The sequence below is a fragment of the Triplophysa dalaica genome, chromosome 8 (assembly GCF_015846415.1).
Source record: "Triplophysa dalaica isolate WHDGS20190420 chromosome 8, ASM1584641v1, whole genome shotgun sequence".
Classification (NCBI taxonomy): domain Eukaryota; kingdom Metazoa; phylum Chordata; class Actinopteri; order Cypriniformes; family Nemacheilidae; genus Triplophysa; species Triplophysa dalaica.
This window is the reverse complement of record NC_079549.1, coordinates 22,657,956-22,720,386: the sequence shown is the minus strand read 5'-3', so window position 1 is coordinate 22,720,386 and position 62,431 is coordinate 22,657,956. Positions and strand designations below refer to the sequence as shown.

The 62,431-nt window shown below is 39.1% G+C and overlaps 2 protein-coding genes across 3 annotated transcripts; one reads left to right on the top strand and one right to left on the bottom strand.

The window, feature by feature from the left end:
* Nucleotides 1–3,818: 3,818 nt before the first annotated feature.
* Nucleotides 3,819–23,785, top strand: igfbp2b (insulin-like growth factor binding protein 2b). Its single transcript, XM_056754221.1, has 4 exons — nucleotides 3,819–4,164; nucleotides 15,509–15,666; nucleotides 18,805–18,945; nucleotides 20,268–23,785. Exons 1-4 carry the CDS (start codon nucleotides 3,819–3,821, stop codon nucleotides 20,424–20,426), a joined length of 804 nt encoding a protein of 267 aa, XP_056610199.1. The 3' UTR covers nucleotides 20,427–23,785.
* Nucleotides 23,786–27,471: 3,686 nt separating this feature from the next.
* Nucleotides 27,472–40,058, bottom strand: igfbp5b (insulin-like growth factor binding protein 5b). 2 transcript variants are annotated; one of them, XM_056754223.1, is made up of 4 exons: nucleotides 39,091–40,058; nucleotides 32,167–32,291; nucleotides 31,964–32,083; nucleotides 27,472–31,196 (listed from the first exon to the last, which is right to left on the bottom strand). In XM_056754223.1, exons 1-4 carry the CDS (start codon nucleotides 39,416–39,418, stop codon nucleotides 31,062–31,064), a joined length of 708 nt encoding a protein of 235 aa, XP_056610201.1. In that variant the 5' UTR covers nucleotides 39,419–40,058; the 3' UTR covers nucleotides 27,472–31,061. The 2 variants fall into 2 exon arrangements, with proteins under 2 accessions (XP_056610201.1, XP_056610200.1); XM_056754222.1 differs by having other exon boundaries at nucleotides 32,167–32,378; nucleotides 39,091–40,052.
* Nucleotides 40,059–62,431: the final 22,373 nt, after the last annotated feature.

The window sequence follows — 62,431 nt, the reverse complement described above, 5'->3', positions numbered from 1 at the left end:
CAAAACATACAAAACCAGCATATACTGGGTTAGGTGTGTTTTGATGCTGGTTTGACCACCTTAAACCAGCTATGGACTAGCACATGAGTAATAAGTGCACTGTAAGTCGCTTCTGCCAAATGACTAAATGTAATGTAAATGTAATGAGCCGCCTAAACCAGCACAAACCAGCATCAAAACTTACAAAACCAGCATATACTGGGTTAGGTATGTTTTGATGCTGGTTTGTCCACCCTAAACCAGCTATGGACCAGCACATGAGCAGCTTAAACCAGCACAAACCAGCATCAAATCATACAAAATCAGCATATACTGGGTTAGGTATGTTTTGATGCTGGTTTGTCCACCCTAAACCAGCTATGGACCAGCACATGAGCAGCTTAAACCAGCACAAACCAGCATCAAATCATTCAAAATCAGCATATACTGGGTTAGGTATGAGTTGATGCTGGTTTGACCAGCTTAAACCAGCTATGGACCAGCACATGAGCAGCTTAAACCAGCACAAACCAGCATCAAAACATACAAAACCAGCATATACAGGGTTAAGTATGTTTGATGCGAGTTTGACCAGTTTAAACCAGCTATGGACCAGCACATGACCAGCGTAAACCAGCACAAACCAGCATCAAAACATACAACACCAGGATATACTGTGTTAAGTATGTTTGATGCTGGTTAGACCAGCTTAAACCAGCTATGGACCAGCACATGAGCAGCTTAAACCAGCACAAACCAGCATCAAAACATAAAAAACCAGGATATACTGGGTTAAGTATGTTTGATGCTGGTTTGACCAGTTTAAACCAGCTATGAACCAGCTTAAACCAGAAAAAAACAGCATCAAAACATAAAACCAGCAAATGCTCTTTTTTACAACAGGGTATGGCAACGCTGAGAAGAACCTATTAAGCACATTATTTTTTACTAAATTTTTGTAAGCATGAACACTGTGTATCTTGTCATCGTGAAGCGTTCAACAAACAACAGTGTTGTGGGGGAAGTTAAATGAAACAAGGAAAATCCCTTATTTTACCTCGTCCTCAACTGCAGATGACACACGAAGTGTCAAATTAAATCTGTGAGTTAGTAGCCCCGACGCCCTGAAATAAGAAACAATGGGATACATTTTATGCTCTCACACGTTACAACGCACTGCAGCGTTCAATAATGATACAGTCAAACAGGCCATAACAGTGGTGAGAAAATCTGTAACGCCACGGCCCCTGAAAATACACTTCCTTGTGGAAAAGTCCCCGCCAGAAATCCCAATGCCAATGTGAGTGGATTCGGATGGAATTTCTGAAAGGAAGTTTAGAGATGGTGTTGAGGGAGCGACGTTTTAGACGTTACCTCACAGACCGATCCAAAGCGGCTCGAACTTCATCCATTGCTAAGCTGTACAACCTCCGTCTGGAAACCCCTGAATGTGCCCATGGGTCGAGTGCAGGAAGCTTGTTAACGGTGGAAAAGCGTAAAAGCATTTTCCCCTGAAGTTCTCCGCTCCCATACATGGGTAGAAGGCGGGTGTCCATCAGTTTGCTCAACTGTCTTCCTGAAGCTTTGATGTCCAGCCGAGGAAATTTCTAATTATGGAAAATCTTAGTTAAGATCGAACGGGGAATGTGTTTCCCACACACACACGTCTATTTTTAAATGCATATAATAAATCCCATATTTAGTGTGGTAGAAGAACATCAACTCTGAGGTTGTTGTTTATAAATGGATGGGTTTCATAAGCAGTGTGGTGGGGATTCTTCGATGTTCCGGTTGGTGACCTCGGAAAGACACATGAGTAATATGGCAGCCTCTCGGGTTCATTTATTTGACTTTCCAAAATAAAACGCATCATGTTTTCAATCTCTGTTTTTTTGCTCTTTCTGTTTCTATCTCCTTCGCTCCTCAAGGAATACTTCTTCCAAAAATGAAAACTCTCTCATCATTCACTCACGCTCGTGTCGATCCAAACCTGCCTGATGTTCCTTTTCCATGGCACGCATAGGAGAGTTTCTGAAAAAGAAAAGATTTAAAGAAACAACTCTGAAATTTCGATTCTCGGTATTGAAACCAGTGTCATGTGTTTACGTCAAGATCCGACAGCATTTGAGACACCGAACCTAGCACGATGTGTCAATCTGAAAATGATCTCCGACTTTTAAGAAGCATTAAGAAAAACAGAAACATAACATGGTCTGCTTTTAAGAAAATCATCTACAGTAGTCGAGACTTTTTCAAAAATATTTGGCCGCACAGGCACGAATAAATTCTAAAATTATAGACAATCCATTAAACAAACTGACAGCTTGTTACTAAACGCTAAAGTTACTCAGTCAGCGCCTGTTTCTGTGCTCATAAATCAACATTCAGTCAACCACACGCAACCCTGGATTTATACAGGGATTCATGATTTGACAAAACAAACAAACTAACTAAAAAGTAATGACCTCTCACTGTCAAGGACAACTTTTCTGCCAAGAAAAATAAAAGTACACAATCACGTGAAAAGTGCACACAAAGCAGAAAACACCTCAATATTATCCGATCCAAATTTAGAGTCACAACTTTTTGGTTAAGATTTATAAATGACAGAACTTTTCATATTTTGATGTAGGAGCCAACAATAAGTGTGGTCTACAAAGCTAGCCGTGTTTACAAGTACGAATAGAGTTGACACTAAAATAAACAACATAAGAAAGTTAAACAGTGGAAAATGAATCAAGTAAAACACAGTTAAATGCACACTAAACACATATTTTATGCATTTGATCACAAAATCTGTCCAAAACAAATGGGGCAATATTTCACAAGAAGGTGTCAAACAGTTACCTCAAAAAAACACCATAGTAGTTACTTCTATTAAAGTTTTACTGAGTCCTATTTAACCAGTATGTTTCAAGACTTTTAGTTTTGTGTGTTCTCAAGTATCAAGATGCCACAGTTTATTATTGAAACTAATAAGGGTATTTGCCTGGAACCATGCAATGCTCATTTTTTTACACGGAACAGCACACAGCACACAAAAAAGCTAATACCACACAAACATTTCAATTTGAGAACATCAAAAGGTGGGATTAAAACATACCACAGAAACACTGAGTCATTTTGTCCACCAAGTTGACAGTGCTAATGATGGTATTCATGCCAGAAATAAAACATTAACAACCCATGTGCTTACACAGACGAAGAGCTAATGCTGGTTGCACATTTCTCAATTGCAGAGGCACACGTGAAAACATCAAATATTTACAGTTACGCATTTGGCAGACACCTTTTCCAAAGGATCTCCAGTGCATTAGTTGTTTAAAATCTTATCAGTATGTGTGTTCCCATAATTCAATAATATTCAATAAAATTAAATAAATATCAATCTGCCATTTGAGCAACAGGAACAAGAACAGGTAGACTTAAAAATGTGAGTAATTTTCTTTCTCTTGAAATACCAAGTTACTACAGTTTTACTGTTACAACAATAAACGTAGCAGGCTAATGATGGTATTTTGGCCGGAACTATGGTTACTATGGCAATTTTAGTCAGGGGTAAGTCAACAGTGCAACCAAAACAAACACACGCGCATGCGCGTTCCTCTCCAAAACGCGCTTAATTCTCTAGAAACCCGTGGATGAAACAGCGAAAAGTCGACCTAAATCGATTCAACGACGTTCATTTGACATATGTGCGTTTTGGCCAGCTTTCGATGCGGAGTAACATGACAGCAAATAGGACCCTGAAGCGCTCTCCGGCGGACCTCACCTGTCTCCAAACGCGTTTTAACTTTTCCACCTGAAGTCGCCAGCAGATCATCCATCCCTCTGTAAAGATGATGATTTCTGCATTGCTCGCTTTGTTCCTCCTGGACGGTTCTCTCATGGAGATCGTGTTCCGCTGCCCGAGCTGCACCGCGGAGCGCCAAGCGGCGTGCCCAAAGCTCACCAGCTCTTGCGCAGAGATTGTACGGGAACCGGGTTGCGGCTGCTGCCCCGTTTGTGCCCGGCAGAAGGGCGAGCAGTGCGGGGTCTACACGCCCAGATGCGGGAGCGGGTTGAGGTGTTACCCGAGTGCGAATACGGATTTACAGCTGGATCAGCTGCTCCAGGGGCTCGGGAGATGCGACATCATAGTGGACCTGGAGACCACCATGACCACCCCGGAGCTGGTACATATTGGTGAGTTGTCATGACTTGTTTGCGTAAAATAAATGGATGCGCAACCGCATGCGTATCGGGAAAGATGATGTTGCGCTTTGATCGGATCTCTCCTCATGTCCCTGGTCTTGTGAAATCATCAAAATGCAAATAAAGTATCAGAGCTGGGGTCTTTGTTCTGGCACTGTTTTCCACCATCTTGTTGGATTGTTTACAGGCCTTTGTAGATGGTCAAACTTCTGTTTGGTCCGCGTTTTGAGAATCTTGGCACACATTCAACTCCTGGAAACATGTTGTGAAGTTTTGCCCATGGAATTAGGCAAATCTAAAAGTCATACAAATGTCTGACTTATTTTCATATTGGCTAGATTACAGTGCAAGCTTTATAAAGTCCTCTATGCAAATTATAGTAACAAGTTTTTTTTTTTTCTATTTCAAATTTACCAAGGTCTCACTAGAGTATTAATGACATTTGTTGATCATCTGTCGTAAAACATGGTAACTTTTACTACAATAAAACCTTGTTTAATTTTCTCAAGACAAGAGTCATGAAAATGTATTTGTCAAAACCAGATATGTTAAGTCGGAATAGACTCTTTATTCATTTTGTAATTTTGTTCTTTGGTCGTGCACTCAAACTAGATCAATAGCAGCCTGATGTCATCTGATGTTGTGTTTGATTAGATTAGGAAGCAATTGATGATCTTTAACACCGGGAGCAGAATTTTGAAATCAAGTCTTCAGTGTGCAATAGAACAGCTCGTGTGGAAACAGTTGACCGTGGGGTCATTGTTCTCCTCTGTAAGCAAACAAGCTTATCACCTGTTAAACTGTTGACACTGATGTTTTGTCATTGCTTTGTTTTCAATGCATCTCTTCTGTAAAGCATGGATGTAACACTACGGTAATGTATTGCAGCTTGAAAGTTAAACGACATTCGAAATAAACGTTTTCTGAAGTTTCACTTGATGCAAAGGTTTGACTAAGATGTTACAGAGTGTGCACTTTTTGCGTGTGGGGTTCATCGTGTGAGATAATGCTCAAGTAGCCGTGCCAATATTTAACTGGCTATCGAGTGAGGTGGACTGCTTATAATTTTTTCCACATTATTTCCGTAAGCACGCGAGCAGCATAGTGTGCTTTAGCTTTTTTTTGCCAGTGCATAGCAAGTCATTGTTTTTTATTTGCAACGTGACTTTGAGATGGTGTGTGAAGTTTTGAACGTACATATTTAAGTATATAAAGTAGGCTATATTAAATAGAAAACATCTAGAAAGCAAATGATGAAAGACCCATGACGTTCCATTTTTCTTTCTTTAAGTATTCCTTACAGAGAGTTCACCCAAGAATTAAAATTCTCTCATTTCTTTATTCTCATACCATTCTAAACCGCATCCGTGGTTCCCTTCTAAAACCTTGCATCTCCATTTTGTGTTATATTTTTGCCATAAATCATTATTATTAGTTAACCTTTATATGCGTCACTGGGTTTTGCAAATATCTAACAAATTAAAAATATTAAAATGTGCTTGTCAACCAAACAATATTTAATCATTTAAAAAGGACAGTGTTTTTTCAATTTCTTGAAATACGACGTACCTGGACGTTTGAGGTTTCAGAAGGACACGCATGAATATTTCTTCTGTGGATCACAATAGAAGATATTTTGGGAAATGCCTCAGTGATTTTGTGACAATGGAAGTCAATGTGGGCCAATGTTCATAGGTCACAGACGTTATTAAAAATATCTTCTTTTGTGTTCTGCAGAAGAAAGAAAGACGACAGGTTTGAAATGATCAGTTTGAGATATGCGCTAGTCAAGTAGTTATTTAGGTAAAAGTTTTATCGTTTCACTTTATAGTTTTATCATATTTAACTTGTAGCTATACTGTAGATTATTATGAGTTTATTTTTGTTTAAGTGTATAATAATAAACAGTTCTCCCCTGATGGTGCCCTCTAAATATTTAATTTGTCATGAGACCTCAAGCGGCCAGGATGACCACTGTCGGCCCTTGCTATACAAGTAAAGTATGTGACCTAGTTTCCTAATAAAATAAAGAATTTTCTAATTATTGATGATTAAAATGTGCCAAATGCCTTTGCTTTGAAACTGATTTGCTGCCATTATTCCACTGCGCTGTCAAATGTCCAAGAAATCAAGTTTGAAAGGCTAACATCTCTTGGCACAAACTGGACTTTTTCACAGAGGCCTGTCCAGACTCTCTTGTGTCTGAGCAGCATCTGAATGGTGTATTTCGGATACTAATAAACACTAAACAAGAGAACTGGCCAAACCCATTGGTATTTAATGTGCTCATTTCAAACCCTTTGATAGAGTTTGACACACAAGCGAAATTTAGAGACTCAACTATTTTTAAGGCTAAAGTGTCATTTTTTAGACACAGAGTGGGATTTCAATGAACAATGTTTTGAAATACATGACTATGTGCAATATTCAGATCAGCTTTTTCCTTCTTTATGAGCTTTTTCCTTTTTATTGCCCCACACTTGAATATTTGGTTACATCCATTCACATAAAGCATGTACAGCAGGTTGTGTAGTTTGTCTTCTAAGAATATTTAGTGAAAGCCATTTTATAAGGAAATATTGAAAAAAGGCAAGTGTCTGTGTTGTCCTGCCCACTGGAAAATCCATCACATGTTGCTCTTTTATAGCTCAGGAGATTTCTTGAGTTCTTAGTTATGTTTCATTTTTGTGTCAACAAAATCAAAGATGTTCTATAAAATCCTGTAGAAGACATATAAGTGGACACAAATGACACACAAATGACACAAACACCAAAAGGGAATCAGTGTGGATTGATGGAAAGAATTAAAGGATCAAATTGTCAAGATAAAAAAGATTGGACATATTTCTTGGCACAGATTAGGGTATTGTTGACATCTCTAAACTCCAAAAGAATACTCTAAAGAGAGCCAATCTTATTGCTGTTCAGGAGAAACAGACATTGAAGAGATCATCGCATTAGTGATTTTTTCTTTCCTGTGGGCGGCACTGCATGCCTGTTCTGCAGTCAGATCTGAACGCATGAATTAATGCGAGAGAGAGAGAGAACTTTAAAAAAATGTCATTTGTGTTATTAAAAAAACTCAGTACAAGATGACCTTTGAATTGTCTGTGTGCTCCTTGCATGTTTTTGCGTTAATGCTGCCTGTTGTGATTTGGCGATGTGATATTGCATCTCAGCAGTTATAGACGTGTTGCTTTAAAGCTGGTGATATAGATTGTAAATTCTCTAGCATCATCGTTTAATAGAAAGCGTGCTATAAACCGTGAATGAACTGAACCACCTTTAGTTTGCTTCATGTGTCAGTCTCTCGCCTTTGACATGATCCAACATGCACCTGATGAGACGATTTGGGTCCCAATGCACAGATTTTTGTGCACAGATGCCTGCTTGCATGCGAGAAGTCTAGAATACAAGTTTTTCTATATCTAGCGTTGCAAAAAAAAATGTAGAACGAAACCTGTGGCCTTAAGTGTTTTACATTTTTTGGCTTTCTTCACTTGACTGAAATGGTTCCTGTGATCTTGAAGAGTATGAATGTGCTCAAAAGTATGAAATTATGTTTGTAGTTAGAAATATTATTTTTAAAAAAATTTAAATTCTAGATTTTTCTTAAATGGATGACTGAATAATAAGACTGAAGAATAAATGAGTGAAGAATAGATTTCAACTCCTTAAATATTGTTTAAAAAGAATCTCAAGTTGAGACTTAAGAAGCTGCGTTTTTGCAAATTCTGGACTGTAAGATGATGAAATACAGTAGTATAATATATCATTTATACTTTGATTTATTATGAATTTTAGTCACAACATAAGTCTCCATGGTATTAATATAAATGTGCATTCTGTTTTCTAAAATGTGAAATAAAATATAACTACAAATGAGTTTTGAACTTTTGAACAATAGCGAAAATGTTTGACTATTCACACGTTTATATTTTCCAGCAACGCATATGATTACTCCCTCATATTTGTCCAAGTTAGCAGTTTATACCTGATGTTCTGCGTTTTTCTGTGTATAGCGTGATGGCCCTCAGGGTTGTGATGTGCTGGGACACGCTCTCATGCAGCGGGGATGCCTTGAGTGTCGGCTGCTTGTTGAGACCTGCGACCCCAGCGAGGCTCCATGTAGGCGCTGTGACTTTACTTCTGCTCGGGGGCATCTGGGGTGTCAGACATGTGATTTAGTTGACGAAAATTGTTCACCCTTTTTGCCCTAGGCCATCGTAGAAAACCCTCCACATATGGAGAAATATAAAAATATCCATGCAATCTGTCAGTATGTGCTATAATGCTGCAGACATGAATGTGCTAAGTAAATATAAAGTGGGAATTTTCTGCATGTGTGGCTAAAAAATATAAAGTGTGTGTCCCCTTAGTGAATCTTGGCCATTTGCACGGAAGATATCAGAAGAAAATAATACCAACAGAGCTTGAGTATAAAGGGAAATCGTGCTTTGCTGTCTTCAAGTATTTCCGGAGTGTTGTTATTTCTTTCTCTCTCTTATAAACTCATCATTGCTGTACTTAGCAGCCCATCTTCATAAGCCCACGCTTAGCACCGTGCCGAATGTGTTATGTTATCACAGAGTTTTATAAGTTGTCACGCACTAGAGCTCAGGCACTTCTTGACACGATGCAGTTGCTATGGTGCCAAATAGAGATCAGAGCTCTTCTCAAAATGAATCCAAGGCATTTCCTGAGGAAAACACTGACTTCAAGCTGTTTCCTCAAAGGCTGAAACATTAACTTTTAAAGTAGTCTGATTCCAATCTTGAGGATATTTATTTGAGGTGATTTCATTTATGGTTAATAAGGTTTGTTAATAAGTCAACCGCTCCGACTGTTGGTCTTAATGGCCTTTTCATCCTACTTCATGGTCATCATTACATCGCTGTGCATTTGTGTAAAGTTGAATTTTGTGAACTTTCTTGCACAGCCACCGGTGCGGCTCACAACCTGATACCATAATACATTTATTATATACAACCCTTTATTCTAATAATCTCTAAAATAGACAGAACGCATTGTAGCGCTGCGTGCTTGTGTTGACTTGAAAATATGAGCCGAAGCCACAATCTGTTGTCTGCATTGAACTTTTTAATTTTTTGTACATTGGCTGCTGGGTTCTGTCAGTATGCCTGTGATTTATGATGGTATAACAGTACCGTTTAGTCTTCGCATATGTAATTTCTGATAAGATGAGAGAGCAGAAGAGAGAGAGAGAAAGTTATATTTGCAACTGTTTCATAAGTTGCCCTGGGTGGTTTGTTTAGATTTTATGAAACCCGGACACGTATTGGATCTCTGCATCTGTTATTGGACGATTTATCATAATCTACTGTATATTCCACTTTCCTACCGTAAATATGTAAAAACTTTATTTTTGTGAGTGGATGCAGCAAAATCGCTAACTAGAATGGCCGGAAACAAACCTACAAACTTCACTTGCTGCAAGCCGATCTTTAAGAATCACCCACTCAAGTTTGGTATCTATGTAAAGCTTAAATGTTCAGCTTTCAGGTCCATCTACTCGCCACAACGTCATTACAGCGGTAAGCCAAATGAGAGAGTTAAAACAAACCTGTTTCTTAGCAGCGACCTGCTACAGCGCCTCTGATCAGCAATTTCAAAGATGATTCCAGGGTTTAAATAGTTGTATCTCGTCCAATATTGACATATGCAAAAAAAACATTTATCAATAGAAAGCTAATTTATTCAGCTTTCAGATGTAAAAATCTCCCTTTGGAAAAATTGACCCCTAAGACTTTGTTTTCCTGGATCACATTTGGGTTGGTCTTGAGATAAATTATACATGTCTAGGTGGGTCTGTCTCAGTGGAAGATTTGATTTGCAATGTCTTATGAGATAAATACAATCACTCTTTATACTGTAAAAAATGATGGGTGTTTTCAACCCAGCGTTGGGTCAAAAAGGGATGAACCCAACCACTGGTTATCAACTTATGCTGGGATGTTTCAACTGAAAGTGCGGGATTGCTTTAGGCCAATTTTGACCCAACGCTGGGTTGAAAAGAACTGGCATTTTTTAAAGTGTAGCATGACATTCCAAAAGACGTTGAGTTTTGTCATTGAAAAGTTAGTGTGCACAGCCTTGCCTTTATTTGCTTAGTAAATTTACCAAAACTACTATGATAAAATGTGTACAGACCAGTCTAATGTAGGTCTTTTCTTGCATGTGCATACATATACTTTCTATGGCAACCCCAACAGGCGGAACTTGAGTTATAGACCACGTTATATTTTGATTCAGTTTTAAAAGTTCTGTTGATTGTGTTCTGTTAAAACGATTGTGCAGTGTTAAAAAACTGAAACAGGAAGTTCTTCTGGACCAGCCTTGTTAACGTCTTCTGAAGTAGTGAATAGTATTAAATTGCAATTTGAATGTATTACAATTGTTGTTTTTACAGAACTCCCAAAGCTTACATTGCAGATATGTCTAAATTGGTCTCCTTGCTAGTGTACTATGACTTTAGTTCAAGCCTAGATTATCTCTAGATTATTTCTCTGGGAAGTAAGAAAACTAAGCCAACAGAGAAGAACCTTTTCCATGGTTGAATCGATTACCATAACACGCCGAAGTAACACGCTGAAGTACACTTTAAATCTGCACTGGCTATTTTGGAGACCAGCGTTAGCATATCTTTGCTTCCTTTTGGTTTCAGGTCTGTTGTAGCTCAGCGAGTGATCACAGCGTGTGCCAGGCCAAATGGAAGCCATATCAAATTGAAAACTCCAAACCTTTGCACATGCCCAAGGCGAGCCGTTCCGCATTCATGAAGACTAATAATTAGCATTCACAAACTCTCCCGCACCTGGTCCTGTTTTACCGGACACTGGCATAGTTTTCCTCTGACTTGTGTAGCTCCCCAAAGAGAAGAAATTAAATTACATTCAACACCATTTTATTGTGGTATGGTGGGTCCTTGAAGTTACGACCTTTCTAATAGCCCGTATGGTTATGTAACGCAGAAAGAGCGCCAGATAAAAGCCCTGCTGCGCGGGCATCGCGACTGCTTGTTTTTCTTGCCTTAGCTCTTAATACTGACACATCGTACGAGCCAGGAGCTCACTGCGGCCTGTTTGGAAAAACAACATCGCCGTTCAACTCCCTCTTCGTAGCTGCGTGGGTTGAAAGAGCATTTTCTGTAAATGTTTAACCAGAAGGGTAAACTGTGAACAGGTTTCAATCAATGCCAATTTCTTGGGTTTGTTTTCCCAGCATGCAGTGGGACGGAGGGGCGTCGTGATAGGGCCTTGGATTTAAGGAAGCCGGACGGAACCTAAAGGGGGCAGCAAAGTGAGCGAGGGCTTCATGTTGCGTGACAAGAGCTGTGCGTGTCATCCAATGTGTGTTTGTGTATGGCAGTAATCTGGAATTTGTATTTTAAGCCTACAATCACAGTGGAAAGTTATTTTAGTCTATTAGATAAGTATGTGTAGATTTACGTTTTCGAAGCCTTGTTATGGATGGTAGCAGATGAAACTAAACTAGAGCAGAAGTGCCTTTTTTGTCAGTGTTTTTTAATGAAAAGAGCTTTTTTATTTAAAGAACTATTTTTTTATTTAGAAAAAAAGACTATAAACGTATTGAGCTTGTTTATAAGACAAATTTAATATTTTTTGATTATGTCCCCCAGACATCCATTTTTCTTCTCTTGAAAAGAGTCTCACAAATGCCTCCATCCGAGTTTCTGAAGAGATCTCAGCAAAGTCTCAAACTGAGCTCCGATTTGTCTATCAACAGTCTAAAATAACATCTTTATACTACTGAAATATATCTGGCAACCCAAATTTAGAAAGGACAGCGCTTGTTGCAATGCACAATGAGTTTGCCTTCTCTGCAAAGGACACATGCAACGTCTTAGAATTTTGCCATAAACGTATGTGATGCTTAAAAATGCATGAATCGCTCTGTGTTGCGAAACCGAACCCGTACGAGACTTCACAAGTGGCACTTGACTTTTTAGCTGCGTGTCATGCTTCCCTGAAAGAAGCAATGAAGAAAAGACTTCCTCTCCATTCCCCAACCACACAGCCCACACACACAGCTTTCGGAAAGACACATGAAGTATGAGTGGGAGGTGTTGCTGGTGTGGGCCGAGGGATGAGAGTGTGGAACAGGGATGCTTTAGAGGATATGTAATGGCAGGTGTCTGCAGTAAAGGAAAGACGCCAATAAGTTCTTAAATGAGGCGAATTCATTCACAGACTATTTTTAGGTCTGTTCCTTACAATTGTGCTCAAGAGTATTCAGTGTCTGGCAAACCTCTGAGCTCCTTTAAACTGAACTGCTGTGGGCATCTGTCCTGAGCGTTTATCTGATCTTTAGTGCCGGTGGGGCAGACGCAGAACTGACAGTGAGATCATAGACCTGAATGCAGAAGAGGGTTTCAAAGGGACATCTAGAGTCCAAGTGACCCGCAGTGTGAACGTGACATAACCAAGAGAGGGGGGATACATCTGCTGGTACATACTGGGTTTGTAGAAGTTTGTTCTGTGGATTTGTTATTAGAAAAAACAGTGCTTTGATACCCCCCCTGATTTAAGGGGACCAACAGATTTTCCTTAAAGGAATAGTTCATCCTGAGATGAAAATGATTATTATTCACTTACCTTCATGTTCCAAACCCGTATGCTGTTATTTCCTGTGAAACACAAAAAAAGACATTTTGAACAAATCTTTTATTCTCTTATAACATTTTCCATCAACAATTGATTGTGTACATGGATGTTAAAGGTGTAGAATTTTTTTTAATCTATTCTTATTCACCCTCATGTTCTTTAAAACATTTAGATGACTCTTTTATCTGTGAAGCACAAAAGAAGATATTTTGAGAAATGTCTCAGTGTTTATGGGTACCGACGTTCTTCAAAATAACTTATTTTAAAAAAGGTTTGGAAAGACGTTGTTATGATCTGTTCTGTTACCCTGCTATGTTGGACTGTTAGGTCACTTCCTGTTTGCATTGCATGTTTGTAGTCTTTTGTAGTTTTTCGTGTTAATAACTTTCCCCAGGTGTTTCTTGTTTCCTTGTTAGCCCAGTGTATTTAAGCCCTAATGTTTCCTTTGTTTAGTTTCGGTCTTTGTTTTGACATTCCAGTTTTGCTTGAGGATCACCTTGGGTTACTTTGTCTCTGTTTATTTAATTAAATTCTAAACTGCATTTGGATCTACTCTCTGCTCGGTCACTCATTGTTACAGAAGTGAGCGTGAATAAATAATGAAAGAATTCTCATTTTAAACATTAGTGTACAACAGTATTTTATCATGTGGGTTTGCTGCAGCTTCAAGTTACTTGCCAAACTACAAGCAACACATAAATTAAAGTAGTTTAACAGTCAGTCTATTCTCTAAAAACTACTTTGAAGCTATTTAAAGGTATAATATGTAACATTTGTGCAGTAAAATATCCGAAAACCACTTGGCAAATGTACACAAATGCTTTATATTTTGTTTAGTTGACAACATTCCAAATGTTTCCAAAAGATTGTAAATCGTTAGAAAATCTGTGTTTCAACAAAGGACACGTACTGGACACGTGATCCATGTAGGCCGTTACGCTTTCTACTATTGTAATAACAGTACGAGCACGAGTAATAACAGTCTTGCATAACCCTCGGTTTCCGCTTTTACTGCCGTAGAAAACCATGACAACAGTCTCTGGGACAAATGCAAAAGTATTAGTTTGTAGCAACTATCTGTTTTGCGCAGTAATCATGGAACACACTTATTCTTTACTGTTTGAAGCTGGTTCTGTCAGCAAAAACAACTCCCGTGAACGTACGGGTCAACCAACTGACCCAAGAAGAGTTTGGGACAAGAAGATGTAAACAAGAGAGATAAAACTAGACTCAAAAATGGTGTGGCATTTCCTAAACGGAGAGAGACAAATTTCAACTAGGCAGATCTTGCATGTGTTTAACTAGACAAGTGAGCTACTGTTTAGATTCGTTTACTGACAGAAAACGTACGATTATTATTTCAATTATGTCTTGTTCTTAACTTAGCACGAGTGCCATGTAGGCTATATATTTATGAAACCAGTAGTAATCATTTTAAGAGCATCTGACTAAATAGTAATAGATGAATTACGTCTAACGAGATATAACTTTATTACTTTATCATCCATAAATTTGATTTCTCATTTACGTCTGATTGATTTCCATTAGCTTTGTAGTCAGGAAGCTACGGTGTTGTTGTTGTATTGAACGTATTTGTTTTAAATGTGAAATTTACATACTATACCTTTAAGCAATTCAACTTTTAATGTGGCATGTTAAGATGAAGATATAAATTATAGTTTCATCAGTGGAGTATTTTCTTGGCACAAAGATATAAAGCTTTTTTAAATGAATAAACAATTTGAATCAGAGCCACAGCATCATATTTGAACAGATACATTTATATTAATTGCAAAAAAATGTAATACACAGAATACCCTAGTATGCATAACAGCCTTGAAAGTAATAAACTGGCTATCCCAACAAAGGGTAATGACATCATTTTTATGGAACCCAGGACTGGGGGAGTCCGTCTCTGCCCATAAATGAACCCGTCTGGAGACCTGTCACATAAAGCTACAGGACCACAAGACCTCACCCTCTTCTCGGTGTCAACCTTGGCCTTTGGTCCAAGAATCAAAACGCTTACGTCCTTTAACTTAAAGGAATGGCATCTCCGCTGCTTTTGACATGAGCCGTAATGGATTTTGGCATTACTTTTTTAAAACTAAGAAGGTCAAAGACTTTTGTGTAGATCTACTTCATCTCAGCTGTGACTTTCCAGGCATGTTCTGACTTAAAAGTCGGCCGTCTCTTCGCAAGCGCCTGTGACTATCTGAATCAGCTCTGATCAATCTCTTTCTTTAAGTCTGCACTTTGATGTTCTGCCAGAACACTGATCCTGACCTGATCGTGCATGCAACGTATGGAGTATTTTCAGACACGTTAGTAAGAAAGTTTGAAAAGTAAATCAAAGTTTACTGTCTAATGTATGTGGGAAGCTGACAAATCAATCGCACATGTGTCCTACGGTGTGACAGCCAACATTGAAGAAAAAAAACTAACATTGAGGATAAATCTCTCTTATGCTATTTTATATTATAAATATTAATATTATAAAATAATATATTATCATCAGTCTGTTTTCTACATTTTTGTTGTCACACCGCAGGACGCATGTACAGTTTATTTGTCAACTACTCAAATGCTTCTCTTGAACGTGTTGTGGGACATGGCCAATATAATTCAAGTTCCAGCTCGATAAAATGAAAAACAACAATTATTACATAATCTTCATTTCTATCCATCAGGGGAGGTCAACGCCACACGGCCCCCTCCTCAGAAGAAACCCACCAAGGACAACAACTACCAGCACATCAAAGAAATAGCAGTGAAGCATCATTTAAACAGGCAGAAGACCAAGATGTTCAGCCCCCAGGATGATCTCAGAGTGCCTCACCCCAGACAGGTGAGTGTCTGACCGTCAGCATTTGTCAGGTCTGCTTGGCCCATCATGAAGTCACATGGTCGAACTTGCTAGTTAAAAGCAAGTAATATTAGAAAAAAAGGCATTTAGTTGGATTAAAGTTCAAAATTCTGGAAACTAAAATGCATTTGTTCATGTATAAAATGTAAAATCTGTTAAAAGTCAACTTTATTACACTGGTATATAATTGCATTCAAAACCAGTGGACGTGAAATACAAACCTCAAAACTTCCATTTTGAATCTTTAAACACATTTTAAGCTTTGTGCTTTTCAATAAGGCCTTAAATAACAAACTTATGCGCATGGATGGTTATTTACTATTTGGATTTACATTTATTCATTAAGCAAATGCTTTCCCGAGCGACAACTTTTATTTACTGTGGTTAATAAAGGCAGTGTGCAGGTTTACCCTTGACCGTCAAAATACTTGACCTGATGTAACTATCGGTTCACCCTATAGAGATCAATACAATGGGAAACATCGATGCCGGTCAAGGAAAATGCCCTGTCATTGATCTTTATACTATAGTGCCCCCTTCTGGCTGTCAGATTTACACACCGCATTCACACAAAAACAGTCTCGCACTTCTTATGTGCATTTATTTATTTATTTATTTTCTATGTACAAAGCTTTATGTTTTTTAATACTGTGGAGGCTGTTTGTCATTCTTTGTTTTGTTTTGTATACATATTATTATTAGGATTCAAACCTCTTGTTAGCTTACCTTATTTTCTTTTTAGCACTAAGACTGTTTCTGAAATTTCGAGGTTTTGACATTTGACAAATCTCCTATGTAAACCGATCATTTGAGGAGTGTAAATCATTGTCCAATGACAGCAGGCAGTCACAATTGGACTGCCAAAGCAGAACAGCTGCTGAAAGAAGGAATGAGGCCGCCCTTGTCGAATCTGGCCATCACACAAATCCTCAGCGTGGACTTAATTAACTTTTCTTGGACTCGGATCATGCTTTACCTGGACCTTCGAATGTTTAGCCAAGTGACCACCAGGAACAATGAACATTCTCTATCAGACATCTACAGCTCTGAGCCAACAGACAAATTGTCTTGCTAATTTACTGTAGTTGGCGAGACCTCTCTGGTTTTCACTGTGGCTCTCGTAGATTAGTTTTTTGCTGACAGGTGACAAGGAAATGTGGATTTCATCTGTCGTGAAAATAGTCCGGAAGAGTATTGATCTGCAAAAAAAGCTGATATCCGCTATTTTATCGTATAAACACAAAACCAATGCAAGTCAATGGATACCGCACACATTTGGTTTAAACTGGCCGATCTAAAATAGGCGAATTATTAATTTTGGGAATTGGAATCACCTGGTATAAATATAATAATTTCCATTCACGTCTTGAATCTTGATATTTTATTTATTTGTGTTGTCTTACATTCTTGCTATCTTTCATGTTCCTTCGAAGGTGTTTTGAAATGTTATTCTTAGCACGGTTTTGATCGGGTGCGTAACAGTACTTTGAAACATCAATATCTACCCTGACCTGATGGAAATTTCTATTTAATTTGTATTAATTCATACTAGAAAACAACAACTAACCGATCCCCTAAAGCTAGCTGTCAGTAGCGCCAAACTGATTTTTCCTACAAATTCGGTCAAATTTATTTTAATGTCCAATTCTCAATATTAATAAACCATTAACTGTGACTTTTGCCTCAGTAAACTACAAAATGTGTTGCATATTAATAGTTAGAAAGGTAGTTTTATTCCATATATAGTATTAGGTAGGATAAAGGAAGAAGAAAATGGTCATGTTGAATATGTGCTTTATTAATACTTATAATCAGCCAATATGCTAAAAATAGGCATCTAATAAGATGATAGTGAGAATTGGTCCCTAAACTAAAGTGTTCCCACAAATTCATATTTATGCCAATTGCCATAATGCTGTAAATTTCTGCTGATGTAGAAAATGTAAGAAGGCTACAGAAAGTAAAAATGACAAGGCAGTGATGTTCAAACCGAGGATATGGCATTTCGGGCGTGATAAGTAAGCAGCGTATTCATCAGGTGTCTCATGAAACTGAGAATGCGGAACGACGTCACTCGTGATGACAGCAGGGGGCCGTTCATTGCTTTGTGATGGAGCACTTTTCATCCACATGGATAAGATCCCTGGCAGGCTCTCCGCCCCCAGCCTCCTCTTATCCCGGGCCAAGCGTGGAGCAGCCATCATGAGAGATATAGGAGGAAAAAGAAAGTAAGGGAGTCTGGAATGGACTTTGATGCCAACGTCTGTCCTTGCGGAGAGGTGGGGAGAAAGAATCGAGCCAGAAAATTACCTCTAGTGTGAGATTAACATCAGCTGCGCAAACGTCTTTATGAGGTCGCGGGCCTGCTGTTTATCTCGCTTTTCTTTCATATGTGGAGTTTTCTTCAGCTACGAGCACTTTCATGTCCCAGGGGTTGATTTGTTTTATTAAGGTTCACAGAATGTAATCGTCTTCTTTTTCGTGAATATGAAGATTGTATTTCAGAGATGGGCCCAGAAACATTAAATCATACTTGAATCATATTTATCTACTTTTTTAAATACCATCATCATGTGCATATTTAATTTTTAACACAGGTCTAAAATTTACTAATGAAACTTTGGGAATTTAAAGTCCCAGTGAAATAAAAAATTGCAATTCTTATTTTTTCATGAAATATTGTAACGTTTATAGCAAAAAGCTTATCAATGTAGGTCATTTTCTATTTTTAAGGCCATGTACCCTCATAATCTTCAGTTAAAATGATCTTCCACCCTGAAATGATCCATCTCAAATGGTGTAAATTAGACGGCTTGGGCAGAGCATCCGTTAACTCCTCCCCTTTCAACTGTCAGTCTGCTGCTTATTTCATTTCAAAACGCAAGCCAGGACTATCTGTTTATCCAACCAATATAGTTGAAGGGATTGGTAAAACTTGTTTGGAAAAACTTAATTCTTGCAGTTATGTTTTGTGCCACTATTGGTAAGAAATGACACACTTTACGTTTAAACAAACAGTGATGTTTTTTCATCTATTTTCATGGCAATTGGAAGAAAACGTGTAGGAAATGAAAGTGATTACTTATATAGTGATGCAAACGTGTGTGTGTGATCTTCTAGAGTCAATGTCAGCAAGAACTGGACAGAGTATTGGAAGAGATCTCCAGGATGACCTTCCATGACAACAAAGGACCACTGGAGAATCTGTATGACCTGAATTTCCCAAACTGTGACATTACAGGACAGTACAACCTTAAACAGGTAAACCGGCCAATTCTTACATCAGCCTACAATATCAGGTCTTCAAAGAGTCTGGTGTTCTTCTAAACCCATATGAATGTCATTCTCCTGAAACACAATATGCCACTGAACGTTAGTGACTCACCGGTCAGTTTCATTGTATTTTCACAAACAATAGGCCTCAATATTATTCAATTTTGAATAAAAAATTGTCTGCTTGTGCTTCACTCAAGACTGTATTTCATACAGGTTTGGAACAACATGACATGAATATTTACATTTATGCATTTGGCAGACGATTTAATCCAAAGCGTCTTGCATTGCATTGTACTACACATTTGTTCCTAAATATGAGGGTAAGTAAATGATGATCTTCTGGTGAAAAACCTCATAGAAAATGTGTGTTTGTCTGCTTGAGAATTTCAGAAGAGATCTTAACAATGGCTCTGTAATGTTATTCTGGGATTGAAAAATCTGAGAAGTTTTTAATTTTATTGTGTGTTTTTGGCTCGAAAACTGTTAAAAAGTTATATTATATATGTTGATTTGATCTTTTAGTATTTCTCATCCAATTCTCCCGAGAAAAAATTGATTCAAGCTATTATTTTTGTTATAGTTCTGAATTCTTAATGTATGTCACCAATTGGCACTATTGTGTCTAGTAATGTTCTAGAAATGTGACCTTTGTGTGGTGTTTATATCTGCTGGACCCGTTTTCAAAAAAGAGTGTTTTTTTTATTTAATCTATTCAAGATAAACACGTTTTTTTTACCAAATCAATGCAAAGTGTGTTTGCTGTGGATCCAATAGACCCATTAGCTTAGTAACAAAAACATGAAAACTGCATAAGGATTAAGAAACATTTGAGAAAAGTTGAGACAAAACTGAGAACTCCATAAGCCATGTGAGAAAAATTGGCTGTATTTACAATAACGACATAAATTCTCTGCTCTGAGATGGAATGGGACAATGCATGCTGCAGATAAATCCAGGACAAACAGTCTCACAGTGGCAGTCGGGCTTGTTGTTTACCCAGAGCTCAGTGTACCTCGCCCCTAATAATCCCGTTCCTCGTGTACGTACTGTAACTGCCAGGTTTTCTTCTTTCTCATGGAGGACAAAATTGAAAATGTGTTGTTTTTATGCCTATTTTAGGTTTCAGCGTCAGCTACGTCCACTTCAATTACGACCTCGTTTTAGGAGCACTCAGTAGGGGTCATAGAGACATGCTGGGCCAAATGAGGCGATAGGGCGGTTTTGGTCGCCCTAGAGCTTCATTAAGCCCTCCTAACTGCTTCCCAACACCCCCGGTAACCCCACCCTCATTTTTTATCTCGTTCCAGTGTCACATGTCCACCCATGGACAGAGGGGCGAGTGTTGGTGTGTTAACCCTCACACTGGGATCCAGATTCCCTCGTCCCCCAAAGTGAGGGGAGACCCCAACTGCAGTCAGTATTTTGATGGTCCCGAGCTGGAGCCGCCCACCAACCTGCAGAAATAGACACAGCGTCTGTTCATGTTTGTAATTCTGTATATGTGTGTGTATGTATGTGTGTATACAGTATTTTCCAAATATGTAGGTCTATATTGTCAGTGAGGAGCTGGAATGAGTCGCATGCCGGCAAAGACAAGTCAAAGGCAACCTTCCCATCTCTCAAATCCGGATAACTGTACCCTAAATTTAACTTTGAATGATTGTTTTTCTTTCGGCCTATTTATAGGCGTGTTCTGTGCCATTAATCGTGTGACGGTATCTGCTTGTAGAGCTTTTTCAGGGAGTCTCATATACAGCATGTGCAGCTGTTCGCTAAAAAACACATGTCCTTTATTTGACTATCCGGCCTTTTGTTTTTAGAGAGCCAATGAAAATGGTGCTTGACTGTAGAGATAACACATCTCAAACACAGCATCTCGAATTCCTGAACGATTTTCTTTGGCATGTTAATGCACATGATATGACCAAGCAAATGACATGAAGAAGAATTGGTTCACCCCAAAATTCTGTAATAACCATCCCTCGTGTCTTTTTAAAGGCTCTTTTTCAAAATCAACGAGCACGATTTAAGTGAACATCAGATTGAATTCCAATCTTTTTGCAGATTAGGCTATCATATGGCTTCGGAAGATTTGGAATTTTATACGTCGCTTTTTGTGGAGCTTGGCAGCCATTTGGCAGCACTAATGTTCATCAAAACATCTTCTTTTGTGTTCCACAGAATAAGAAGCGTTTGATTCAGAATGACATGAGGATGAGTAAATGATGCCAGAATTGTTGAGTGAATTATCTGTTGAACAGTGATCAAGGTGTCTGATTGGAGGATTTTGTAGCATCTTGGCCAGAGCCATTGAGAGAGAGAGTTGCGTCAACTCCATTGACTCCAATGGAACAGTTTTTTCACACCAATGGCGGTTCATTGAGCCTCTCAATAGTTCCCGGAAGTTACTAGTAACGTATGGAGCAGCAGCAAAACAGACCGGTTGTGATGAACATTTAACCCTTTTAAAGACGTTAGTCATTTAATGAATATAAAAGGAAAGAAAGAAATCATTTAAAGAGAAAATTCTGAAAGGTCCACGGATCACGTGACACTCGAAAATTCTTCCCTCTCTTAACGGCTCTGAGGAGAGATGTGGTCATATGTGGTCATATAAAGGGATAGTTCACCCCAAACTAAAAAATCATATATTTTTTATTTGCCCTCAAGTCATTCAGACACTTTCTTCTGTAGAACTCGAAAGTAGATAATTAGAGAAATGTTTTGTGTCCTTAGTCATTGTTGTAAATCTTTTAAATCTTTTTTCTTCTGCAGGCGATAGAGAGTCAGGCAGGTTTGGAATGACATGAGGATGTGAAAATGACGGAAGAACGTGTGAACTATTCCTTCGCGCATTTTGTTCAGTTTTTTTAGAGACAAATTAACTCGACAGATAGATCAAGATGGAACGAGTACTGTTTATGCACATTTGTTCGTTTTTGTAGATATGTGTAAGAGGAAAATCCTAGACTTTTGTGTTTTTGCATGACTGTGCGTTCAGATAGGCGTTCAGTGCTGGTACAAGTTTTACGAAAAGGCCCCATCTTGGCATATTATCGTTTAGTTATTACTAGACTTAACTGCGTTTTAAAGTATTGAAGAAAATCAACAATTTATGTTTTTATAATCAATCATTGCTATTGCTTATACTTACGCCCGTCTCCGCTACCGGCAGCTGATGGTCCTCTGTTCTCTCTAGTATGCAAGTTGTGTGTGCACGCTTGCGTTGAGGATCAACATTTACTAATGATGTGCTGACAGAGAGCTAGATTAGGACACGGGCCTGACATTGACAAATGTGATATAAAGTGGGTTAAGTGCATATAAATAAACACAGTTTTGTCTGCTGTGCCAGTGGGTTGCGCTCACCTTGCATGCCAGAAGTCCTGGGACGGAGGCGACGGGGAGCGATATTACCCCAGTTATTATCCAAATGAATTGACCAGAAGTGGAGCTTGGAGATTAAGATTGGGTCTGTTTCATTAACCGTGCCAACACACATTTATGAGTAAAACACATAACATGGTGTTTTCATATATTCAATTAAAGTTAGAATAAAATTCTCGAACATGATTTTTTGTTAGTTATTGTTGTAAGACATTTAATGAATAAGATGCTAAAATGGGTGTATCTAATGTAACGTAACAAAAGCAATCGAGGAGAAGTATTTTACAGTTAAACATTATTGTTTTTCCACTTTTTGTTGTCGTTACTCACAAATCTTGCCATGCGTGCTGTCCAGTGAGGGAACGTCTCAAACTGAGAGTGAGAGATGAAACGTTTGCCTAACCAGGATTCGTCAAATGATGTGCACGCACATCTGATGCGAATCTGGTGGACGTTTTTTTCCAAAGCAACTTACTGTGCAATCTTTCAAAAAAATTATGCGTTCACCAAATTTTGGCCAGGAATTAGTAAACAAGAGCTATCTTTCTAGTCTAGGAAAGAGCGCTGGCATTTACATCCCATGGTGTTTGAAGTTGGTACATTTTTAGCGTTGATCCTTAACATTAAACATAGATTCTTAACCCTGGATCTCCAGCTCCGCGTATGCCCGTTATATCATATATAAGACACATTAACCTTCAGTAACTCATACAGTATTATCTCTTTAAAAGTAGCTTTCTTTTATTTGTCAAGTACACGCAATTACTACCGAATGGCTGACCACAATGGCCTCGCATGCGAGTTCCTCGCGGATAGATTCCCTGAGACACGGGCTACGGGTTTTCCGTTTCGGTTTGTTTCCAAAATAGATCGCTGCCTGCCCTCCGGCAGTACAGAACATTTTACGGTAGCTCGAGTTTGGCCTAGTTTGGAAACAGTGTGAAACCAATCCCTGTGGTTTTCGGCCATATTGATCTGCCAGAGCGCTTCCAATTGGATGGAAGCGTTCACGTACATGTGTGTGTCCGTGTGAACGTTTCGATGCTGTGCCGTGCCTGGAGCCAGAGGGACGGTGGGAAGGATTTCTTGCCATCTGGTGCAGTGTAAAACTGTCAGAGCAGGTCTCTGTATTTGGAGAGTCTTGAACAAATGACAGAGGGAGTTTTTTGAGCAAATCCAAACGTCATGTGCCATGCCAACGTCTCACATCCTTTTTTCCCCTCCGTATCCTGAGTGTCGGGAGGTGCGGCGGTATTAAGTAACGTCTGTTACTCGAAGCGTTCTGAACACGGCATGCTCCTTACGTCCTGTGTCATGCACGTAAACTGAATTTTCTGTACAACTGCAATGGAAAAAGCCATAAATGCATGCAAAAATAGACGCTGGTTTTAAATTCTTGTAATAAAATCCACAATGATTAAATGTATTACCATTCAGAGCCATGACTTCTTAGTTGGTTTTATTTTCGTCTTGTGCATTTTTATGATTTTGTTTTGGTGTTGTCTCGTGAATGCTTTCCGTGAATGAATCATAAGTTCTTCCATTCCTCCTGGACGTCCACTTTCTTCAAGTTATGTAAAACCTGGGAATATCAGAACCTTTCCAGGACGCAAAGCAATTCAAATCCGTTTAGTTTTTGAGTTGGGAGACACGATGGAAGGGATGACCTTCTGTCATCATTTATTCATCATCGTTTCATTTAAAACCTACAGTATGTGTGACTCTTTCTTCTGTGGAGCAGATACAATTTTGAGCAATTCAGTTATATTTTTGTATTTTATATTTTTGTTCGGTGTCCAAACACTGGAAGTCAACCGGGCCCTGGGTAGTTTGGTAACCAGCGTTCTTAAAAATATCTTGTTTAATGTTCTGCAGAAGAAAGAAAGTCCTACATGTTTCAAATGACGTGACTGTGACTCAATGAACAAAGCTGAACTATCCCTTAAAATGCATTTTTTTAATTTGTCATTTTAATGTATGTCCAAGTACATGTGTTAAATTTATAAGAAAATGTAATGGAATTCCACTGGTTGAAAGATGTGGGTCACGTCTTTTTGCTTCAAGCTGCAGGACGGTAAATACATCATCTGTCACCGTCTGCCACTTCTGGCGCCTCGAGGCTCGATTTTCCCCATGCAAATGCAAACTCCTGTGTTATCCAACAAACAGACGGCTGAGAGTAAAATCAAGATCATTGTCTCTCTCCCCTTCTGTTTGTTTGTTTTTTTCTTCCTGAGATAATGTATCCTGACAAAGCACCCATTCGATGTTCCGTCCGCAGAAGATAAAACATGGAAAAGATCCACCTGGTCTTGTTTATCTGCGCTTATCATCTCTGTTGGCAATCTTTCCTTAACCAAAATCAGTATAAGAACGAATCTCCAGAATATTACACCAGAACAATATTTTACCTCACGCAAGAAGCAGCAGAGGATGAAACGTTAAAGTGTAATCGTTGTGTTCTCCGAGCAGAGAGCCACATGTCATGATATGAAAGGCCCGTCTATAGTTGTTCAACTAATTGCGCGATAAAAGGGACGCGAGCGCTTTGAAGTCTAAAACGCAGTTGTCAGTGTCTTTGAAGGCAATAGTAATTGTCATGTTGACTGCCCCACAAATCAAATCCCAGACACGTGTTGCTCTCTGCGTCTGCTAAGTTCCTCTATACCTTCATCTGGCTCTCGGAAAGACACGCTGCCCAGCTGCAGATGAAGTGACTCCTCCGTCACATCTGGAATGTGTAAGTTGTTCCCGAAAAAACCTCACCTCTATGTCCTCTGAAGTGATCATCTTCAGACCCCCACCGCCATCATCATGACACACACGATACGTTGGTCTAAATCGTGTTTCTTTGAATGTTTCTTTAGGCCTGTTTTACCCAAAAAGCAATAGTTTGTTTTGCCAACATTTTACACACGCAGCAAAGTTTTTATGGTTATATAATGGAAAATATAATGCAATACTGTATATAAAATCGTGGCTGTCCTTCCAAAGCTCTGATGCCCAAATATGCTGTTTTTTAGGGAATAGAAAAAAACCTGTAGTTTTTAAATTATTAAACAGGTTGGATATCTTCAAAACCCAATGACAAACATAAAGGGTGACTGATAATAATGATTAATGGCAAAATTGGAGACACAAGATTTTAGAAGGACAGCAGCGAAATAGTACATTAGTACTATTCAATAGTATTTCTTAATGTATCATTCTGTATATTTTCAAATATTTGTTGGAAAATGTAACTTGATTATTGATATTATATACTACAAAGATGATAATATTGTACATTATTCAGTGCCTCAAAGGTAACAAACTCTCTTCTTCTCTCTGCTCATATTGTAATTCATTTTCTTAAAAAAAGAAAACACAAAATAAACCAAATGAAAGATTTTGACAAATAGGATTATTTCATTTTTTTTGTAGATATTGCAATGTAGTAAAAATATGAATTTGTGGCAGCCCTAGGTGAAAGCCACTTAAAGCGTTCACCCAGGAATGAAAAATCTGTCATCCTTTAATCACTCTTGTCATTTCAGACCTCTATGGCTTTCCTTCTTCTGCCCGACACAAAAGATATTTTAAAGAATGTTGGTAACCAAACAATTGCGGTACCCATTGACTTGCATTGGTTTTGTGGCCATACAATATAAGTTAATGTGAACCGCCATTCTTCCGTTACCGAAATTCTTCAAAATATCTACTTTTGTGTTCTGCAGAAAATAAGAGGAGGACGAGAGGAGGAATCACTTTAATTCACAGGCATACAAACATCACTTTCTAATCAGTACATCTCACTTCATCCGGGAGTGTTTAATGGTTTGAGTTCCCTTCCGTGTAGATAACCATTTGAATGAAAATGTGATCCTCATGTAAACTAGATTTCATGGCCATAAAGTTTGCATTAGTTCTCAATACTTCACTTCTGACAACCGCTTTATAATTTAAAGCCCTTATTAAAGGCAGTTGTCAATGCAACAATCCATAAATCACTATATTTTCTGTGTAGGGCGGCAATAAAAGCGGTGTCAATGTAAAGCACACGGTCGGCCTGCTGTGTGCATGTGTGGTGTGAAACACAGATTTTAACAGCACCATCTTTGGCCTCTGGCTGGATGCACCGGTCCAATCTAGTCCTAGCAGTTTGGTCGTGAAACGTGGTGCTAACTTGCCCCGGAACTTTGCGATAAAAACGGACGTTTCCGCACCAGATAATCTATCCGTAGTGTTGTTTTTCTCACTTGTTTGATTGGAGCGTTGGTCCCTTTGGTCAGAGATCCCCCTTGAAGTTGGGGTCTAGGTAAATGACTTCCTTGTTCCTGAGCAATCTCTTTGACTTCTGTTGAAAACCAGGTGCCTCGCCTCTGGGCAGAGTTTAAATGCACCCAAAATAAACCTGCATCCTGTAATGATCTGCTCCTCTGGGCTTCTCTTATCCTGATTTATCAGTCAAGACAATTGAATTAGGAGCCAGATGAACGATGCGAGTGCATGTGTAACAGATCCCTGGTGTATTGACCTCATGTGTGTCATATATATTGTTGAGGGAATGTGCTCTAGATAAACTCTGTCTACCCTTATGTGATATAATGTTGACTACCACAAATCATTAAAATTCATGCCTCGGTTGGTGATCTAGTTGGTTTACGGTTACATGTTTGCAAGTGGAGTAAACAAGCCAAATTTCTTAATCTAGTGTTTTTGTTAAAGCATGAATAATTGACTTAAAATGTGAATAATGTGTAAGTTTCATTGCTGGGTTTTTTAAATCAATGTGTATTTTTAGCCAGCCTACTTTCACTGTCATTGCAATTCTTGCTTTTCGTACCGAAGATGGAGTTGAGATTATTTTTGGTGATCATCCACTATTGCCCCAAAAGTTGTTTATAGAGGTTAACTTAACTTAATGATTGATTTATTTTGAATTATATCATCATGATTTATCTGTAATTGTTAATACTGTTTTATTTTTTCTACTGGGTTACTGAATGTACTTACTTAACATGTGCATGTAACAGCTTGATAATCGCCTTTTGTTTACTGGCATGACTATTGATAATGCATTCATATAAAAAGAAAATATTTGTCATAATAAAATGTCATCACAAATAAATTTATTGCACAAGCTTAAATGAATACATAACTTTATTTAAATAAATGCTTTGTCATAACAAAAAAAAGACAAAGGTTAAAAGAGTACATAAATTACAAGTTGAATAAATATTACACAGTGATATTCACTTTTTTTTATAATTTGAGCTTTTTTTTACCTTTTTCCATTTTATTGGTTTTATTAAGAGTTCAAAATGCTGAACATTTTAGAGTCCTCCAGCCACTATTGAGTCTTTCACATGCCGGTTTAAGCCATATTTAGATGGTCAATCATCAAGTCTTATCTCATCCATAAAATAAAAAGAGTAAGAAAGAAAAAACTGTTATGCATTCAGAGACGATAGAAAACCTGTCTTCACTACTGTATTGTAGGCCTATGTTATGAATGCTGTCTACCCGAGTAATGTACGACGATCGGAATCTGATGCAAGAAGAGCACAAAAGCAGCACGCTACATTCTGCCTTTTACACCCGATTATTACAAAGCAGACCGGGGATCTGATTTCGTTCACATTCTCATATCTGACACCCAGACGGGAAACATGTTCAGCCATGAAGCGCGTCGTCTTGAAACGTTCAGTGCTTGAGAAAAACCATCAGGGTTTTCTTTTGCACTTTAATGCGTGACACCGTTTCAACTATTTCAGCCGTCGCGTGCCCTGTGTCGCAGATACGTTTGTGTGGTCCTCTGCTTTCTGTGCCAGCCTGCTTATCAGATTCCGAGAACTCCGGCTGTCCGTCTAAAGAATCTACTGTGATGTGTAGTGTGTTGTGGAAGTGAGGCCCAGCACGAGATCACCGCTTAAGGCCTTCACCCTCCCTCCTGCACCCCGGATATCACTGAGACTTAAGGTGTGTTAAAGGAACAGTACATGCAAAAATAACTTCTTTACTTGCTCTCATGGGGTTAAAACCCCTATGACCTATACTTTTACTACTATGGAGACGTAGGCTTTTTAAAAGTCCCCAAACTTCAATCAAAGTGGTCCATTTTGTCAATGAATCTTTCATTTAAGTCGGATCTTTTAAACCAATCGATAGTTTCCATCATTCGTAATTTTTACATTTATGAATCGTTTCTAAATGTCTCTTTGTGTTGTTTGAAACGTGTAAATGACGAAGTTTTCATTTTTGTGTGACTGTTCCTTTACAAGTAGATGAAGAATAGACTGTGATGGGTTTAACTTGTTTACCCACTGAATGATGATGTGGATTTCAGGCTTGGGCCGCGAAGCCCCTGTCAAAGGTACTCGGGCAGGGTTTCTGTCCGACGCCTGCTCCCGCTTCTATACCTGAACTGAGATTCACTTTTCCTCTTAAAGAGACGGCATCAAATGTGTGGCAAGGTAAACAATTAAGTGCAAGCTGCTTATTTTAATATGGAGGGGGCATTCAGCATAGATCAGAACCTAAATTATGCTGACTACTGATTTCGCCCTGCGGTGACAGACACCTTTAAGGCTAAATGTGCAATAACAGAGACGACTTTGCCTCTTCGACGTACTCGACGTGAACCCTGACCTCTCTTTTCTGCTACCTATGTTTTACGAGAGCCATTCTTATTTTAAACGTGCCGTGGTTACATTCTGCAGACCTGTGATGCTTTTATTCTATCAACTTTTTTACGGCCCCCTCCCAGCTGTCAAAAAACGTGATCATTCGGGCCCTGAAATGAGATCCGGACGGACTCATGGTGGCAGGCGATGGCTTTGCTCGATCATCAAGAGCTGTAAGTATCCCTGTTTTGCGTATAGCTTGAAATAAGTCATTGAAAACACTCTAGTCGGAAATGACACACATTTGCAGTCTCTGTCAGATCAAACGTCAGCTTATTCGTAAAGAGAAATAACAGTAAATGAGCTAGCACTTGCTGGAGCCGTTCGTGATTAACGTCTCCCCTATCTGAGCCTAACCACAGGGATTTTTGATAGCTGCTTGACGTGAGTCAAGTGAGTTTTTATGTCTGATCCGCTTCTCGATTGGAACGCAATTGAGGTCCTTTGTTGACATCAAAAGGTTCGCCTGTTTTTGTCCCCTTGGCTATTGTGTAACGTTCACGTAACCATTCAAATGTATTTGCATGTAGAAAAGGCACTGAGACTCGCACACCGAAACTCACAGGAAGTGATGCGTTAAACGACTCCGCAGGACATTGAACTTCAGCCTCCTTCGAGATACAGAAATGTGACAAATAACAAAAGAAAACGTCCAGTCTTTTGCTGGCCTGAATAAGCGAACAGGGCTATTACTGATTGGTGAACAGTCAGAGTGGGCGGAGCTTAGAAAGTGGTCAGACCTGCATTCAAATGACCGAGTTGTGGAACTATGCAAATTGACAATATGCTAAAGACACAACTCCTCGCCTAGGCACCAAATCGTGGTGGTTATTTGTTAAAGATAACAAGAAACAAGACAGGAACAACAACAACAACAAAAATAGAAATAAAATAAAACACATTCAATATTCTAAAGGTAATATTTTCAAAGTTTTTTCAGTGAAACCACATAGTCAAGGAACATGGCTCATAAACGGACCGTCAATACCTCAATGAATTCAAAGGAAACAGAGTTTAAGTCAAAGTTAATCGTACGGGAAAAAAGGTATCATTACAGAGAAAGAAACGACTGCTTTGCACGGTGAACATCCATCAAACACAAATGCCGGAAGCGTTTAGGGGTTACAGCATCTGCCTCAATTTGAACTTTAACCAGATGCCATTATATGTGAAAACTCCAGAGTGGCCTGGCCTGTCTTTTTCTCTTTTTATCTAGACATGGGCAGAGTGAGGAGATTTGAGACGGGACGTCGGTCAGGACCGCTCGGCTCACCCGTGTAAATGTGCACGGCTGCATCTGTTTACATAGGCACGTTTGGCGTGTTGGGTATGCTCTACACATAAGTCATAAAGCCACTGAAACAGATTTGTCTAATGGGTTTTCAGCGTGTTCGGGGAGGGATGCGTCACAAAAAGGCATTGTTTTTTTGAAAGCTATCGCCGTATCGGCCACACGCACACATGCTCACGCACGAATACACTGAATTTGGTGAAGTTACACATTTCCAAGCAGTATTCCCATTAAGTGCTTTGACAGGACCGAGAAAAAAACAGGTAGGGATTGTGCTATCAATCTCTACCGTATGCGTTTCCCTTTATCTTTCGGAAAACCAACGAAAATTGTGTTTTTCTTCCAATAGTGAGAGTTCCTGCTATATCATGTGATACCTGTGATACCAAAAGATGTAAAAGACCAAGATAGCCCTGTTAATGTTTAACATGCCGTATATTCCTTTTTTTTTTGTTTTATGTTAACTTTAAACAAAACCGTACGGTGCTCCAACCCCAGCTTCTATAAAAATATATAATCGTATGTATATATTTTTAACAATTTTTGCCAGGACTCCTCTGATTGGCCGAGTCCAGATTTTAGAGATGTGCGCTCAGTCAAAACGATTCCCGTGGTTTTTCCGATTGTTCGTATTTCTAATAGTCGTTGCGTTTTTGTTTTCTTTGTTTTGCTTCAAAATCTCAGCGTGACTGGCGGTGGATTGGTAGGCAGGAAAAGGAGGTGGGCCCTAGGTCTGGTGATCGGGGTGGCTCGAATTCTCACTCGTTGTTGTTGCTGTTTTCCAGATCCTTGCACTGGATGTTGCCGCCGCTGTAGTCGGTGCCGGGCAGCTGCGCGCCGTATTTGTCCACGCACCAGCAGATGCCTCGCTTCCGGCCACGGGATGGTTTGCACTGCGGGGTGCAGAAGAGAAAAAGGGTCATGTTGCCGTTTTAAGCACACAAACGCTTTGTTGATTATATTATCGTCCAATTTACACCGGCTTTGAAGGAAGCTCACGCAATCGTATATTTACAACCAAAAGTGCATTGAAAATCACAAAGCATGCGTAAAAGCATCGTTTTTGGAAACCAAACAAGGACGAGTTGGGATGCGAAACGAAGAAGAAACATTTAAGATCCTGCATTATTTCTAGGTCACTTATCAAATGTATGCAAATTTGTGACCATGTTAGTTCCTTTGTACAAAAGGTCAGATTTCCTTTCTTCTATTGAAGCATACAAGATTCTTTGGAACATTCTCAAATCATGCTGGGACAACATGGATCAGCGAGTTTTGCACAAACTTCCCATGCCAGCGCATGCTGTTATTAAAGCGACTGGGGAAAAACACTGAGAAATGCTGAAATCCATTTGAGTGAACTTTTTACTCGATACAGTGTGCCAATAATACGAAATACAACAACAAATGTTGATGAGAAAAGAATGCATATCATTTTCAGTAGTGATCTCAGACGTTTAGAATCCATTGCATTTATATTGTATTACAGACTCTTTTCTTTTGAACTTAATGTGAAGCTGTTCTTGCACTGGATAAATAGTTTTTTTCATTAAACATATCAAATAATCCTGTAGTCTGTTTTGTTTCTATGTTTTAATAGAAATTAACTTTATAAAGATTGCATGTGCTGTTATGTATGATTTTGAGTCAAGAGTTGTACCTGTTTACGCTTGAAGAATCCCTTTCTGTCACAGTTGGGAAGGTAAAGGGAAAGAGCCATGATGCGGGAAGTGTCTTTCATACTTTGAATAGTTCCGTCCAGCTTCCTCCTGCAGGGACCCTGGAAAACAAACCCAAGGAACGTTACATCGTCTCCTCACGTGTTAACAATCCGTTTAACTGCTGCTGCGATGCACAACTTACAAATTCTGGCTCGTGCTTGTCGATGGGATTAGGCGAGTAGTCCAAATGGCCCACGAAGCGATGCTTCTCCATCTGTTTCTTCTTGTCCTTGCGAACTGCTGCGTTTTTCTTGTTGTTGATCACGTCTGGTTTGGGATAAAGGGGAATTTTAGGAGGCTGGTCTTCCGTTGTTTCTGCTTTTGCTGTATCATCATGCTCGATAGACTCATGATCTAGACGACACAAAGAGAATCAAACGAGTGTTTTTAACGGAATATAGAAAATGGCACCAATAAATATTTGTCTAATAAGTCGATTTTGAGGAAATTTTTAGTGGTGAAAGACCGACGGTGTTTTGGGTGGACGCCAGAGCTTTGCCATGCAACTTTTTAGTACAGTATGTTGCTATGTGGTTGTTAGGGTGTTGCTAGTTGGTTAATTTAAAATGGCTATTCTGGGGCAGTTTGCTTAAACTGCTTGGAGTTAGTTTTCAAATTATTTTTCTTTGAAACTGGTCATAATTCATAAAGTCAGTCACATAAAAAGGTAGTCTGGTCCAATTAAAAGTAGGACTTGTAGGTCCCAACTAATTGCTATTTATTGGGACTAGTTGTTAAGACACATTTTTAACTTAGCTTATGTTTATGCAACGGGGCCCGGGTCTGTTGTTATGCCCTATGAACCTCTTTTAACGTAAACCAATCATTTCTTTACCCTCTTTTCTATCCACCAGGTGAAATTTACTGTATGATCACCATTCTTCAACAGGACACACAAAGCTGTTTCGCAAACAATGTATAATGAATCATGTTTCAGCAAATACGTTGGCTGTTTTAAACAGATTGCCAATCAACTTTTATTTATGAAATCATGTCAAGAAAACCTTGTTGGCAGATGTTAACACACTTCTCTAGTAACCTGAGGCGTTAACAAAGCAACTGTTTTGCCACCAAATGTCTCTAACAGGTGATGGGACACCCCCCACCATTAAGTTGCTGTAAATGGCCCATAGTTAAGCCAATGAACTACATGACTTCACTTTATCACCCTACACGACCAAACTTGGAAAGTCAGGCCTACGTTGAATTACCAATCAAAATCCCAATTTCTGCTCCATGCTAGGTTAGGGTGCAAAGTAATGTCAGTCTATTATTTTATAGTAAAATGTATTTCGATCCAAATCCTAAAGACAGAATGTCCTTCTACTCTAAACTAACCACCCTTTGTATATGAAAAAGTTTACAGTCAAATAAAATTTCATTTTGCACTGCATGACTACAGGAGTTTGCAGTGAGACCGGAAACCACCTATAAAAGGATCTTTATTGGCTCAAAGCCGTACTTGGAAAACTTTGAAGTCAGAAGAACCATAACACCATGGCAACCACAAGCTCTTGTTCCACAAGTATCTAATAGCAGGTAGTAACTGTCACCATGTGTTCAGGGAAGAGATACTGTGGAACAAAGTATATATGCTTCAAACTCAGTGGGATGCATGGCTATAACTTCAACTGATCATTGGCTATTACAGTGTCTACCCACTACAAATCAAACGCTATTGGATAAAGCAAAAGCTACCAACATGCATATATAATGCATTTGGTTCGGTTTACAAAATGCATGGTTACCAAGATGTAGAATATGTAAATAATTTGTAAATATAAACTCAACATACTGTAACAAAATATATGTCACGGTGACCATTGGTGTATTATCATATTGCTTTTGTCGCTGTTTTATTGCTTAACAGATGAGCAACAGACATACAGGGTAGTGCCTGAGCATCGGTGCCGTCGGGTTGCCAAGTATTTCTGCAGCTCTAGCCAAGAGGGCATTATCAGACAGATGAGGCAGCCAGCAGAAATGATTGAGATAGCTGCCCTCATAGTTCCCCGAGGTCCCAGGGCTTCACATGGCTGCGGACCGGGCCATAGTGTTCTGAGCCGGCTGGTGGTGAAAGACTCTGTCTGACCTGGAGACGCACGGGGCGGGTGCCCGCTCATTACAGGAATTGGCTTCCTGGCTTCTGAGGTTACAATCAGAGCATGGGCCGTCTCTTTGAAATCTATCCCGCAACCCATGACTTGGCAGACTGAAATTTCTGTACAGATTTCTCAGCAGGTTTGAGCCACCGAATTTGAGATCTTGTAGGGCTTAAGGGATGTGCAAAACGACATATTTTCCAAATTAATCAGTCTTAATGATGCCCTGTATAGTTTCGGGTTCGTCTGAACCGGATAGGGGTTGCGTTTCTTGGCATTCTTGCATTCAAGAACAGCCAGATGGACGTAATGGTCCCTCTTGTATATCTTATATAAGTATTTTAAGGGTATATATATGGAACGGTTTATAGTTGAACAGCGTGGAGATCAGTCTCCTTTCTCCCAAAAATATTTATATGAATAATTGTACTATTATATATATTGTATTATTGATTTTCGTTTGATTTTCTAAAAACTAAACTTCCTTCATCAGATGTGAACTAGTGAAGGTCAAAAAGCTTATTGTACAAAACAGAACATTTTAAAACCTTTAAAAAAAATGATTCTATATAAGTTTTTGGTTATTGAACATCAACATCCAAAATGAACTGTAAAGCCTTGTTTCAATCTATTCAGACTTTTCGCAGGGAAGACCAGAATCAGTTTTTCCTTGCTCCTGGTCCCCAGCTTGTAAAGGTTTAGTGGCTCTGTGTTTAACATCTGACAAACTGCCAGGATCCTGGAGCTTTTCCAGACCAGACGTACAGTATCACATGTGGCTGTCTCTCTTCTTGGGCTTGCAAAACTTTTCATTAAGATACAGGGATCTGAGCCTGGCCAAAGGAGATGCATCCGATAGGGCTCCGTTTAATAATTTACATGTGCGCCGGGCCATTATACTTCATGAATATCCTCGTTATTTTTACAGCCCAGAGGCGGATGATGAAAGCGAGTCCCTTTTTGGTCGTTCTGTCCGAATTTACTGCCGAGCACGCGTGTGAGGGCTTGTGACCGGACAGAAAGCACCTAGCGCATGTGATGTATTTTGTTCCCTTATTGAATAATCAGCACGCAGAACAGTTGGGTTCCCGAGATGACTATCTATTGTTATAAATTTAGACGTGGTCTGCTTTGAAAGTCACTCTTAAAGTGAGCTTTCTTTGTCTCGGCCTTCATTGCTCTGTTCATGTCACAAACCAACCATGGCATCCCTGGATAGATTCCACTGCTAAATATTTAAAGCTTGGACTCGGTCCACGCCGTGTTGGGCCACAGCAGCAAAGCAGTATGTTACTCAAACTACAGAGGCTGCCAGAAAAAGACGAAGTCGATCGAAACTGCACAAATCTACAAAATAGAGAATGTGAACTTTTGTGTGCACTAGTTAATGCTAAAATAAACTATTGCAAGCTATGAAATGACATTAAGAGCTCAGCGACAGTTCTTTTTGTGCGCATGGATGAAAGTTTCCATGTTGTAATGTGCTATCGGTTACATCCAAGAAAACAGCCACATAACTTATTATTCACACAGGTCCCTTATAAATCAGGACAAAGCAAACTGATGACACCTGTCCGTGGCCTTCACGCTCAAAGCACATGTGTGCGCATCTTCATCACCTGGCTGGTCGTGTCTTGTGTCATCAAAACTGGGAAACAAAAGAGAGCACAAAAATCTACTTTTGCACTAAATGATTCTGTGTGTTTCATATTTATTAAAAAAGAAGACGCTGCTTGAAGAAGCCCAACAACTTAGATACTGTAGGCTCTACGGGTTTTAAACTGACTCCATGGTGTGTGAACCAATGGAGATCAGGTCAAGATGATAAAATTAAACAGTCTAAAAATGGTGCTTTTCCAGTCCCAATTTATAATAAATATTATTACATTTCTTTCGCAAGATCACCATACAGTATATCAGATGTGTACACAAACCATTTTCCATTGAATTTCCAGCAAAAGCATATCATGATATACCATTACTGTGATATACAGTAAGATTTTGGTAATACCGCCCAGCTCTGGTTAAAAGTAGTTTTGTTACGCCTCAAGGGCGTGTTCTTCGGCGAATGAGCTTTATCTTTACCGTTAAAAACCCGGCTATCCTACACGAGCCAAATTTCCGTCCAAGCTCATGAGATCATATATTCTGTGTCCACGCTGCCAGGCAGCGTTATTTTCCACCATCCTCAACGACAACAGCTGCTTATGACAAGCTGGTTGTAACAATAGCAACACAACTACTGAAAAGCAGCATCGTTGGCATGCGCTGCAGCCTCTCCGTCCCCTTGAGAATCCTGCGAGGCACAAAAAACTAAGGCAGCGACTTGAAACCACATCTGAACCTGTGCTGCAGGCAAGAAATTAGGCACCTTTTGTTCTCCTTCCCTGCAGAAACGTGACACTGCGTCTCCCCCTCCAACCCCCCAAAGCACATGACAAGAGGTTTCAACAGGTTGGAGTCATCAGCCAAAACCACACGGCGCAGCCCTGCCGTCTGCCCTGAATCGAAACGTTTCGTTTTCGAAACAAATACGCATTAAATCCATCGTTTGTGCGCGAGGCCTTCTCGTGTCCTTACGGTTTCGGTCAGCCAAACACATGTTCCTGTTTAGGACGGGCCCAGCTTGAGGATGTCACGTTTCTGACGGAGATGAGACTACTGTGCAAGTTGATTTTCTCCCCAGCTGCTGCTCACTAGCCTTCCAGGTGCCTGTGACAAATACACCCTGCACACATTGCTGTAAAACTTTGCTGGGAGTCATTCAAGAGTACCGAAATAGCAAAGGAAAATGACGAGGACAATTAAGAGCTGGGCATTGTTTTTAAAAATTGCATGAGAACTATTCAAGCGCTTTCAACTTAGTGAAGCAATGCGTATGTTTCAATGTCAGTCCGATGATGCAATGTTTCTGTGAGTTTGGCCTGTGGCACAATATAAATGTGAGATGACAAACAAGCAACGGTAGAGCGACTGCGTTCCATTCCCTTGTAATGGTTGTTTAGTTACGGATAGTCTCTAGTGGGTTTAATCAAATAAATACATCAGCGATACAGAAGTAACCGAATACAACAGCCAAGCTTCTGATTCATTCTTTTTGGCCCGCTCGAGAGTTTTTAATGGTATGTTTGTTTATTTGCAAGTCAAGCTTTTGAGATTTGAAGCGTGCAATTTGGAGAAATCAATCTGGGAGAACACGGCCTAAAATTCCTTAACATGCTTGATGGGCAAGGAGCCTATAGTCACGTAATCGTATCTGTTGCCAGTGGTATCCATGCTCCACACGGCACACATCATGTTTGATTAGAAAGTCTCCCTTGTATCCGTTGGCAAATTTGCAGTATTTGTCAATCTCAACATAAATGGAGCGGAATAATAATCTGGATTCACCTGATGAATAAAAAATGCATAACCTGGGAGCGACAGCGTAATGAAGGTAAAACAGCATATGCACACTGATGTTAAATATAACTCATACTTCTTTTCTAGCGTTTGCAATTTCATGTTCATGGCATAAAATGAATTGGTACACAGACATGAGCTAAATGTTCTGGAAGAAGCCTGACCTCTCTCTTTCGCTCCCACCTCTCTGTCTGTCCTGCCCCGCTAGTAAACCCAGGCTGTAACCAAATACCAGGGTAGGCTGGAAACTGTTCCCTCCACGCTTTAGGGACAGCTCTTGACAGATCGTCTCCAAAGACATTCTGCTGAATCACAAGAGACCAAGGCAGCAATAACACTCATCAGACGAGTGTAAATACTAGGACAAACAGGTTTTTGATGTGCACCTGTGCGCGAGGGGGTTGTATTTGTGTGCACACACGGTCACGGTAAAAGGCTCGCCGTCTGCCTGTTTCAAAGAATGTGTGCAGTCCCGCCGTCTTCACTATATTTGGAACAATGCGAGCAGAATCGAGCGAATTCCTCGCTCTTGCTGTTTCATGCATTGATGTTGCCTAAAGGAAGATGGGGGCTGGGAGACTCACCCATTACAGCTGACTATTGAAAAAAGCTCTGTAACGCTACAGTGTGTTCTTGTTCCTCTACCCTCACTAGTAAAGAATTGTGTTAATAGCACAAAAGTTGTGGATTGGATTTCCTGGGAACACACAAACGGATTAAATGTAGCATTTGATTGTAAAATTTGGCCAAATGTACAAATGTGTAAACATAAACTTGCCTTGAACGATTGCTCTTCGAGACCTGTAAAACCATCTCATTTGGAGAACACAGTGGGTTTACCACATAGCTTGGCTAGATACACCACAGCTACCCTTCTACCCTCGGATTTAATCTTTGAACAGTAATCTGACCCTCACAACACCACCCACAGACACAGACCTAAATTCAGAGCAACATAGAAACTGTTCGACTGAGAATACCACGCAGGCGTTGGTGTGCTCCACCTGTGCTATAAAACATTGTACGCATCTCAGAATGAGGAGAGGTGTGATCCTAATATATGTCGACATCATATCAAACGAAACCCTTTACAGTGTAAACATCAACCAAGCATGCACAGAGAGAAAATTATTTTGCATTTTTAAAGCAAAGGTAGAAAGAGAAAATCTGCGTTAAACACGTAAAGGTTGGAATCTTCGCTCAATCTTTTAATCACGTTTCGTATGGTACTGCGATGTCAAAACTGCATGCAGAAACCGCATCGGAATTCAACATTGCGCACAGAATTACAAGTGCGCACGGCGGAATTCACTGCGCGCAGAAATGTTCAGGAGAAGTTGCATCTTTGTAATAAACAACTTCCATATACGCAGCAACGTATAAAGCCTTTGCTGTTATTAAAACATGGTTGTGGGTACGATTCCCAGGGCACTTATACTGATAAAGTGTACACCTAAGTAGCTTCTGATAAAAGAATGTGACATCGGCGTAAAATGCATACATGGTAACGCACTGGCTTTCAAAGAGACACCGAGATACACTTCTCTTTCCAAAGCACTTACCGATGGGTGGTTGCGATGGTTTGTATCCTTTCTCGTTCGTACACACTCCCCTGCCGTGCAACAGGGCGTGAAGCGGCTTCTCTTCTCCGCTCCGCGGTAGGCAGCGCAGCCCGTGAGTGCACGTACTGGTGTAGACACCGCACGCCTGACCCTCCGCCAAAGCGCAAGTACGGCAGCAGCCGCAGCCGGGCTCCTTAACCAGCTGACAACCCACCGGCACCGGAGGACACATGGATAACGCCTTCTGATCGCAAGGCTCGCACGGCACATACGAGCCAAAGCTGATGGACAAAGCCGTGAGAAATGTAACCAGCACGACTAGAAACATGTCTCTTTTCTGTTCTTCAAAGTGTGAATAAGCTCCGGTGAAAAAAACGGGGACTAAATATGTGCGCAAATAAGCGATCGTCTAAGGACGGTCATCGGGTTTTAAATGCAAATTAGGAACTCTGAAAAGTCCGCCTGCAAAAGTACAGCACAGGTCGGGATCTTTTGAAAAAAAAGAAGAAGAAATAAGTCTTTTAAAAATATATCAAGAATCCGTTGATTACTTTTTCAGATTAAAAATGAGACACTGGGGTATCGTCTTTGATTAGTCCAGTGCTGCCCGGTTACAGTTTGTGCGCGGTTCGGTTGTAATGAAATTCTGGACTTTGTGAATCCAAAACCACTTTCCCCTCTGCAGAAGTTTTCGGAGCCGACTGATCAACTTGAGTGCAGCGCTTGCCTTTTTAAAAAGAGCCAAACCCAAACCCCTAACTATGAATAAGCCAAACAGCGGTAAAGGGAGGCGCACTTGCCAGACCCTGGCGCTGCGCCAGCGCCTTTCCCCCCCTCGGCAATAGGATCAGCCTTTCACGCCGATGATGCCAAGATCGCAGAGCAAAACACAACGAAAATCCTTAGGAAAACAGTCGTATTTTATTCCCATGCAAAATCGAAGACATCCTCCTCTGTGTGCACTTTGGGAAGTTGTTGTCTTTCTGGTTAAGAGCGTCACGAAGCCCCAGTTTAGTGGATCTGTGAAAGATTTAATGCGTCATATGGAAACAAGGCTACATGATAGGGAGGCAATGATAGGCGACATGCCCTGTGGAAAATGCAAACAATAGAGCAAGATTAGGATCGCGCTGGTGACAGACACCATTGCGTTACTGCGCAAAGACAAATCGGGATAAAGCTTTATTAGCAGCGCGCACAAATGTACTGTGTGTGCGAAAGCGCATCAATGCGCTCCGCAATTAAAACCAGCTGAGGTGTGCGGTGAATGATGTGGTACATGGTTAAAATCTCGTTTTTTTCTGCATGCAAAGAGACTTTCCTAAGCCCTAATGAGCTTTTCCTCGAACAGCCAAGTCTTGGTTTGACTTTTAAAAACAGTGGTGTTGGTTAAAGTTTAAGAATGGCTACCTACACGCACCTGCTCAGTTAGTTATTTTTCACTTGGGTTAGGATGATATTTGAGCACGTTTTATTCGTGCTGATCGCTTACTGTCCACTAAAAAGAGCCGCACTTCTCTTTACTTCTGTTTACATGTTCCTGGTTTGTCTTATAGAGCGCAGCGTGCTGCAAAATGACGCTCCATATGTAAAGTTCATCATTGTGGCGGAATGGGTTGCAGGCACCACTGCTGTGTATTCCCTTAATGCAGCTTTGTCAGCTGCTTCTTTAAATCATTTAATCTCTTTTGATAGGTAAAGTTCTTAATGCGTGCGTGCGGACTATTCTAATACCCGGCTGGGTAAATGTATGTGCGCCTGTTCCCAGTGCTGCTAGATTTCGTCCACCACAAAGATTGTGACCACTAGAAGGTGCTGTTAGCAATGTTAAGAGCTTCGCTAAGGAATAAGTGCCGCTGGCCCACAAACTGAACGTTTCATTACCAGAGATTTACACAGTGCTGTAGTATATGTCTCATGGTCCGGAATCTAAGAGACAGACATCAGGCGTCAGGAATGTATATGGTGCTTGGAACTAAAAGATTAGCAAGCTGTTGTCACAGTGCATTGTAGAAATAAACAGCTCTCTTTCTAAGACATCACGTCTGTTTTCAGAGAACCGGGGTTACGCAAGTAACCGATTGATATGATTGTTATATCTGTCTCAGTCTTTTAGGAAACTTCATTGTTTATTATATTAAGCATTTATGTTCCAATAAAATGACTTTGATTTTCTTTATTCGTGGCATCAGGTGTCCAAAACAAAAAGACGTTTGGTTTGTTGAAATATATCTGTTTTCATATTTCCTTCTTTTTTCCTCTGAGTCATCCATGATCTACCATGCCGGGTTTGAACTTGGACGGCTAGTCGTATAAGAAATCGCATCGCCCCAGTGTGTGTCCTTACCTTGGACATAAAACAAACATAACGGATACATGGTGCTGAAGTTACTGGAAACAAGCTGGTAATGTTATCCGCCCACTAATGAAGAGATAAACTGCTGCAAATTGATGGTGTGACCGCTACTAACCGCATAGTGTAGTGTGTGGACATCTGATTCCTGCATTTATTGATATTAATTATAATTCGTTGGGTCACTGAGTTCAAGTTTGATATTATTGAGGTGCGCGATGCTTCGAAACGCACAGTTTTGGACACATGTGCACTTCAGCGACGCACTATTTTCAACAAGAGGTTTGCAACGCTTTGGCAAAGCCATTGCATCTGTGTTTGCGTACTTGCGCAAAATATGTCCTGGCTTTAGTCTTCTGTGTGTTTACAGCTTAAAACATCCAATAACACCCAGCCCCAGCGGAGAGCTGTGAAATGTCCATTTTTGCTTTGATGGCTTTATGGCATTGCTTAGCTTTTGCTGAGCTCTTGTGCGGAGTATGTCTTTCATATGACAAGTTGTGTGTGATGTTACCCCCAACAATGTTTATGAGCAGTGTTACGACTGGGATGTGGTCTGTGAGCATCAGTGTAGGAATTTAATAGTCTTTGTCACAATGCAAAAATGCCGTGATTGCTAAAATAATACGTCCGTCCTTCTGCGATGTTTCCATCTGCCTTTTATTTACTACTCGCGGGCGTCCCGCTGTTTGCACAAACTAATGATTTGAATGCACAGCACCGAGAGTTAACATGTAATGTGGGATGAGGAGATTGTATTATAGTGTTTTTGTGTGCGTCTGTGTGGTGAGCCAACAAACTGCTTAAAACAATAAATACTCTGGGTTTTGAATGATCCTACAAACAAGGTAGCCTACACAAGTTTTATGATGACACACTGATGAGTTCGGTTCATTCCAGTCATTTAGAAAACAGCAGGTAAAACCGCAAACCTGGAGACATGGCAGACCCCTCACTGATCTCTCTGAATCATTTCTCTGTCTTTGAGCTGTGAACTGTGTAATTGGTTTGCTCCACCAGTTTGTGGAGATAATGTTCAGCCATTTTTACTATACTACATTTACATTTACATTAAGTCATTTAGCAGACGCTTGAATGATCCTTGAGCATCTTTGATGCTCAAGCATCCTTGAATCATTTAACTAATCAAGGATGATTAAGGATATAGAAAGTAATAAGTAACTAAATACTTTTTGGAGAGAATAATTTGTACAGTAATCTAATTACGCTATTGAATATATAATCAGTAACTAGTAATTAATTACTTTTTCAGAGTAATTTACCCAACACTGCACAGTATACAGAGCTAAGTTAGAGTTTTTATTTTTATAAAGAGTAGAGAAGAAATAGAAGTCAGTGTTACTAGTGAAATACTACTAGTATTTTCAATTTTAAATGCTGTTTTGTGATGTTTTATAATCTTTTTCCATTAACAATGAATAAAAAATGACTGCAATATATTATTTTAGTTTAGTCAGTTCACTGGACATTTTGAGTACATTGCATTGTGGGATACAGTATTCTTTTGCTGTAATTTGCTGTAAATCGCACATTTTGTCCATACATATTGACTTTACACACATTTTCTGACTGACAACACACTTTTTTCTTTATTTGGAGTTCTACAACAAAATCCACCAGTGGAATGGAAGCATAGTCCAGATGTTTCTGGATTGGCCAGGGGTGTTGGTCTCAGTCATCCGTCTTTTCAAAGTTCATCTAGGCTTAATTCCTGGGATTACATGGCTGGCCTGTTGAATGAAAGCAGGCGTGGAAGAAACAAAGAGGTGACTGAATGCCTTAAACTTACACATCTAATTCCCTTTCTAAAGCCATCTTTTTCAATTTCTTATATCTGGTTTAATTGCTTTATGATTTTACACGAAGAACATATGGTAACTATGTTCATATAAACTTTGACTCAACAAATCAACAAACTTTTTTCTTATTCAGCCTGAGCACATCCGCCACTTGTGTTTCTATGTTCTCCTCTTTCTACTGTATTCAGAAGTATGCATGTTTTTTTTAATCAAATCTATGTTATTTTGTCTTTTTTACTTGTGTATCTTTGCATATTTTGTACAGTTGTGTTGACAATGTAATATGAAAAAGACTTTAAACTAAGCCTGTTAATATCTTAATTATCCTGTTTAAAGTAACACATTATTTAAAATATTCAAAGTAACAAACACCAGTAACAGAAGAAACACATTTTAAGCTTATTAGTCTGTTTCAAGAGGGTTGGCTTTTGGGTTGGCTTTTGTTTTTAAGTTTTATTGTTACTGGTTGGCTCATTCTTGTCAATTAGTCATTTTGTTGTTGATTGTTGTTTATTAATCTAGTTACGTTGTTCTTTAATAAGAGCCGTCATGTTTTTTCTGGTCCTCATTGTGTATTAAAAATTTTCGGGGTCTAACTGCTTTCTATGTTTATGTATGTATAGATGTGATTTTGTTTTTTGTTGGATTAGGTAAATCTGTTGATAGCTAAGCGATATGTTGTCGCAAAATTATAGGTCAAGTGTCTCGTGCTTTAAATTAGTCTTTGAGTTGTTACGTTTTCAGATCATTTATGAGGTTCAATTTTTGTAACAGGGCTACATTATAAGGGAGTTGCAAATGTGTGCATTTGACGTTTTGCATGGAGGCTCTGTCTGGGTGGTGCAACTTTTACTACCTTTTGCTCTTATGCATGTGTACGTGTGTTATCCTCCCCAATAACTTGAATTTGGTCTCAATTTTTTTTCTTCGCTACCTAAATTGTTCTTTCCTTGGCAAGATCTTTTATTGAATGTGAAACCAATAATACATTGTCCATGTTTTATATTTGCATTGTTTGTACATGTAGGCAAATTTAGGACCAGTACAAGCACATGTCAGGGGATTGCAGGTGTATGTTTTGCTTTAACAGATGCTGTATTGATGTGTTCCCCATTAACAGTTCCATTTGATCTTTCTCTGATAATTTTATAAGACCATTATTTGGCAAGATCTGTAGTTGAATTTAAAAGCAGTAATGGGTTTTACATCTTAAATTTACATTGCTTTTGTGTGTAGGCAAATGTGGGCTTCGGATAATGCAGATTCTTAAAGGTCATGACCACAGTTTTAGTTGGAACAGAAGATTCTACCAAACAACATGTAGAATTTCTTCTTAGCTATACCACATTTCCTCGGCTTAGAAAAATAACAAAATGTTATACTAAAGATTCCTGTATATTATGTCTATTTTTGAAGGCATTATTTAAAAAAAATATTAAAGACATTCTGGACTCTGAAGTGAAAAAGTAAAATGTTAATAAACCAACACCTGTCAATAGCGTATGTGTAATGCTTGAAAAATCTAAAAAAGATGAATAAATAAAAGAAGAAAAAGACAACAAATCTAGTTCAATACAATAAAATATGTCAGTCCACAAGCCTCCAACAGTATCAAATGCCAGTGAAAAGTAATACGTTTTTGAAGGGGTTTTAAAAGCAGTTAATGATGGAGCTATTCTAATGTGGGCCGGTGTACTGTTCCAACGGCCCTGCAACGGCAAAGGCTCTGTCCCCTCCCCGAAGGTTCTTATTGGTTTGTATAGTTTTTTTCGAACATGAAAAACCGTAATGTAACAACTTATTGGGTAATTTTCCCAAAAAAATACGCCCACAATAATGCGAAAGAAATAGAAATAGAGATAGAAAATAAGCCGTCAAGATTTGCTGCGCTGTGGGCCTGCAGCTGCTGCTCGATACTCTTGCAATAGTGAGAGAAGTTGAGGTGTGCTTGTTTGTTCACGGCAATTCAGTGATTGATGTTATATAAACGGTGGATATAACGCTGGATTTGCAGATTGTTTGAAACTGATAGATGAAGTGGTCCCAGAGCTAAAAGATGCCAGACATGAACTGACGCGGTAAGTGAAACTAAGTCATATGTCTGTGTTTTGTTGGCAAACGGCGCATACGTGCATAATGGATAAAGCGTGATCTTATAGTGCATCAACAGTTATGCAGGGATAATGCGATGATGTATTGTGTGCTCGTGATTTAGTTCCTACCCCACACTCCCCCAAACTAAGTACTCTTCGAAGATTCAAGCCGAGGTATGCAATACTACTCTATAGGTACTCAAGATTAATATGAGAGTGGCAGAAACTGTGCGTTCAACCGGACATTTAACATCACCTTCACATAAAATACAGCTTTTCAAATGAATGCAATGCATTTTGGTGTCCTGCTTTTTCTGTCACTCATCCAGCTGTAAAAATGCTGGGATCTCTGTTACACATAGACCATATGACGGAAAATTAAACTTGTAATATAATGTAGACATTTTTCTCTCTTTGTTATATTATAAAAAACATTTAAATAAAAGTAGCCTTTTGTCTTTATTATCACAGATTTTGATTAACAGTGGATTGTTAAAAGTGTCAACTCTGTTTCTATCATATTTTTAAGTGTTGAGCTATTCATTCATAATGTCAGCTTTAAACTGTTGTCTACAAAGCCCTTTGTAGTTTTACAACCTTGACCACAAAGCTTTTCATGTCAAACATAAGTCAACTAGGTAACCTTTCAATGTTAGATTAAAACAGCAATGCTGTTAAGTAAGGGATAATGTACAGACAGCCGGTTGTTATCGCAGAAATAAGCCCCGAGGGGCTTATTTCGCGATAACAGCTGGCTGCTTGTACATTATCACGCTTATTACACGGCTACTGGCCACATGAGAAAAAACTGGACATAAACTGTGAATTTGAAATATTTGATTAGCTAATTTTTGCAGAATGCATACCTTCCACGGGGAAGGTGTTTAAAGAAACAATGTTCAAACGTCACGTACAGGCAAGTTAACTATTTGTAAATATAATGTTATATATGTTATTCAAAGACATATTTATAATTCATTTTTGTGTAATATTAAACTGCTACTCTCAAAATTTGAAAGAACTGCGATGTGATCATAGATCTCATGTGTCTACGGTTCTGCTGAGAATCTCATACAGTTCCTCATAGCACACAGAAGCTTTGGAGTATATAATTATGTTGGAAATTTTCCTTGTGGTAAGCAGGATGTTTATCAAGGGCCCTCATTTTCAAACCCGCATACGACAGGCAGCCATCTCAGCAAAGGGTTAAAGCAGATTCTCGACCAAACATTGTGAGCAGTAAACCTGGCCGTGACCTGCTTCACCACTTGCTCTGTCTTGATATGGCACTTAAAATATATAGATATAAAAAAATTGGATAAAGCGAACATTGACGACTCTTGTGTTGAGTACAGTAGTTATACAATGGCTGTATGTCGGCCTGGGAGAAAATTCTCTTTTTATTTGGAAGAGGATACTGTTTCTCTCATTACCTTTTTTTATTTTCCGACTCCAGTGCGCTGCGAGAGCTGCCAGCAAGGGTGGAACCGAAGAAACACGGTCAAGTAGAACACGAAGCGCTTCAAGGTGATTTATGTGCAATTTCAGTACGGTGAATGAAACATTCTGGCTCTGCACTACTGTCAAAGTTGTTTGTTGTTTTTACAACGTGAGCAATATATCAACCCGACCATCCCATTCCTGAACTATCAACCCAAGCATCATTTTCAAGCAATTTTTAGCATAAAGTCAACAAAAAAATAAAAAGAACTTTCTTCATGCAAGTTTTTAATGAACGTTTTGTTGTCTTAATCTCAGATCAGAATAACTTTTCATGGCTCTACGAATTTTTGCAATATTTGCACTTGCGTTTCATTCTCTGCCATGTATACACGTGGCTCCTTCTTCTAGATAAGGTTGACATTTCACAATCTGATCATACAAACCAAGTTCTGTCCTTGAGAGAATTTGTGGGTTATGAACCCTTTTGTATTATTTGTATTTGAGGTGAGTAGGGACAAATATTTTTAGCTACGCTAATATTTTTATACCTCAAACCAAGTCAACACCGGACGCGACCGGCTTGACACGTGGCTTGTTCTAATGGGATTTTTGTGCCGTGCCATATCCAGTGTGGAATTAAAAAATTATAATAATTTTAAATTATAATGTGTTCTAATGCACCCTATTGTCTTTTGTCGAATCGTGCCGTGTTGACACGGTGTAAGAGATAAACTCTTAAAAATAAAGGTGCTTAAAGGGTTTCTTCTTTGTTAAAGTTTCTTTATGGAACAAACCCCAACAAAGAAACCTTTTGTTTATTAAGAGTGTTTAGCGGACCCTGTTTTTTGCAAAGACTCCTTCAAGCTACTCTGGTTCAACTTCTACTTGTGTGTTTTGCTTTTATCAGTAGATTTGGGTGTAGCATGCTGGTAGTTTAAACCACTATTGCTTTTCAGGTAGCGCAGTCACACGAGCCGATAAAGACCTTGAATGCCTGGAACATTCATAGACAATCTAAACCAAACTGAATATCCACCGTATCTCTCCCTGAGACAGTTAAAAGCTTAGCTAACAGCCCCATTCAGAAGCCCGGACTCGAGCTTGGCCGTGAATGGGCTTTTGGTTAGAAGGCACAGATTTTATCTGGCTTCCCTGAGGATGTTTGTTAGTTTGCTTCTGCCCTTTTCCCACCAGGGGAACTTGTAAGCTTTGGGAAGGAAGCTGCATGTAGACAGTTCCTACAGGGGCACGATCCAGGAAGGAGCTTTATACTCATTGACTGTCGCCATAGTCACCGATGTTTGTTAGAGGTCTTGGTGCCAATGTATTTTGAATTAATTTAGCTGTGTCCATGGCGACACGTTTTTGTTACTATGGCAATAGCAGACAGGAATTATATGTTTCTGACTAATCAGGTTCCAATGGGCCACAGAGGAACTTGTAAATCTATATGCATGTTCGTCTTTCTTGATACTTCAGGTGGCCGGAAGGTCTGATCATGGTTTTTCTGTGTTTGCCATAAAACTATTCGCAGAGATTGATGTCATAACACTGGCCCTTTTTTGTTAAATATTTACATTTACAAACTCTTGGTTTTCAACCCAGTATTGGGTCAAAAAGGGACAATCCCAGCCACTGGGTGACATTTACCCACATAATATTTTATTTTATTTTTAACATAGAATTTTGAGTTTAAACAACCCACCATAGGTTTATTTACATCCCAATAGTTGGGTCGAAAATAACCCAGCATTTCTTCTGAATTTGACAGACGCTTTCACTCAAAACAACTACATTTTATCAGTATGAATGTGTGCGTGTTATACTAATATATGCATTGTTAGACACTTTGAATAAAAGCTTATGCCAAATGCGTAAATGTAGAATCTCTTTTCAATACTTACTTGGATTGATTTAACTGTCAGAGAGAGTATTCTCAGCTCTGTTTAACACATTTTGCAATCTTTATACCCCTATAGATATTCACCCTAAAAGTAGTGCAGCAAATGTGCTTCGGTCTTCGTAACTTCCAGGCCCGGTTCAGATGAGTCTGTTCTAAACACCCTTAGAAACAATGCCAGTTTCAACGTTTTGCTCGGAAGCTATTTATCTCTTTCCACTTGAGTGCCATGAACGCTTATTCTGAGCAACATATCAGGAGATATCGTTAACAAATAGAACGTCAAATTCTATTTGCTCTGCCTTTCTTTCATTACATCTAGGTGCCAAAACATCTGGACCATTAAGATTAGATTGTTTGAGGTTCAGCCCAAAGCCCCTAATTTTGTTTGGTCCACTTCTAAAAATTTATACAGCTTAGAGAGCGAATGCAAAAGTTCATCAGTAGCATATCCTGCACGATTTATGGCATGTAAAGGATAATCCTCTCAATCTGAGTTTACTACCCTTTCAGACTCTGCCCGAATACTAAAATCTGACTTTGAAGTAATCCTCACCTCAGACGAAATGGGATCGTATTGGCATGCCGTGCTGGAAAATCTGAGAAATGTTCGGCCTTCTTGTGACTTGGGAAGCAGCATTTGTCTGTCAGTCCTGCCTTGGAAGGAAGACTGTGATAAAATGTAATGATCTGGCTCGAGTAATTGACTATTATCTAAATGCAATGGCACTTACATTACTGAAGTCATTCCAACATTATATTCTTATTAGTTACTCTGTCCCAGGACATAAATTATGAATGAGACTTTAGGAACGAACAAAGAAGGCCTAACAAGGACGCAAATTTAAAATGAATTGTTTCAAATGAGCCATTATATTCCCAAACCCTGTAAGCTCCCTTTGTAGGTGGCATTTTAAGTGTACTCCATATGTGAGGGCCATTCCTAAAGGTTTTCGACTTATTCTTGGAACCTAGTTGGATACTTTCTTTTACCCAGATAGAAAGAAGCATTGCAAATCCCATAATGCATTGTGGCATGCTATTTAAAAGTAAATACAGTACACTACCTGTCAAAAGTTAAGGATGACTAACTTATTTTTTAAATGTTTTTCCACATTTTAGAATAGTAAATCATTTAAAAGTATGGAATAACAACTACGTTTACAAGGCTTAACTTAAAACAGGACTATGCTTTAGTTTAAATTAGTCGCTTTTATTAAAATGCCATAGATAAAAATATTACGGGTGTGCATCTTGAGATAAAACACAGGCAATGACATATTTTAAGATGTGACAGGGCAATTTATTTCAGTTAATACAGCTCAAACTTTAATAAAAAAAAATATGTTAATATAATATAATTAATGTTCAATATATATATAAATATATATATAAATAGTCAATAATATAACAGCTTCAGATTTAAAGATTTGTATAATTTGTATAATTTTTATTAGGTTATCTCTTGATTAGAGGTAGGCTAATATAGATAATATACTGCAGATATCGACAATTGATTAAATACTGTAAATAATTGGTTAAAAATGATTAAATAACTATTTCGCACAAATTCACGTAAATTTATTGTATTGGACTGGTACTCTCACACCACGTCATCAGTTGTGTGCATTTTTAATAGAAAGTAATATAGAAAGTGCATGACACGTTGATATAGAGCATTACTAATGAGTCACTTTTTTGGCTTCCATTTCATGTAGGTCGTAGGCAACGATGCAGGTTTTGGAACAGAACCAATGTCTCACATTACGATAGAATCTTACTTTTGCAAGTCTTTGCAGAACTCTGTATTCCTCAGACACGGCCTGTAAATCCTACAGCGTACAAGAAGCTTTACAAATCCTAAAGAGTTGTGTACAAAGCATCAATTTGCAACAGTGTGCAATCAAAACATCCCACCAAATAAACACGGCCCATGTGGCCCCATGTGGCCACCGCTTATGTGTGGATGGGACTGAGTCAGGACTGCTTCAGTATGCTTGGATTGTCTTGGGTTGTTTAAAGCGCATCTGTTCTCCTTCAGAGCTGAGCTGTTGTGAAAGATTTATGTTGCAGGTCTCACATTAGCAAAGCTTGTGATGGGTTGCCATGGAGATTCCAATTAGTGGTTACACATCATCCTGCCTGAGATATGGTAAGATAATGGATTTTCTCCACAGTGAAATCCCGGCAGGGGCTTGTGTTTCTGTCCAAGTATTACTGCATTTTTTAATTCAGAATAAATGTGTCCACTGCAAATAATTGTACGCATGCAATGATGAAATCAGTGCAGCACCCAGCCGAGCCAAACTTAAGAGCAGTTTATCATTTTGTTCCTTTTTGTGACTTTTTTTAACTTATGTTATCACACCAGTAGCCCTTAAAGGGATAGTTCACCAAAAAAAAAATATTTAGTCATCAGCTATTCACTCTCATGTCATTCAACATGTGTAAATGACTATACAAAAGAGGAAATTTTGAGAAATGTAGAATAGTTTTATGTCCAATGTCCATACAATAGAAGTTAATGGGGACCAATGTTGTTTGGTCACCAATGCTTTTCGACATATCGTCTTTTGTCTTATGCAGAAGAAATATGTGCAGAACTGCAGAAAGAATTGTTAGATAGAAAAGCGCTTTATTTAATGTTTGTTCTGTTGTTTTTGGGGGTGACTGGGTATTTGCTGTGGGGTTGCAAAGGTGAGGGTTTCATTTGCATTGCTTCTGATGTTTTGGATGCCCACTTGCACAAAATATTGTTGTATAGATTTAGTATTTACTGCTGTACATCTGTTGTCAAATTCTTAGATACTAAAGTGTTTTTGAACCTTACCAAAGTAGATATCAAAGTATGCACACAAAAAAATGTTGGGTCAAATATGGACAAACCCAACAGCTGGGTTAAATTAATCCAGAATCTGGTTATATTTGATTTAACAATGGGTTAATACAACCCATAGTAGGGTAATTTTATAACCGAACAGTTGGGTTTGTCTATTTTTGGATCCAATGATGGGTTGAAATAACCACAGCAAGTTAATAAAGTCAGTGAAGTAACACATAACACTATAGCCTGTGTATAGTAGTGTAGTCACTTCTATAGTGAATAATATACTAAACTACAGTTTTTCTTGATCTAGGTGTCGGTGAAAGGGTTCATAATGGTTATAGACGGTTGAATATTGCCGGAGTGCTTTCTCGGGCTGTACGTTAACATTTTTTGCTCCGAGCAGTGGTGTTACAGATTTGTAGCACAGGCCAAAAAGTTGCAGCACAAGTATAAAACATAGAGTATCATTCAAAAAATATGCGAGTGGTATCACATGAATAAGTAGGTAACTGACAAATGACATTAATGTTACAAACACATGGATAAATTAGGGCCATATCATTTTTTGTTTTTCTGTGTTTTTACTACAATAGCTGTATGTTTGTCCACATAAATGATTGAAGTATTCAATTCAATGAGTGTTCAGGTTAACAAGACTTTTATTTTGATGGGTCGTCGTGACGCTTCATTTTAAGTGTGTATTTGACGATAGCTCTGAAATGCCCGTGACGAGAAATGAACTTTCAGAGCAAATCTGGAGATGAATTTCAAGTGTTCATCTCCTCATACAGTGCAGACGCAGACAAATCCGCGAGTGTCGTGCGTGTAGCACGTTAAACTTTGCAGTTCATTCACTCAGACATGCAGAACAGCCTAACTAATCAAGGTTGATATAGGATATAGAAAGTAATAAGTAATTAAATACTTTTTGGAGGTAGTAATTTGTACAGTAACCTAATTACAATATTGAATATGTAATATATTAACTAGTAATTAATTACTTTATCAGGATAACTTCCCCAACATTGGTCAGAAGGATTAAAGTATTGGGTTTAACATTTCAAATCACAAACGTACTGCAGTAAAACAATAATTATGCTTACAAAATTTTGCATACGAAGAAATACACATGCTTTGCTATTTAACAGAAGCTAAAGTGATTTGCAGTTGACCGGTTGCAGTGTTGGTGAACTCAAGGCTTAAGTGCCTTGATCAATAGCACAACCGGAAGATTTGTGACGTCAGTAAGTGTAGACTTTGCTTCATCCCTAATTCGATTTGACTGAAACGTTTTTGTTGTTTAACTTTTTCTCTATATACACCCCCAAAGGCAACACCTTTTTTCTACTGGGCTACATTCTTCATACATGATCAAACCTTTGGACGGCATCTTCTCCTTGGTTCACTTGTCTCCATTGTCCCAGGGCTCTTTCAATTGACAAATACGCTTTGGAAGCGAAAACAGAATGCCTTGTGACCATCAGAAACATTACTCAAAAAGCCTTTCTAATATAACCAGTTTCACTTGGCATTCCAGACTCTTGCCCTAGTTCTTCTTATTAGCTGGGTCCACGCAACAACCATGTGTCTTTGTGTATTAAACTGGTGTCGGTGTATCCACATGTCAGCACCCTGGACATCAGCGAGCGTTAGTCGAGCCTCACGACCGACCCCAACATGTGACCATTAACCCCAGCATCACATAACCTTGCAGTTATTTAAAAGGTCATGACAGGGGGCCCCTAATGCTGTTTGCCACTCCTGACCCCTCACCTCACAAGACACTTGCACAATCTTATAATAAACAGTAGGGCCTGTGCAGCTGGTTGGATGTGAGACATCTGCTTCTTAAGGTTGGCAATTGGTTTGTGGATTGTAGATTTTAAGAGGCTGTTGGAATTCAACAGAGCTGAATGCATTTATTGTGTTTTGTGAGTGGCAGTGCTGGAGAATGACTCACGAACAGTAGTAAAGGTACTAATGAACATTTTGATGTAGTGTGACAGTCGTTCAGTTGTTTTCAAAAATAATCATATTTCTGCATGGCATTTTCCTTTTGTTTGCATTTTTGCAAATGTACTTGTAAAAGTTTGTTTGAAATGTAAACACTATCCTATAGGCTTTTGTTGCGCTGCTAATGCAATGCTCTACCAGTTCAGCTACAGGAACACATTGCTGTATCTGTTTTAGTGGCGGAGAAAATCTGCTCCTATTTTATCGTTTATCAGACATTTATAGAAACAGTGTGGATGAAAAATGGTGACCCTGCCTGTGAAGTCCAGGCAAACGTCACGTGACCATATTAAAAGATGGGAAACATCAAAGCAGTCATTGGGATAAAAATGATGAACTTCAACCTTTTTTTTTACAGTAAATAATTATTTAGTTTATTATGATGTGGATTTTGAAGAATTGTACAGTACTCGATTGTTTTGTTAAAAAAAGAAAATATTTGTATGTTTTGGTACGATTTGCTTTCGCCAGTGACATAAGGTTCAGGGGTGGGGTTATAGGCTGCAGAATTGTATTTTTTCTAATAATTAAATATATTTTGTACGCTTCACATTGTACAAAATCATACAAATTTGCAGCACAGTCTTATGAGAATTCTTGACATTGTCATGAAATGTAATTTATTGTTCGTGTTCATCACTCAGCACTTTTGTGTAACCCCTTACAACTTTTAACCTAACGTATTTTAATACGCAGCATCTTTCATATGTATTAATATATATCCACGCAATCTGATGGGAATTCGTACCTATTTTAAGAGGTGGCTCATTCGTACGTTTTATTATGATTTTTATTACGATTTGGGGCGGGGTTAGGGTGGTTCTTTTTTGTTGATTTGGCACCTTGTAAAACTTGTGCTTTTTCGCACAATTTGCCTTTGCGGCTTTAATTTTGGGGTTGTAAGGTGTTGGTTAACCACCTCCTAAAATATGTATTGACTTCCTTTTGATATAGGAGGTTATGAATATATAAATGGATATACAGGTGCGGTCTGTTTATTGAAAGTGACACGAAAAAGGTTGTGCTGACTAACACGAAAATTGGGGCAAATTCGTGTCCATGAACATGAATCCATAGAAGACTGGGTTTGAATTAGCTATTAATTAAAATAGTCAGGTTGAACTTGCTCAGTCAACATTATTGATATCAAGGTTATATTTTCACAGAATGTTCTTTATATAGAATGATTGTTTGTGGAAAACTGTCAATTTCTGATATATTTTTTTTCAGAGTGCTTGAGCTCCTTTGACTCTTGAGTTTCAGAGTAACCCCATTTCTTCAAATGATCCGAGCTGCGCTTACGTAAGGTGATTACTCCCGCAGACTCTACATAATGGAGGTTTTCTCCATCTTGATTTGCTTAGCTTCTTCTCGCTTATGAATGCCGAAAGGGCTCATGGAAATAAACACATTGGTCAATACAATATCAAGTGCCCGTTGCTCGGAGAGATACAGCAAAGCTTGGCTCTGATGAGAAGCAGATTCAGTTTCTGACAGCTCTAAATAATCTCTGGCATCATTGACTGAGAGCAGAAGGGGGTGGTTGAACTTTGTCACTTCAATGCTGTATCTGGCCATTGATGTTTTGGCAACAAAGCAGATCTGCAGAGGCCCAATGATTGTGGTCTGATATCTTTTAATGTAAACATCTGACTTTATTTGTAACCGTGATCCTCCTCCGCAGATTCCGCCTAATAAGGAAAGAGTGTGTAATTGAATAACTGTGTGGTTATAAGATGCCATCGGATGTCACCATATGGAGTCCAAAAGTCAGAACATCCTTTTTTCTTCTTCATCATTGAGTTTTAATTCATACCATTTAGTCTTGAAGACCAGCTGATGCAGTGTCAAGGTTGTGGGTTCAAGAGAACAAATGAATAATGTTCCTTGAAAGCACTGTTTTATTCGATTAAAATCAGATTACTTGGAGCTTGTGTTGAGTAGATGATATTATTTATATATGCAAATAAATATAGTCTGTATGATCTATATTACACATCATATTTACTCTTCAAACACTGGTTTATGGGTTTATGGGGTTATGCGTTTTGATGTGTTTGTGATGCTGGACAGTTTTGTGTTAAAAAGGCATTATGGATGAACGTTTCAACTTGAGAGGCGCGATGGGAAACAGGCCATAACGTGGTGAGATGCGTCATGGGCAAAAGCGCTGAGTCTCTTCTTTTCGCCTTCAAAGTGTGAAGGATCAGAGTCATTTTGACGGCAAAATGAGTCAGCAGAAAATTAAAGCCGACCGCAGCGGTTCTCGGTCACATCTTACAAGTGATTTTCATTTATTTAAGCAAAAGCAGCATTTGCAGACTGGGACGCAACCATGTCTCTAAAAGATCAGACAGACACTAGCAAATATTAGACATTCGGGTTCAGTTCTTTGTTTATTTTCAAAAAGCCTTGTACGGATTTAATAAAGTGGCTTGACAAGCATGGGATTTATTCCTGTGTTCGTGTATTTGCATTTGAAGCAGGAACCTGGGTTGGGAATGCCATTTTTCTGCTTTGATGGCCTTTAGTGTGTCACATAACTTGTCACTGTTGCTAGTCATTGTCCCCACCCCAAAACTTCATTTTCGCATTTTAGAGCATTTCATTGAACAAAAATAAAGGTGCTTCAAGATGCCATGAACCATTTTTGTTTTAATCTGCTAATTGACTTAATGTAAATTTAAATATATACACACAGTATACTGTATATATGTATATATATATACACATTATATTCATAGTGCTATTAAGAAACTGTTCGTCTAGTTTTCTACATTTTACATCTCACTAAAAAATAATGTAGAAAACATACGCTTACTGGCTATTCGTGGAGGTTTCGCTCATTGAGAGATCGTAAGAAGACATTGTGTGGTTATTCGCTGATCCAACAATCCTGTTTCGTCATCACTGGATGATTATAAAACTAGCTAATATTTCCCCTTTTCTGTGGTGGTTTAATTTCTACCCTGACCATGGGCCGTTTAATAGCTTTTCACCATCTGCTTTAGAAAGAATCCTTACACAATCCCAAACACGTGCCACCGACGTGGCGTTCCATTGAAGCGAAGCCTTTTGTGTACCGTATTCTCCTACGGTGATGTATTTAAATAAGCACAGTAAATCTACATTTCTGATGATGAGATGTGCAGACTAAAAAACAAATAAACTTATGGGTAGAGGAACTGAGAGAAGAGAGTGATGGAGATGGTCAAACCTAAGCCAAGGCCGTCATTGTAACCCAAGCGCAGGTTATGTGGGTGCACTCTACAGGTTCTGGGCAAGCTGCAAGCTCAAACACGTTGGGATATAATCTCTTCCATTGGCAGGACAGTGAGGGAAGCCGTGAAGATAAACAGACACGTCAGTTACTACACTGGCCGAGTGTGCTTTTTTCCACCTCCATTGCGGTTGGCGACGTCCGTCATTGGACCTACAGCACGTGACATATGAATGTTGATATGGATGACAATCACGTATAAGATAAGCCCGTTTGGTTGAGACACGCCGACAGTGGACCAACTTTGAAGGGCCTCTTCCGCAGATGCTTTTCCTAGTCAGATGCTGTAGATAAAACATCTACCGGCAGGGGCTAAAAGACCAAGCTAACCATCAAATGTATGGTTTTTTTGTTCCCCATTGTTGGTGGAAAAACATGAAGTCAATGGAAATGAAAAATGAATATTGATGTGTACATTCTAAAAAAGGCTTTTTTTACCCCATGGTTGGGTGAAACCCAACAGTCTTCGACCTAACCATGGGATGAAACAACCCACCATTTTGTTAGTGTAACCTTGTTAAAAAGTTTCATATTAATATGTAGTGATCCACCATCACGGCCAACATAAACCAATCTGAAAATCCATGATGGTCTTTTCAGAGGGGTGGGCGATAATGGAAAGATAACAGCTGTAATTTTGTTAACTTTGGCATTAGAGTATTTCATGTCAATCAGTTAAATCTCCAGAGGGTTTATATGTTGCCCCATGTAATGTTGCTCTGACACGCAGGGGGATCATTTTCAGATATTGTCTGTTTTCCAGGACGTCTCAGGATTAGGTTTCCAAGTCTTGAAGCCGAGATGCCACGCTGAGAAATCACTGTCAATGGTACGAGAACACGAATTCTTTTGTGTCTAAGGTGGTTGGAGGTGATCGCTAACAGAGGTGCTGATTTACATCCGTATTATCTGTATTCTGTTACACCTTAAACCCAACCACCTCACATTAATACACCTGGCTGCTCTTCCAGTCAACACTGAAGCCTTATTTTGGTGCGTTCTTGAATAATAAGTGATGCAATATACTTTAACTACTTTGTAGACAGACAAAGGCTGGGCTGATTTTATTATTATCAACGTTTTTGGGCTGCAGACAGGAGAAGCGTGGCCGTGACGGCGATTCGACAAGTTCGGTTTGACTCTCGGGTCACGTGAAACCTTTCCACCTCTGACTTCATAGATGAAACCGTGGGCAGGAACGGAAACATCAGGGTGTCTTGATGGCGTAACTGCTTTGTGGAAAAAACTCTCGTGTGTGTTTTTCTGTATGAGTGTAAAAGCGAATCAGCCTCGTCTTTGTTATTGTTTAAGAAGAGGGAGTGTGTCCATTGTGATGATACAAGGCTTGAATGGTGTTATGTTTAATCATGATGGCAATGAGGGTCCACCCATCCCCTCCCCAAAGACATCATGAGGAGTGGAGACCTTTTCTCCTAGAATTACAAAAGACATGTTCCTCTGTGTTGGAGGAGAAAAGGAGTAAAACTTTGAGTTTAAAATAAATGATTTGGACAGGATAATGTTTTTTTCTTTTTGAATAAGACCTTTAAAATAATTGGGAGCAATGGGTTCACTGATGGACCATTCAGAAAAAAAACTTTCCAAAGTGCGGCATCATTAGCTTTGGTGCAGGCAAGGCAGAGTTCGGACCATTCAGTAAATGTTTAGCAATTTAAAATTGCAAATTGTCCATTTTGAAACGTGACAACTGAGTCAACGTTTGCCTTTTCCGACCTTGCGTTTTGAGTGATTCAGACAAGCATTTAGCAAACACTTTTCTAATCATACACAGATTGTAACTTATACAAAATAGCCATTTATCTCATACTGTATGTAGGATTGCTCATAGAGAGAAACCGAGTGCATTACTGGTATTAGAACTTTAACATTCTTGATAATGAGCAATTTTCGTCTGTTGTGCATAAAAGTGAAAATGTGGATGAGTGGATTTAGACATATAAATTATTAGAAAAATGGCTTAAAATCATAGTGTTTGCATAGAGAACAAGAAAGATAGTGAAGGCGTACAGAAGTTTATCATCACTTGTTTTGAATTTTACTGATAATCTTACAAATCTGCTTGAATATCTAAAGGTATTTTACAACCGTGCCAATAAATAATACAATGAATGTGCTCATTTATTAGAAAACTAGTTACTAATTAGAGCCCAGAATGGTTGTGAAGTCCTTTAATATGTTTAGATAAAAGTGATAGTTTACCCAAATATTTTAATTCTTTACTCACCCTCATGTCATTTCAAACCTGTTCGACGTTCTTTCTTCCGCAGATCACAAAAGAAAGGCGACCAACTTGCATTGGTTTTGTGTACATGCAATAGAAGTAAATGGGTGCCGGCGAGGTTCGGTTAGCAACTTTCTTCCTTCTGCAAAACACAAAAGGAGATATTTTGAAGAAAGTCATACAGGTTTGAAATGACAAGAGAGTGAGTAAATGATAAGAGAATTGTCCTTTGCATGCATTCACCTTAACACACATGTAACTATTAATCTATAATGCGGATCAAAATGAATAAGTGACCCAAAACTGCTTAACAGCAATGTTTGTCTGGAAAATTACAATTATTCTCATGGATATGTAGTAAGCTTGAACATAAAGATGTTATAACGTAGCAGACTTTGAGTATTACAGTGATTAAAGCAGTCATTACGTGAGCTTGTAAACACTTGGTTTCCATGGCAACTAGTGGATGGTGACTCCCACCATCAGAACAAGCGATATCATACAGCGCTTGGCATTTTTACGTGTATGAGATGTTCAGTAAAAGTGACTGTAGGCTTTCTGCGGGCGTGCCGTCCGAGTGATACTCTTTAGTCTGCCTGCATCCTTGTGAATGTTCTTTTCCATGATATGTGGGATCAGGTGTGATGCATTACCCATGTGCAGTTACAGTGAGGATCTCCTTATTTGGAATTCCTCCCCTGTCGTTTCCTCACAACACCTCGATACTATTTTAAGGTGCTTTTACAGTAAACGTCAACAAAAGCTTGCTTTTGTCAGAACATGAATTTCCAATCGGGTGTGTCGTGTCGCCTCCACCGATAGAAACGTTTTATTTGGGAGTCCATTACGCTAATTCCAGTCCAGAAATTCCCCTTCAAGCTGTTGCTTTGGTTTGTGTGACTAACCGGAGAAGTTAATTACTGTAAGTTCAAAGCCTGAGGGTTTACAGTAACAGCTGCATGAACACATTTGGCTCGGCCGTGCTTGCAAATGTTAAAGATGAAGAAATTGTTTTTGTTGTAACGTAAGGGATACAGCGGCCAGTCTTGCAACTGTTCAAACAACAAACCGGCAGATAAATCGGCCCACCTGCATCTGAACACAGTTTCGTGGGAACGTCCCTGTTAACCAACTGATCATGATGTGCATGGAACACATTAGCACGGCTGGCAAAAGCCCGGATTGGTTTGTACTTCTCAAGAAGTTGTTCCGACGATCTCGATCAATAAAAGTAAAGGCAGACATGAGAGGGACGACCGGGGTGGGCTTCACCGTGATTCTGCATCTAATGATGTCGCCCAGACAAAAGCGATGACATCATTCTCCATCCCTGGATGAGAGAGGTATGCAGAATAGACATTTACAAGAGGGAGGGGGGGAGGCTGGTATCCAACTGAGATCGGTAATGGAAGTTTAAAGTTCTTACTCACGCAGGGCCAAACCACACAACATCGAAATAATTTGGTAATATGATTTAGATCGAATTACGTCATGCAGGAATTAATCTTTTACATCATGCGGACAGCTTCCAGCCATCGCGGAGGAATTGCGCAAAACGATGCATTATGCATAGCCTAACGGCGCATTGGAAGTAATCTGAGATCAAAGCACGAACACAATGGAAAGCAACGCAGGAGAATGATTTTTAAAAGCTGGGGACAGTTTGATTCGTCTCAAATTCCTTTTCAGCATACGTGACTTTTTGTGGCTCAAATAGAGCATGACGCTAGATCCCGGGTTCGATTCCCAGGAATATTGTTTAAGTGCGTTAAAGGCCGTGGCAAATGCGTAAGTGTAGCTTGGTATTTGCATGTTTGGGTTGCTCATTACGTAGTGTGGTCTAAAGGCCTGACTAAACCAAAGGACAAACGGTGACTAAATGCACCCCAATTGTTCGAGGCCCTCATGAATGAAACTGTTTCTGGTGTTTTTTTTATTCAAGGGGGTGAGAAGAATAGAATAACGACACAAGTAATGAGCAAACACATTTAAGGAAGCCATGGGTGATGCCGTCAGTCTGCCCACACTGTGTGTCAACACCTTTGTCTCAGGGTGAGGAATGTTTTGCCTCATTGTACCAGTGTAATGGTGTGGCCGTGTGTAACAGGTTTGGTAACGCCTCAAATATTTATTCATGTCCGTTGAGTGGTGGAATTTGAGGAAAACAAGTTTTCTTTTTTGGTTCCTGACGTATTGTTGTTGTTCTTTATGTTAAAAGCTGTATATCCAAATTGCACGACAATGGGGCTAGATTTGATTCTTGTGTAATGGGATGGATAGGATGTGCGATTGCTTAGCAACCGAGTTAAATTTGCAGTATTTAGAATGTCATTCTCTCCATTCCTTTTGAGCTGAATATTTAACATGTCATTTGACTTTTTCTTATCTTCTAGGGAACATATTTGCTAATATATTCTATGACTATAATTTAATCGATTAATTTCAGTATCTATTCATTTATATTTTCTTAAAAAAAGAATTTCAGTATTTGCCATTTTAGATAAAATAACTTTTTTTACTTTGATTTAGCTTTTATAAGTTTGTAAAGTTCTGTTTGTTTTAGCACCACTAATAGGTTTTATTAAGTAGATTTGACCTTGGTGGCTTGAAATGAAATAAAGTGATAAAATAAACTAAGCTAAATTCATTATCTTGCTTACAGATCAAAAGCCCAAATTTTCAGATATATTTTTTTAAAGAACAATAAGTATAGAGGCCTAGATTTATTAACTGAGCTCTGAAAGTCATATTTCCTACTCTAAAGAAAAAAAAATGAAAGAAATGTTTGTCGTATTTTTCATTTTCAGAGCAAAGCTTGGAATATGATTCTCTGTTCTCAGTTCCTGCCAAGTTTCGTGTTATTCTACCATGTCCTTCAGGTTGGGTGCTTGTCTGATAAGCTCAGGTTGGCTTTTATGAGGGCGATCCGAGCTGAAAAAGTCCCCGGTCTTCCCGGGTGTCGTCTGAATCACTTCTGCCTGGCATGAAATTGAAAAGACAAAACCACTGACCAGGCGGGGAATTCTCTATCGTGACGGTGAAGAATCCGATAATTGCTGCGAGGCATCAGTGTTTCCTCGCATTTAAAATAAGTCAAACCAGTTTCTTAATTTGTTAAAAGGTGAGTTGAACAACTCGCAGTTAACTATAGGAAGTGAGCGAGGTCTGGAAAGTCCCGGTGAGAGGATTAATGTGGAACTTTCCGGAGAGGAAAAAATACTACAATACCGGTTTTGTTTATTTGTACAGTTTATATTTAGATTGGCAAGAAACACAAGTTTCAAATAGATTTGAGGTCAAAACCAGGTCAGGTTACGTATAATTGCGTAGAATGGCACAGTGATATCTCTGTATGCCAGCATGATTTCAC

Bases quoted from the DNA above. Each gene is read 5' to 3' on its own strand.
- igfbp2b (XM_056754221.1), top strand. From the start codon at position 3,819: ATGATGATTTCTGCATTGCTCGCTTTGTTCCTCCTGGACGGTTCTCTC. The intron at 15,667-18,804 runs GTGAGTGTCTGA...GTGATCTTCTAG, and splicing joins GAGTGCCTCACCCCAGACAG to AGTCAATGTCAGCAAGAACT. The intron at 18,946-20,267 runs GTAAACCGGCCA...ATCTCGTTCCAG, and splicing joins GACAGTACAACCTTAAACAG to TGTCACATGTCCACCCATGG.
- igfbp5b (XM_056754222.1), bottom strand. From the start codon at position 39,418: ATGTTTCTAGTCGTGCTGGTTACATTTCTCACGGCTTTGTCCATCAGC. The intron at 32,379-39,090 runs GTAAGTGCTTTG...TGTGTCGTCTAG, and splicing joins ACCATCGCAACCACCCATCG to ATCATGAGTCTATCGAGCAT. The intron at 31,197-31,963 runs GTACAACTCTTG...TGCACCCCGCAG, and splicing joins GATTCTTCAAGCGTAAACAG to TGCAAACCATCCCGTGGCCG.